Below are 72,089 nucleotides of genomic sequence, written 5' to 3' on the forward strand. Positions count from 1 at the left end.
AGTTATTTACAGGGTGGGGAAAATGTAAAATTCTCTGTTGCTAATTTCATAACAGAGTGAAACAATTGTAAAGTGGCGCTGCTAAAAACCCTTCCAAATGCATTATTTTTTATTGTCAAATTAAAAAAGTGAAAGAGAATTGAAATAGGCCTTTTTCAGCAAAAGACATGTAAAGTCAAAATCTGCTCATAATCCTCACTGTATGACAGTTATTGACAAAAAACACCGTTTCTATCATATTAATCCATTTTCACATATTTCTTGCATAGAGATGTGTTTCTCAGTCACTGTCGGCAAAAGAGGCAGCTTTGATGAAAAACGCACTTAAAATCTGCTTTCGGCGCTTAGAGAGCCCAGAAATGGTGGAGACAGGCCCTTTTCAGCAAAAGACATGTAAAGTCAAAATCCTAACTGTATGACAGTTATTGACCAAAGAACACCTTTTCCATCATATTAATCCATTTTCACATGTTTCTGGCACATCAATGTGTTTCTCAATAACTGCGGGCGAATCGGATATCTTCAGTAAAAATTCATTCAAATTTCTTCTTTTTTTTTCCATTTTTTCATCATTTTCCCTAATTTTAATTTGTCTTCTGTGTTCCAGGTAATTCCTTTAAGAATCCCTCTTCAGCCTGAGTTGATGGACTTTTTCAAGTCCTGGTCTTTGTCTCCATCCAGTGGTTCTCATGAGATACTGCCAAAGTAAGACTGAAATATAAATTTTAACCTATACACTTCCATGAGACATTTTTTGGTCAAATGATTGTTTTAAATTATAAGAATTTAATTTATCAAGAAGTGTTTTACAGGGTGGGGAAAATGTAAAATTCTCTGTTGCTAATTTCATATCAGAGTGAAACAATTGTAAAGTGGCGCTGCTAAAACCCATTCCAAATGCATTATTTTTTATTGTCAAATTAAAAAAGTGAAAGAGAATGGAAATAGGCCTTTTTCAGAAAAGACATGTAAAGTCAAAATCTGCTCATAATCCTCACTGTATGACAGTTATTGACCAAAAAACATATTTTCTATCATATTAATCCATTTTCACATGTTTCTTGCATAGAGATGTGTTTCTCAGTCACTGTGGGCAAAAGAGGCAACTTTGATGAAAAATGCACTCAAAATGCTCTTTCGGCGCTTAGAGCCCTGAAATGCTGGTAACAGGCCCTTTTCAGCAAAAGACATGTAAAGTCAAAATCTGCTCATAATCCTCACTGTATGACAGTTATTGACAAAAAAACCCACCTTTTCTATCATATTAATCCATTTTCACATATTTCTTGCATAGAGATGTGTTTCTCAGTTACTGTGGGCAAAAGAGGCAGCTTTGATGAAAAATGCACTCAAAATACTCTTTCGGCACTTAGAGCCCTGAAATGCTGGTAAAAGGCCCTTTTCAGCAAAAGACATGTAAAGTCAAAATCTGCTCATAATCCTCACTGTATGACAGTTATTGACCATAAAACACCTTTTCCATCATATTAATCCATTTTCACATGTTTCTTGCACATCAGTGTGTTTCTCAATAACTGCGGGTGAATAGGATATATTCAGTAAAAATTCATTCAAATTTCTTCTTTCTTTTTTTTTTCATTTTTTCATCATTTTCTCTAATTTTAATTTGTCTTCTGTGTTCCAGGTAATTCCTTTAAGAATCCCTCTTCAGCCTGACTTGATGGACTTTTTCAAGTCCTGGTCTCTGTCTCCATCCAGTGGTTCTCATGAGATACTGCCAAAGTAAGACTGAAATATAAATTTTAACCTATACACTTCCATGAGACATTTTTTGGTCAAATGATTGTTTTAAATTATAAGAATTTAATTTATTAAGAAGTGTTTTACAGGGTGGGGAAAATGTAAAATTCTCTGTTGCTAATTTCGTATCAGAGTGAAACAATTGTAAATTGGCGCTGCTAAAAACCCTTCCAAATGCATTATTTTTTATTGTCAATTAAAAAGTGAAAGAGAATCGAAATAGGCTTTTTCAGAAAAGACATGTAAAGTCAAAATCTGCTCATAATCCTCACTGCATGACAGTTATTGACCAAAAAACATATTTTCTATCATATTAATCCATTTTCACATGTTTCTTGCATAGAGATGTGTTTCTCAGTCACTGTGGGCAAAAGAGGCAACTTTGATGAAAAATGCACTCAAAATGCTCTTTCGGCGCTTAGAGCCCTGAAATGCTGGTAACAGGCCCTTTTCAGCAAAAGACATGTAAAGTCAAAATCTGCTCATAATCCTCACTGTATGACAGTTATTGACCATAAAACACCTTTTACATCATATTAATCCATTTTCACATGTTTCTGGCACATCAATGTGTTTCTCAATAACTGCGGGCGAATCGGATATCTTCAGTAAAAATTCATTCAAATTTCTTCTTTTTTTTTTCCATTTTTTCATCATTTTCCCTAATTTTAATTTGTCTTCTGTGTTCCAGGTAATTCCTTTAACTAGATCCTGCAGGACAACACACATCTACCCAATTGCTTTCCAACAGGTTTAGTATTCATTCACATACAGTGAACTTCAATTCCAGGCATGTGATTATATGTGTAACCCTGTCCATCCCTATCACTCCAGTAGGTGTCTTAGGTGTTCTGACCAGTGACTTCAGGCTGTCCTGCAGTCTAGTTGTGCATTTCCAATCATCTCCAGAACTGTGGATCTTTCCTCCCCTTGGTATACAGTCTACAGTTGCCATAGAAACCTTTATACAACAATTTAAGACACATCTATTTAAAATTACCTTTGTACCTCATGTTTTTATTGTTGTATTGCCTTTGTTTTATTGACTTAATGTTGTTTATGGTCTTTTGTGAAGCACTTTAAAAAGGTGCTTGCTTAATTCTCCCTAAAACATTTATTGTATCTATAAAAACAGGAAGGAGAGAAACATCAGGAGAAAGTGGTTTCAGAGTCCTACCTTAGTGTCACAGCTCTGTCTGGTGTGGGCAATATAAGGTGTATTAAGACGCACAGCCAGCTCCCTCCTGGTGACAGCATAGTGCTCCATCAGCCTCAGTACATTTGCAGGCAGCTGGTAGTCCCACACAAGACAACAGAACAGAATCGCAGTGTTCAAGATTAAAGGTTGTGTTTGGGAAGTACTAGGCATACAACTGTATAAATGAGACTTAGATTATCCAGCAAAAATTATGTGAGAGTTTGCTAAGCTGTTCTGACAATGATTTACTGTTGTTGAACATGGTTCCCAACCATTCATCAATTCAGTGTTCACCGTTCTTCATGAAGGCATGAGAGAAAACAGAGTTTTCTTCACAAATTAGTAACACGGCATGATTGATATACAATTTTTCTGATTTCTTGGTATGCATGTACCAAATGTTCTAACTACGATTCACTTGAGTCCATTAAAAAATTTCCAGGGGCACCCAATATTCAAAAGCTATGTCCTTGCCACACCAGCTGTGGGTTTGATACAAACCTACGGTTCTTTACTGCAAGACAAGACACATACCTCTTACATTGATGAATCTCTTACATTCAGACAAATTATATCTCTTTCAGAACTTTCATGAAAAAACATCCAGCTTACATAGAACAGCACATTTAACCCAGCTGATAAACTCCTTACAATGAACTTTATAACTTTTGCATACTAAAACCTCAAATTACACTCATCCTTTTCAAAACACTAACACAGGCAGAGTGGGGAAAGTCCGGCGCAGCAGTACACCAACAAATGGTGATCGTAGCGGAATACAGAAGTGCTGACAGAGCAAGAGATTTACAGAAATAATTCACAGTCAGGTTGCAGAGAACATAATGATGTCACAGCTGAGCTTTGACATCTTGGCTATCAAATTTGAGAACTTAGAATTTGAGCATATAGTATAGTTCTTGAATAATTCTGAAAACATGTTTTATGAGGTTACAATGTAACCTCATAAAACAGGTTACATTGTAACCTGTTTTGTCTAAGACTTGGACCTTTGACCATCAGTTCATTCTTGAGTTCAAGTGGATATTAGTGCAAAATTTGAGGAAGTCTCTCATAGCCATCTTCAGATATTGCATTAACAAGAATGAAACAAATGCAAGGTCAAAGTCACCCTGGAAATGGACTTTAACTGTTATGTTTTCGCTGCCCATCCCCCCACTTATTATTATTAGGGCCCAAGCACTGAATGGTGCGAGGACCCTCTTGGAATGCAAGGAATTATCATTATTATTATTATTCCTATAAATGAATTGCCTTTTGGGGGGCTTTATCACATTCAAAACTCATTAAACTTTGCAGCTTTATTGGGTCTGGTGAAGACGTTGATCCTCTGGTCTCAGGCACAAATTGTAAGAAATGGCTCTATTACATTTGTGTGAAAGAGCCCCCGCCTCTGCTTTCATCTACATTAACCAAGATTGGTAGGCACATGTAGCACCCCAAGACGAACAAAAAAGTCTCTTGGACCCATACGGCAAACCCCACAGGAGGTCAGCCATTTTGATTTGAAGTTGCAATTTTGGCGTGTTTTTGGCCATTTTCACATCTTGTCCGACAGATTTCACCTGATTGACTTCAAAATTAAAACATCTTCTCAGAAGGACTTGGTCATCAAAAGTTATTAAAATCCTGAGTTTTCATCACACCGTGTGGCCGTTATTAGGCCAAACATTGCCATGTCTCGCCAAGAACCGGGAAGTAAACAGGAAATAGTTAATAACTCCGAGGGACATGGCTCAATCTGTACCAAACGTCACATTTGATGACAGTCCCATCTTGAACACATCTACATGGTAACCCTTACCATTTCTTATAGGGCCACCTACTGGCAACAGGAAATGGCATGAAAATCACGTGTTCTTTTTCGATGTATATCTCCTGCAGATTTCACCAAACTGACTTCAAATGTGGTCAATGAAACCATTAAGACATGTGACATAAAAACTGATTTAAAATTTTAGTTTTCGTAATGCTATGTGGGCGTGGCTTGGTTTCTAATTTTGATGCTTGCCATGAAACAGGAAGTTGTTGTAACTCAGCCAAACATCATCCGATCTGCCCAATACTTCTCATGCTTGATAAGAATCTCGGCCTAAACAAAGCTGCATGGCTCAATTGAGTAATCATCACAGCGCCACCTACTGGAGTCAGGGAGTTATATGTTTTTTATTTTAATTTGCACCTCCTTACAGGTTGACCATGTTCAGCTCAAACTTGGTAATAAAAGTGCTGAGACCTTGACAATGCCTCCTTGTGATTTCAGAGCTTTTTTCATGGACATCGTTGCCATGGCAACATGCTCTTCACCGCCAAACAGGAAGTTCACGTTGCATCAATGGAATGGGCCAACATTTTACAGGTGGTGCCCTGAATACATCAACAGGTCAATTAAGTATGATAATCACAGCGCCACCAACTGGCAAAAGGAAGTAAGCCTCTTAACACAACTATACTTTGACGGATTGATTTGACAGGACATTTACATGGTTTGGTCTACACATGATGTAGACCAAGATGACATACATTTTGTGAGGTCTCCAGCACTACCTAGTGGCCACAGGAAGTATAAACCCAAATGGAATGTCTAACTGAAAGATTGAAACTCTCGGCTTGCTTGATCAGACTTTCACTGAAATGAAAGATCATGGGACATCAAAAGTTATTCAATTTGTGATTTTTTTTCACACAATTTGGGCATGACTTGGTTTCCACCTTTGATGTTTCGCCATGAAACAGCACGTTGTTCTATCTCAGCCAAACATCATCAGAGCTGCCGAAAACTTCTCATGCTTGATAAAAGTACAGAGTTGAACACATCTGCATGGCTCACTTGACTTATCGGCATACCACCACCTACTGGAAACAGGAATTTAAATGATTCATATTTTTAGTTGCATCCTCTTACAGGCTGACCACATTCAACTCAAACTTGGTAACAAAAGTAAGACCTTCATGATGCCTCCTTGTGAAGATCATATGTTTTCAATGAATGACATTGCCGTGGCAATGCAGTATTCGCCACCAAACAGGAAGCTTCTGTAACTTCAGTAACAATATCATCTTCTGTAACAATATCATCCTTTGATTTACATGCAATTTACATTGGTCTACAAATGATGTAGACCAGGATGACTTAAATTTTGTGTTGTCTCAAGCGCCACCTCGTGGTTTTAGGAAGTACTACACCGTGTTAAATATGTCACTCAGTGGTCCAAACTTTCTGCATGCATTTTCTGACTTTCACTACAATTAAAGATTGGGGCAGTTGGAGTCACGGCAGATACCCCTAGTTTTATAGGGTGCGAGGGCCCGTTCATCGCTGCTTGCAGCTTTAATTAGGGCCCCAGCACCGAAGGGTGAGGCCCTATTGAAACTGTAGGGATTATTGGGGCCCAAGCACTGACCAGTGTGAGGACCCTTTTGTAATTGATCTGCTTTTTATTCTTCTTATTATTATTTTGGAGAATGAATCAATTTTTTGAGGGCTTTATCATACTTGAAAACTCATGCTTATCAGGACTGGTGAAAATTTTTGTATTTTATAGGTCTCGTGTAGGTGTCAGGTGAGCTCAGTAGCGCCCCCTAAATGCCAGCCCCGGCAAACCATTTGATGCAGAGGTTTAAAAATTTGGAGGTATAAAGTACATCCTAAGACAAACAAAAAATACTCTTGGAGCCATACTCTAAACCCAGCAGGAGTCTGCCATTTTGATTTGAATTGTCATTTTTGCGATTTCATGGTGTTGGAATTTGAAACAATAGTCCTACAGATTTCAACAGACTGTCATTTTTGTGTAACGGTGTGGAAGTTATGGGGCCAAGAAGTTACATGTTTCATCACCAAACAGGAAGTAGTTTTAAATCTATTGTACATAATCCAAAATGCCCCAACCTTCACATGCTTAATGACAGTCCTGCCCTGAACACATATATATATCACAATTTTCATCATTACTGAGAGCGCCACATATTGACGTAGGAAAGACAAAGTTTTACACTAAGAGGTCCAGCAGGTTCACTTGACTGATCTCAAAACTGTGTAAAAAAAATCATTAAGATTTTGGTGATTATGTAAAACAAATATTGTCTGTTTTTGTTGAACAGGGTTTCCCGTGACGCCATGGCGCATTGCAATGTTCTGGCATGACATCACAAACTGTCATAACTTGACTTCAGATGGTCATATCGTAACAAAATTTCACACATTTGATGGGAATCCAGGCCTGAAGACACTTGCATTGCAATTTTGAATCACAGTTATAGCGCCTCCTAGTGGTAACAGGAAGTTACTTTTTTTACACATTAATGTTTCCCCTGTAGTGGGTTAACCTGAGCAACCTCAAATTTTATCATCATACTACACAGACTTTCATGATACACAGAAAAAACTTTGGACTTTTATCATATGCTGTTGCCATGGTAACACACTATTCGCCATAATACAGAAAGCACTTTTTGAGGGGCAAGGCATGCACAAAATGCACCAAATGTGTCTAGATCCATCAGAAATTCTAAATTGTGATATCTGATAGGATTTGTTTTAAATGATTTGCAAAAATGGCTCTTGAGCACCCCTAGAAAAATTCAACAAAGCACCCCAGCAGACCATTTAAACTAGAGTTAAGAAACTTGAGAAACTTGTTCAAAAGCCCAAGACCGACAAAAAAGAGCCATGCCCTAAATCAAACAGGAAGTGCGCCATTTTAATTTTAATTTTCATATTTTTTGTAATTTTAGTGTGTTTCATTAAACACTTGTCCTACAGATTTCATCTGATTGACTTCAATCTAGACACCAGTATTTCCTAAAGTTGGTGATGTCTTTGATTTCATCAAACGCTGTTGCCGTTCTGCCGCATTCTTCGCCATAAACAAAAAAGTCTTTTGGGGACATACTGTAAAATCAGCAGGAGTTGGCCATTTTAATTTGAAATTGTAATTTTGGTGTAATTTTGGCAATTATCAGGGGTCGTAATTTTTAAAACTTGTCCTAGAGCTTTCATCAGATTACCTGCTGAATAGTCCAATATGACCCAAACTTCACATTTGATAAGTCCCACCCTGAACACATCTAAATGACAATTTTAAGTGATAATACTGGTGTTACTGAAGTTGAGTGGACAATTTCGATGTTCGACATGACATCAAAACTGTTGTAACTTTGCCCCAGATGGTCAGATCTTTACAAAATTTCACAGATTTGATCAGAGTCCAGGCCTGAAGACATCTGCAGTGCAATTTTGAATCTTACTCATAGCGCCAACTATTGGTAGCAGGAAGTTACTTTTTTTTACTCTTTGACTGATTTTTTTCCCTGTAGCAGGTTAACTTAATTGACCTCATATCCAATTAGAATACTGTAAAGACCTTCATGATGCACAGAAATTACACTTTTCAGTTTTCATCAAAAGCTGTTGCCAAAGTTACGCATTATTCGCCATAAAACTGGAAGCACTTTTTGAGAGGCAAGGCATGCACCAAAACTTACCAAACTTAGCACACACATCAGAGGTCCTATAATGTGATGTTTGATATGATTTCTTTTGCACTGATGTGCCAAAATGTCTTTGTAGCACTCCTACAGATTTCAACAAAGCAGCCCCTGCAATACATTTAACCTAGAGCAATAAAACTTGAAAGGCATGCCTAACAGCCCAAGACCTACAAAAAAGCCTCTTGGACCCATACTCTAAACCCAACAGGAAGTCGGCAATTTTGAATTAAATGTGCAATTTTGGCGTATTTTTGGTCATTTTCAGGGCTTGCAGTTTTATGATCTTCTCCTACAGATTTCACCCGGTTGACTTCAAAATTTTAAAAAACCTCTCAGAAGGCCTGTGACATCAAAAGTTATTACATTTGTGAGTTTTTGTCACATTGTGTGGTTGTTATTTCCATTTCTCACCATTAACCAGGATGTAGTTTATAACTCTGAGGGACATGGTCCAGTCTTCACCAAACTTCACGTCTGATAACTGTCTTGCCCTGAACACATCTACATGACAACTATTACAATTACTTTTAGCACCCCCTACTGGCAACATGAAATGTCATGGAAATTACATGCTTTCTTCTTTGATGGAATGCTCCTACAGATTGTATACAATTGACTTCAAGTCTGGGGACAAAACCTTTAAGACCTTAATGATGCCTCCCTCTTAAGTAAAGGTTTTCCATGAACACTGTTGCCATGGAGACCCAATGGTGGCCACCAAAAAGGAAACTGTTGTAACTTCACTTTACATCAACCAATTGGCTGCAGATTTCGCAGTTGTGGTTAGGCTGCAGCCCTTAACACATCAACATGTCCATTAATATGATACCCACTGAGCCATCTACTGTCAACAGGAAGGATGCCTCGTATCACAACTATCCTTTGATTTTCATGAAGTTTACATGTTTTGTCAGACAAATGATATAGACGAAGATGCCACATGTTTTGTGTGCCCAAAGAAAGTAATTCACCATGTGAAATATCTCCCACAAGGGTCCAAAGTCTCTACATACTTTTTCCAAGTTTCACTGAAATCAATCAATCAAATCAAATCTTTATTTGTATGGCACTTTTCATACAAAGAGTAACACAAAGTGCCTCACAGAGATTAAAAACAATAACAGAAATGACAAACATCAATGAAAATCAAGAAAAATACAGACAGCCTGACCCTCCCACCCCCACATAAACGTACGCAACAACACACACACAATCATGTTGATATTCCCACACATATTCGCAAAGGCACCCGAACATCCACCCTTACCACCCACACACACGCACACATACACCAACACACACCAATTGCTACTAAAGAGACATGGCTAGGCACTGAGACCTGAGGCGAGGGAGAAGCTACCTTTGGGGGCCAACCTCACTGAGAGAGGTCACGGTCCAGCACCGCTGGGGCGCCGCCACAGAGACCATCCCAACCCGGGCGGACAGGAGTGCCCGCACCAAGATGCCGAGCCCTCTAGCCACCCGGGCCGAAACAGTCCACGGTACAGCACCCCCAATGGTGGACCAGAGACCACTCCCAGTCCGGTAGGCCCCCGATGAGGAAACACTGGAGCTAAAAACTAACACAATAAAATAAGGTAAAGAACATAAAAGCTAAGAACGTAAGGGACTGAAACAGTAAAATAAGACAAAGAATACAAGTGCACAGTAAAATAGTTTAAAGGTTATAACCGCTAATAATTAGATAAATAAATAAATGGGAGACTAAAACAGTGGGATAAGATAAAATAAAAAAATTTAAAAAAAAGTAGAATAAATAAATAAATAGTTAGTTAGTTAGTTAAAAGCCTGATTGAAAAGATGGGTCTTGAGCCTCTTTTTAAAAACCTCAACACTGTCTGTGATCCTGAGGTTCTCCGGGAGGCTGTTCCACAGACGGGGGCCATAGTAACTGAAAGCCGCCTCCCCATTTCTTTTAGAGCTAACTTGTGGAATGGTTAAAAGGCCAGTGCCGGATGACCTCAGGGTCCGAGAGGGTTGATAAGGTAAAAGCAGCTCAGTTAAGTAAGAAGGCCCAAGACCTTTGAGACACTTAAAAACAAGTAAAAGAACCTTAAAATCAATCCTGAAACGCACTGGAGCCAATGAAGCGATTTTAAAACCGTGTAATATGCTCCCGCCTCTGGTCCTCGTCAGCACTCGTGCGGCCGAGTTCTGCAATAGTTGTAAATTGGAAATGCTCTTTTTGGGAAGACCAGAGAGCAGGGCATTACAATAATCTAGACGACAAGAGATAAAAGCATGCATCAGTACCTCCGTGCTGGCCTGAGAGAGAAACGGGCGGACTCTGGCTATGTTCTTTAGATGATAAAACCAATTTTGTTGTGTTTTTGATGTGTGGGATAAAAGTAAGCTCAGAGTCAAAAATCACACCCAGATTTGTTACAGATTGTGATGTTCTAAAAGCCTGTAACTTTGGTAAAAGTCTCTCTTTCTGGCCTTCAGGACCGCTGACTAAAACCTCTGTTTTGTCCTGGTTGAGCTGTAGGAAATTTGCTGCCATCCATGAATTTATGTCTGAAATGCAGTTAAAAAGGGCATCAATAGGCCCTGTGTCATCAGGAGACACAGCGATGTACAGTTGAGTATCGTCAGCATAACTATGAAAGCTGATGCCGTGACTCCTGATGACGTCCCCAAGGGAAGCATGTACAGATTAAAAGAGTTGGGCCTAAAATTGACCCTTGGGGAACCCCACACTTTATCTCATGGATTCCTGAGGAACATGTATCCATACTTACAAAGAAGTGTCGATCTGTGAGGTAGGAGTGAAACCAGTTCAGAACAGTACCAGAGAGGCCGACCAGGTTCCTCAGTCTATTTAATAAAATGTGATGGTCTACTGTATCGAAGGCGGCGGTTAGATCCAGTAGTACCAAGACAGTGAGTTTATGGTTATCTAAGTTGAGCCTGATGTCATTTAAAATCTTTACAAGGGCCGTCTCGGTACTGTGATTCATCCTAAAACCAGACTGACACCTCTCTAAAATGTTATTTGTGGTTAAAAAGTCATTTACTTGGTTAAACACAAGTTTTTCCAAGATTTTACTTAGGAATGGTAAGTTCGATACAGGCCGATAATTATTAAAAATGTTAGATCTAAATTGCTCTTCTTCAGAAGGGGTTTCACCACCGCCGCTTTAAAGGAGGTGGGGAAGACACCCGTCTGAAGAGAGCAATTCACCATGTATAACAATTGTTCCTCAAAGAATGCATGAAACGTTTTAAAAAATGGAGTGGGAATTGGGTCTAAGAGGCAGGTTGTGGGCTTTACTTGGGAGAAAACTCGACCAAGTGTCCTCGCATCTACCAGGGCAAAGCTCTCCAGTGTTTCCTCCGGTAAAATCAATGATTCGGTGAGTAAACACTTAAAATCTGATGCGGTAAAAGACTCGATCTGATGTCATTGATTTTACTTCTGAAGTGGTCTGCAAAATCCTCACAAAGGGCGTCACTTGGTATCTTGGAGGGTCGATTAAAATGACTGATTGCATAACTCAGAGTCCCTACAGTAGCCTTGACTTGTGTGTGGGTGCAAGGGTCCATTCATCGCTGCATGCAGCTTTAATTATAATTATTTTTCTCTCCTAAGAATCGCATTTTTGGAGGTCTGAACATGCTCAAAAACTCATGGAAGTTGGTATGCTCCACTGGCCTGGCACAAAATTTTGTATTTATGTGGTTTCACAAACAGATGTGGCTAAATGGCTCCAGAGCGCCCCTAACGTATATCCCCAATGGCTGGTTTTATCTACAAATAGAAATTTGGCACACGTATGTATCATGCCCAGATGCACCAAAAGTCTCTTGGACCCACCCTCCAAACCCAACAGGAAGTCAGCCATTTTGAAAACCATTTTTGTGCTGATATTTGACGATTTCAGGCCTTGTACTTTGGCCATCATGACCTACAGGATTCATCCAATCGACTTTAGAATTGGTGTGTCCATTCTCAACCCCTTGGTGATGAAAAGTTATCAAAGGTCTGCGTCTGTATGATCTCATAAATAAACATGGTGGCACACATCACCTAGCAGTTGGCACGACTGGCCCACCCCTATCAGTCAGAAGGAGCTGAAGAACTTCTTAGGGCTGGCCTCATATTACAGAAAGATTGTATGGGGTTTCTCCTGTACTGTTTGGAGAAACTGTACTGTCTGCCCTCCTCATGCTAAGGTGAGAATTTAGTTGGCATTTAGTTGGCCATTAGATTTCCACGACACCCCTCATGGCCCTTAGTACGCCAGGAGGCTTCAGGATCGACTTTAGTCAGCCAGCATGTTCACCCGAGGAATAGCAGCAGTCCGCTTGCAGGAGGCAAAAACGGAACTATGATGTAAGGACACAAGGGAGGAACTTTTCAGTTGGAGAGATGGTCTGGATTTACAGCCCACAGCAGAAAAAGGCTGTTGTCCTAAGTTGGACAGCCAGTGGGCGGGACCAGGCCGAGTACTGGAGCAGTTGGGGGAGGTTGCCTGGGGGGGGTCCATTACAATATTATGATACGACAATTCGTCATCTAATTATTCACATTGAAAAAAATGTGTAAGTGAGTTACCTTGCTATTGCTGCAGGCTGTGGGAAAAGTCTCACTGTCAGACAGCTCATCATAACTCTCAAACTCACTAGAGCTCCAGTCGTTGGACCCATGGTGATCAGGTCTCTGGATGTCCTCATAGATGTCATCAACATCTGTACCAAGAAGCCAACAGATGAACAACACTTACTGTGTACTATCATATAACACAGTTAATAACTGTGTCCCTTTAACCTCTTTTGTTTTAGTCAGTCTATTAACACTGCGTAGTTCACCATGTTAGGTGCTGCATGGACAAAATGTGGTGGTCAAGTTACAAAGTGAGCACTCTGGTGTGAATGTGTGTTATGAAAATAAACAGTGAAGCTGTAAGTGGTTAGGAAACACACCTTCAACTGGGTGCTGTATGCTCTCAGCAGGGACGTCATCATAGATTACCACTGAGTCTCTCACCACACCACCTGAGCTGCAGCTCCTGGTACTCTGATTGGTTGGTCTGTCAGCCTCAGCTGTGTGATGCTCAGTCTGTTGACTGTCATTTACTGCACTGCTGCACTCGTCCTGATTGTCGGCTCCTAGCAGCAAAGGTTTTCCTACAAAACAGCGAAATCCCAGGTATAAGCAGTGCTACAGGGCTGCAATTCATCATTAGTGCATACAGTAAAACATGCACTTAGGGGTAATTCAGAATATTAGAAAAATTAAAATGCTTTGAGAATAGAAAATGGAGAATAGCAGTTTTAGTAGCGGTGACCTATGTAAGAAACAGGTAGCTCATGTTGATTTAGCTTTTACATTAAGCGTTTTGTTAAGTTGTGAACTACGGAAGGTATGCACAATTTTGGGAGAAAACAGTGGTTAAAGTAGTTACATTGGTCATGAATATAACTCTGATACCAATTTTTGGAAACTAATTCACATGTCATGACACTTCCAGCTGCCTCAATATCAATTTCGCTAAATTTGTGTTAAATTTAGGCTCATATGTCTATTTTGCAATCTTGGTGAAGCTTTTGGGGTTGGTGCTGGACGGCGGTGCCATGTGGGTGAAGGTGATCATCAGAATGATGAAATCGGTCAGTCATTAAATTCCTCCTGCAGACTTATATTTAGCCAACTGTTAGCTAATCAGATCAAGGTTTTCAAATATAAATGCCAGCAAACATTGACGAAAAGATGGACAAGAATGGACACCGGCTGAACTAGCGTCCTGCTACTCAAGAGGAAGAGAGGAGGAGTGGGCTTCATAGTGAAAACTGCCACAACATTTCACAGAGCAGCAATGAGTGCAGCATGGCACAGCCCTGCTGAGGTCAGGAATAATTACCCTGCAAATTGTTTTGTTGATGTCGAGATGTGTGGACAGTGGATTATGCAACCAGAAACAATGGATTATCAAAAATAACATGTTACACATTGAAAGATCATAACAAACAACAATAAATACATTTTATTAAAAGGGTATAATGATAGTCCAATGATTATTTTTTTAAAAAAAAGAAATATTGATTATAGATTATTGATTTTGTTGAGCAGTGTAAGAATATAAAAATACTTGGGCTGGGTGTCACCACTGATTTCCCAAATCAATTCGTTTTCAGTTCCCAAGGTCCTGATTCAATTTGATTTCCAGGGCAAGAAAGTGAGAGTAAAGTATACAGTTTATATGGTGTAACATAGCTGTCAAAAAGATGTGTCCATAATAAATGATTCTTATATGTAATTTTAACAATTTCTATGTCAAAAAAGTTGTTTTACACAAAATTCTGCTGTCATATACATGAGTCTGTGAAATTGGGTTTGTAGTTTGGATTGTTTTTATATGAGTATGAGTGTAAAATCTGACATCAGTGAGGTCACAGTCAGGTTAGTTAGTGCTAACTAACTAGCGCTGGCCAACTTCTAATCCCAGTAACAATAGCACTAAGATAGCATTATCAGCATTTAAATGTCTTTAGCTTGCAAGTTAAAGCAATACGTTTATGACTCCAAGAAATGTATATTATACATAATGATTCAATTTTATGAAATAAATAATTTCTATGCAATGCACGTTCTGTGATGTTTCTCCGGAGCTGCTACTACTTGGTACGCTGTTGCCCTCCATGTTTGCCTCTGGGGCATGCACATGCGCAGTTGGAGGAATCGCATATTGATTACTCTTCCTGCGACCTGACTGACCTCAGTGACGTCATTTCAGCACTTTTGGATTCGTACCCGTAAACTTGGATTTGTGCTCACAGTGAAGACTTCATAGTAGTGTCAACGTGAGTTGTATTCATAAGACTACACTCACAGATTTTATACTCATACTCATATAAAAACAATCCAGACTTGAACCCAATTTCACAGACTCACGTATATGACAGCAGAATTTTCTGTATGTCAACTTTTGACATAGAAATAGTTAAAATTACAAATAAGAATGATTAATTATGGACACATCTTTTTGACAGCTATCTTACACCATAGTTACTTTCTAAGTGTGCGTGTGCGAATGTTTAGTGTTTATGACATCTTTGCAGGACTGGCCTGCAGGTAGACTAGAGGTTACTGATGATAGCAATCGCTTTCCTGCGACACTTGTGCAGTACTGCGTGATGAGTAGAGTACAGTTGTGTGTGTATTGAGTGATCACTGCGAGGGCCGAGTGTTTGGCCACCATGACTTGCAGCGCCAGTTTGTTGTTTGTTTGTCCAGTTTGCTTTTTGTTTGTTTATTTGTTTTTTTAACATCATTGTGCCGATTTTCTTAATTCTATGTACCTCTGATGTAGGATGGAGGAGCACTGTGCTGTCTCCCTGCCCACAATATCTTTGGTATTGTAATTTATATTTAAGTATATGCTGCCCTGCTGTAGAGACCTTTAACTGTATACATTCACCTTAATCACCTTATATGGACTTTTGATTTGACTTTAAGTTAACTCATACAAACCTTGAATTTCTGGCCTTAGACCTGGAGGTCTATCCATCTTTTCATACGGCTGTAGTTGGTTGTTATAGACCACTGTCTGCCACTAATGATACACTTTCCTCTTTAATGAAACTTATATTTAGCCTGTCTTTCAGTGAGATAAATTAAACTGGGGATTATAATATTAACTAGTTACAACCTATGTCTGATGTATTAAAATGTTATTTTAACTCTTTAAATCTTTTTCAGTAAGTTAATGATCCAACAAGACCTTATTTAAAACAGCTTGACAAATCTTCGATTGATTTAATTCTAACAAACTGTCCATATAAATATATATAAATATATAAATGTGCAAGGATTTTCATGATCTTTCCTCATTTGACTGGAGGAGAATCGAACTATACCAGACATGGAAATGGCTTACAAATTATTTTCTGATGGTCTTATTGCAATTATTAATAAGCATACTCCTTATTGGAAATTCAGAGTTAAAGGTAGAAATAATCCCCTGGTTTTCATCTGAATTTTTGGCAATGCTGCAGAGCGCAATCTGTCCTGGTTTAAGGCCAGAAAGTCTCGTTTAGAGTCAGATTGGCTGCTTTTTAGGCAACTACATAATAACTATACAGTGTAAATAAAAAGAGCAAAGGCTGCTTATTTTGTAAATGAGGCAATGAAAAGTTTTTTGAAGACTACAACACCGGTCGTAGGTTATAGGGACAGGTCTGAGCCTCCAACTAGCATTATAAAAGACTTTATGTGATAAAATAACAATGCTCAATTGTTTTATGAGCACTTCATTCCAACCTCTGCTTTGTTTGAAGCTGCTAGCGTCACCAGTACTAATGTAAACAACAATGCCATTTACTCTGATCCAACTGTGACTTTTGAGCAACCTTTTCACTTCAAAGTGTTTACCAGCACTGAGGTTTGTAAAGTGCTAGAGATGCTTGACTTTAAGAAGTCAGCACGTCCTGACAGTGTAGAGTCTGATTTTCTAAAGCTAGCAGCTGATTTTATTGCTTCTCCGTTAACATACCTTTTTCATCTCTCTATATCTTTAAATGAGATTCCTCCTTTTTGGAAATCTGCCTTTGCTTTGCCCTCATTAAAATCTAATGACCCAACCCAGTTTAATAACTATAGGCCCATTTTGAAACCCTCTGCCTTGGCCAAAATATTAGAATTTATAGGTTTTTTTTAGATAAAAGACTTTCTACATGTAAATTACATTTTATCTGTATGTTAGTCTCGGTTCAGAAAAAAACATAGCATTACCACAGAATGATATTGTGTATTCGTTGGATTGTGGTCTGCATTGTGCTCCTCTCCTATGGAACCATCTTCCATTTTCAGTCAGGGAGGCAGACACTGTTTCAACTTTTAAGGGTAGACTTAAGACCTTCCTCTTTGATAAAGCTTATAATTAGGGCTGGCTCAGGCTGCCTGGACCAGCCCATAGTTAGGCTGACATAGGTTTAACCTGCCGGGGGACTTCCTCTGATACGCTGAGCTCCTTTCCTTCTCTCAATGCCGCCATCAGAAATCATGCATGTCTGTTAACTGCATTGCCATGTGCAAGCTTAGCTTAGCTCTGTGATAGCCATGTGGTACTCTCACTACCTGGGGCTCGCGATTACAGAGCCTGGGTCTGTTGAACTGCACCACGCTAATCCTGTTGCCTCTCGGGAGCCGTTCCTGCTCCCTTGTTTCCTAGTTTCCTGGATCCTGGCTGTAACCTTGACTGTGCCTGACCGTGGTGATAGCTGTGCTGATGCCGCGACCCTGCCTTTGGTTGTGCTCGTGCTGTGGCTGTACTGATTCTGTGCCCCCCGCTCGCCCTGATCGTGGTCTGGTCCTGGTTGCGCCGATGCTGTGATCTTGCCTTTGGACAACTCCCTTTCAACATATGCATGAGACTGTTATCATCTCTATCAACATCATCATAGAGAGCAATTACTAATTTCACACCTACCATTATTGTAATATGACATGCATCTGTTGCTATTATTACTGTGCCAGACAGAGCAGTTGGTTGGTTTGTTAATTATTTATTCTGCAGAGTGAAATGTGTACACGAGGAAGGCATGTTATCAGCCCCTCTTACAACTGCCAAAGGTACATCTGTATGCAGAAATTTATTGTATTTATTGCTCTGCTTCTACTCAGACTCAGGCCCTCTTCCAGCTTCAGCCAGCCTTAAACAATGTTCAGCAACTCTTGTTCAATCTGAAGCTTGTCCTGAATGCTGATAAAACAAAATGCATGTTATTTACGACAGACAAGACGAGGCCCTTAAATCTCCCAACTATTATTACACCTCAGAACAAGACTATAGAGTGTATTTCATCCTATAGATACCTGGGTATTGTGTTGGATGACTCATCTTTCTTTTGAGTCGCACATTGAACTACTTGTGAAAAGGCTCAAGTTTAAATTGGGTTTTTATTTTAGAAACAGGAGCTACTTTTTTTTCTTTGCAAAAAAGGGTGGTATTCATGACTGTGCTTAATTATGGGGATGTATTATAAATGAATGCACCCTCCCAGTGTTTGCATGCTCTGGACTCTCTGTATCATGTTGCATTGAGATTCATTACTAATTACAAGCCCTTTACTCATCGCTGTATCCTGTATGTTCAGTTATGGCTGCACACTGCATACACAGTGTACATTCTCTTATTTGCAAAGCTGTTCTTGACCTACTTCTAGAATATTTTTGTGTGTACATTTTGCCAAAAATGGAAATGGCTATGCTCTCTGTTCAACGAACTTGTTCTTTTTGTGTTTTATGTTGTTGCTTTGGAGTTACATATTTTTGATTTTGTATTTTTGTTCTATGTTGTCTGTATGTAACTTTTGTTTCTGCCTGTCTTTGCCAGGACACTCTTGAAAAGGAGTTGGTTTTTTTTGTTTAATAAATGTTAGATAAAAAATACATTAACAATTAGTGTGGAAAGCTGCTTGCTCATGCTAGGAAGGTGTACTTGTTCCAGTACACCTTATCTCAGCAAAGGTAACCTCCTTTATTCTCATAACAATGTGTTTGAATTTATAAATATGTGACTAAATGAGATCTTCTTGATCAGAATCACTCAGTACACTCTAGGAGTTTGAGTTCTGTCCTTTAAGCTAAAATAGATTGTCTCTATAAACCCTTTTTTTATTCTTTTCTATAACTTAATTAAAATCAAAAGACAGCTGCTTTTGTATCATCATTTATTTGTTCATTTATCTGAATGAAAATACAGTAATTTCCACCACACCTGTCTTGCCTCTAGGGGTTATTTTGCACTGGCTATTGCAGGCCAGTCTATATTTAAAGCGTCTACAAAGATGGAAACTTGAAGTGGTTTTTAGGCAATATTACACAATAGAGAGTGATCATCGTGGCTGTGATTCAGTCAAAGGCACAAGGCCGCAGGCATCATTCATCAGTTACCAGTGAACACTCACACTGATAGTCACCTCCAGCTTCCTTGCCCAGCAGGTAAGTCCCAATCGGGTGAGCGCTGGGTTTAAAAGGTCCTAATCTCTACTCCACATGTTCATAAAGCAGGTGTGCACAGTGTTGAAGGGCCAGCCAGCTAGCTATACTGAGGCAGCTAAGCTAAAAACAGCAGTATAGGTAGCGGACAGAAAAGCCCTCAGCTTGATGAACAGTGCTGCCACTAATGTAATTACGCATCCTCGGTTCACCTGACTAATAACACAATAAATAAATGGGATGGAGGATGGTATAGCAGCTCCAGCAGCAACTTTTATTTTCCGTTACCAACAAAAAAACACAAATGCATGAGCCCTAAAAAAGTGGAGACCCTCCTCCAACTGACTGACACCTCAATGGATCCCACTTTTGACATCTCCTGTCTCCATGGCTTTGTTCAGACTGCCAGCCCAAATGCGATTTTTGTCATGTCCAGATTGATTTTATTAAATCTGAACCGCAAATAACCACTTGAAATCCAATTTTGCAAATCCAATCAAAACCACATGTGGAGGTGGTTTGAAATGTGATCCAAATCGAATTTCTACAGATGTGTCTTCAGTCCAGACGCTCTAGTCATTCAAATTGGATATCGGCGTATCCTTCACGCCACTCCCTCTTACTGGCTGCCTGAAGGGAGTGTCTTGATGGACAATAAGGGGTGCTAGACGGTCACAGAGTATGTCAAACGTCCCACGGCGCATTTGCAAATCGGCACACCATCTATCATCATCAAATGTGATCAAATAGAGCCTGTGTCATGTGGGCGGTGGGGAGGGGGCGGAGTATTGTTCATGATGGTGACAGCAGAGGAAAAGAAACTACTTTTGAGTCATGAAGTTTTGGTCCTGATGGACCCCAGCCCCTTGCAAGAGAGGAGGGTCTCAAAAAGTCTGTGTCCGGGGTGAGAGAGGTCGGCCACAATTTTACCTGCACGCCTCAGGGACCTGGAGGTGTACAGGTCATGGAGAGATGGCAGGTGGCAGCCAATAACCCTCTCTGCATGATACGCTGAAGCCTGTTCTTGTCCCTTGCCGTGGCTGCAGCATACCACACTATGATGGAGGAGGTGAGGATGGAGTCAGTATTAGCAGTATAGAAGCTGATGTTCAGCTACCGCTTGAGGTCCTGGTTAATGATGGTCCCCAGGGGGTGGAATGACTCCACAGTGAAAACCGGGGAGTCACAGAGGGTGGAGGGGGTTGGGGTAAATCCACTACCATTTCCACTGTCTTCAGAGCACTGAGCTCTAAGTTGTTCTCACCGCACCAGGTCACCAGATGGTCAGCCTTGCACCAGTAGGCGGACTCATTCCCACCAGAGATGAGTTCAATGAGGGTGGTGTCATCTGCAAGCTTGAGGAGCTTGAGGTTTAGCTGTTTGTGTACAGGGAGAAGACAAGAGGAGAAAGAACGCAGCCTTGAGGGGAGCCGGCGCTGATGGTTCTGCTGTCAGAAACATGCTTCCCCAGCTTCACCTGTTACTTCCTGTCAGACAGGAGGTCTGTGATCCACCTGCAGGTGGAGTCATGTTCAGCTTGGAGAGCTTGTCCTGTAGCAGACCCGGAATTATTGTATTAAAAGCATAGCTGAAATCCACAAACAGGATCCTGGCGTAGGTTCCTGGTGAGTCCAGATGTTTGAGGATGAAGTAGAGGGCCAGGTTAACAGCGTCGTCTACAGACCTGTTGGCTCTGTAGGTGAACTTCAGGGGGTCTAGGAGAGGGTCTGAGATGTGTTTCATGTTTGACAGTAACAGGCGCTCAAAGGATTTTATCACCACAGAGGTCAAGGCGACAGGTCTGTAGTCATTGAGTCCTGTGGTCCTTGGTTTTTTAGGGACAGGGAGGTGGAGGCCTTGAAGCAGGATTGCATGTGGCATGTCTCCAATGAGGTATTGAAAATGTCTGTAAACACTGGAGACAGATGATTGGCACAGTTCTTCAGGGTGGAGGGGGAAACAGAGTCCTTACCAGCTGCTTTGCGGGGGTTCTGTCTCCTAAAGATCTTATTAAGATCTCTCTCCAGGATGGACAGAGGTGTTGCTGAGGTGATGGGGGAGGGGGTAGCTGGGGTGGATGGTTGTGCTGAGTCCTGGGCCCCTGCTGCAATTGTAGTGGAAGGGGTGGTAAAGTGTGGAGTGGAATTATAATGGGGGATGGTTCCAGGACTGTCCCATTGTCTTTCAAAGCACCAGTAAAACTTGTTCAGGTTGTTGGCAAGGCGTAAATCATTCACAGAATGGGGGGTTTTGAGCTTGTAACTGGTGAGCTCTCTGAGACCCTACCAGACTGAGCCAGCGTCCCTGTCAGAGTAGAGATGCTTAGCTTCATTAACCGCCCTGCTGAAGGTGTATTTAGCTTTTTTGTAGCCCCCCTTGTCCCCACTCTTGAATGCCTCCTCCTTTGTCTGCCTTAACCATATGAGTTTAGCTATGAACCAGGGCTTGTTGTTGTTGTAACTCACCAAAGTGCATGATGTTACAAAAAGTCCTGGCAAAAGCTGATGTATGACATCACAGCCTCTGTATATTCATCCAGACTGTTTGTGGCAGTCCTGAAATTTTCTCAGTCAGCACAGTCCAAGCACGCCTGTAAATCCACCACAGCTGCACTAGTCCACTGTTTTGATGTCCTCACAATAGGTTTGCAGAGCTTTAATTTCTGCCTGTATGCAGGAATCAAATGAACGAATGAACGTGGTCAAAGTGGCTCTGTGTAGCGCAGGGGACAGCATGAAAGTTGCCATAAAGTTGTGATACGCGTTGCTGACGGTGGTGTAGCAGTGATCCAAAACATTCCCCTCTCTGGTCAGACATTTAATAAACTGTCTATATTTTGGGAGTTCATGACATAGATTCCCCTTGTTAAAGTCCCCAAGGACTATAACTAAGGACCCCAGATATGTTCGCCCACACCCTGTATCTGGTTGGTGAGGGCGCACTATGCCTCGTGCATGTTGGCCTGCGCTGGAATGTAAACACTGACCAGAATGAATGAAGCAAACTCACGGGGAAAATAAAATGGTTTGCAGTCAATTAAAAAGTTTCCAAACCAGAAGAACAATGTTTTTGTATCACTGTCACATCAGTACACCAGCCACTGTTGGCATAAAAACAGATTCCTTCACCCTTTGTCTTGCCAGAAAGTTGTGCGTCTCGATCTGAAGAGTTGGAATCCTGCCAGCTGCAAGGCAGAGTCCGCTATAAGGTCACACAGCCAGGTCTCCATGAAGCACAAAACATTTTAATACCTGATTCTCCTTTCTAGTTTTCCTGAAATAATTCAAATGATTACTGGGGCGCAATTCCTCAGGTTACATTACCTAGTGAACACACGCCTAACCACGCCACAAAAGGAAAAAGATTGGACACACAGAGGGGCAGGTTGACAAAGGATCAAAGTCTGATAAATGATTAAAAAAGTATCAATATTTGTAGGCCTATCATATGAAACACAATAGACAAATGCTGAGGTTAGCACAGCAAAAGCTAATTTCCAGGACAGGAGAAGGACATATGATACTGGTTGATGTGCTACTTATATTTCTGAGTTTATTAGATATTAATTAAATTAATTAATTATGTAAGTAAGTCAGTAGAAAGACAAAAATAAATAAAATACACGTTTATATATATATATATATATATATATATATATATATATATATATAAGCAATAAACAGCAACCTGCTCCTTTACCATGATGAAATATGTCAGTATAACCATAAATGCCGTATCCACATCATATTTATACTATGTAATTCTACATTTTTTATATAAAAGTACTATGTATGTATGTATTTATATATAGACATACATACATACATTTTCTTCTGCTTATCTGGGGTCAGGTCGCGGGGGCAGCAGCCTAAGCAGGAAAGCCCAGACTTCCCTCTCCCCCGCCACTTCATCCAGCTCTTCCTGGCATTCTCAGGCCAGCTGCGAGCCATAGTCTCTCCAGCGTGTCCTGGGTCTTCCGCTGGGTCTCCTACCTCACCGGGAGGCATCCTAATTAGATGCCTGAGCCACCTCACCTGGCTCTTCTCAACGTGGAGGAGCAGCGGCTGTATTCCGAGCTCCTACCGGATGACCGTGCTCCTCACCCTATTGCTAAGGGAGAGCCCAGCCACCCTACAGAGGGAGCTCGTTTTGGTCGCTTGTACCTGCGATTTTGTTCTTTCGGTCACTACCCAAAGCTCGTGACCATAGGTGAGGGTAGGAACAAAGATGGACTGGTAAATCGAGAGTTTTGCCTTTCGGCTCAGCTCACTCTTCACCATGACAGATCGGTGCAGAGTCTAGATTACTGCAAATGCTGCACCAATCCGCCTGTTGATCTCCCGCTCCATCCTTCCCCCACTCGTGAACAAGATCCCGAGATACTTAAACTCCTCCACTTGGGGCAGGATCTCCTTCCCGATCTGGAGGGGGCACTCCACCTCTTTCCTGCTGAGAACCATGGCCTCAGATTTGGAGGTGCTGATTCTCATCCCAGTCACTTCACACTCGGCTGCGAACCTGTCCAGTGAGAGCTAAAGGTCATGGCCTGATGAAGCCACAGGACCACATCATCTGCTAAAGCAGTAACCCAATCCTGAGGTCCCCAAACTGCACTCCTCAGCACCCTGGCTGTGCTTAGAAATTCTGTTGGTAAGAGTTATGAACAGGAGCAGGGCCAAAGGGCAGACCTGGTGGAGTCCAACCCTCATCGGAAACGGGCCCGACTTACTGCCAGCAATGCAGACCAAGCTCTGGCACCAGCTGTACAGGGAACGTACGGCCCACACCAGGGGGTCCGATACCCCATATTCCCTGAGTACCCCCCACAGGACTCCCCAAGGAACACGGTCGAAGCCTTCTCCATGTCCATAAAGCCCATGTGGACTGGTTTGGCAAACTCCAATGCACCCTCAAGGATCCTGCCAAGGGTCCAGAGTTGGTCCACAGTTCCACAACCAGGAAGAAAACCGCATTGCTCCTCCTTAATCGGAGGTTCGACTGTCCGGAGGATCCTCCTCTCCAGTACCCCTGAACAGACCTTACCAGAGAGGCTGAGGAGTGTGATCCCCCTTAGTTGGAACACACCCTCCGGTCCCCCTTCTTAAAAAGAGCGACCACCACCCCGGTCTGCCAGTCCAGAGGCACTGCCCCCAATGTCCAGGCACTGTTGCAGAGTCGTGTCAACCATGACAGCCCAACAACATCCAGTGCCCTAAGGAACTCCGGGCGGATCTTATCTGCCCCTGGGGCCCTGCCACCGAGGAGCTTTTGACCACCTCGGCAACCTCACCCCCAGAGATGGGAGAGCCCACCCCGAGTCCCCAAGGCCTGCCTCCTAATAAGGAAGAAGGCCTGAGGACGCTTAATGAGGATATTTATATATAATATATTTTATGTTTTACAATATATTTTATTTTTGTATTTTAATCATATTTAACCCTTATTTGGCACTCAGTTGCTTTTTTCTAATGCCTCTGACTTTTGAGCTGCTGAAATGTGTGGATCTTCCGAGTGTGAGATTAATTAGTCTAATCTAACCCTAGGTGTTGACATTAATCTTCAAATATAAGCACGTTTTACTTTAAAAAACAACATAATAATGAAACAAAAGATTATGCGCTCTGTGTACATTGTAAATCGATGCAGTTATTGACTGCTATTTAGCCAAAATTGGAATTTTGTCACTCCGTATAATATATTCAAATGGCCCGCCAGACAAGTCTGGGAACTATTGAAGCCTCCGTAAATCACGTGACGCCAGAGCATTTTGAACCTCTGATGTCATTACTCTGTTTATTCTGGTGAACCCATCCCATCAATTGCAAGCAGCTCTATTACATGTGAGCACATAGACTGGCTCACACAGCTGTCAATCATTGTGGAAAATCTAATTTTGTTAAATGTAATAACTAATTTAAACCGATCCTATTATAAAAAAATGATCATTTGAGTAAACATCAGGGTGATGAAAACTACCCTGAGTGACAGGACCATTTTTGGGAAAAATTCATTTGGTGTGTACTGAGTTTTAGTTTGGCCCATATCCCATTCACTGACATGGAGGGCAGGCTTTATGAGCTATACTGCAGCCTGACACAAGGGTTGATTGCGATTGAAAAGCTACACTTTGAGGGAACTTTCATGTTGTTCATTGTTATATACAGTCTATGGTTGTGACAGACTCTTTAAAAAAGTAAAGCTACCAATGTGCATTCCTGTCAACTTGCATTGAGAGTGTCTCTCCACTTTTTGGTTAAGCCATCAAAGCCGAAACCTACAAACTTGTTTATTAACTTGATATTTTCATGAACACACTGATTAAACTTACAGGAGACTTCATGCTAAACTGTATCTTCAAACAGAGAGGATGTCATAATTTTAATTACTCCGTTCACAAGATACAAGGTAGACTTATTTATATATAAACATACATATAAAAAATGAAATTACAGTTTGTCCTTGATCCTGCTACATTTTGCAGTTGAAGGATGTGCTGATTAAAATCGCCAGCAGTTACTATGAAAATTATAGTTAAAAATCTTACAGTGTAGACAGATGAAGCCACAGCAGCATTACAGGACTCTTTTCTGTTTGCAGACTGGCTAATGTTCAAAGATGCTGCCACTCAGGATAACATCAGTCTTGAAGAATATGCATCTTCAGTGACATTATATATCAGCAAATGTGTTGATGACATGGTGTTCACAAAGACGGTGAGATCATTCCCCAAACCAAAAGGCCTGTGTGAATGTGGAGGTGAAAGCTCTTTTCAGAGCTCAACAACAACAGCATTAAAGATATGTGGCAGGTGACTCAAAATGTCACAGGCTACAAAAGCAGGAGTGCCACCATCATGTGAGAGGCAACGCTGCCAAATGAGCTTGTTTTGATCTCCTCAACAAAGACTCAGCTGTAAAGTCTAGTTAACCTCCAGAGGACCGGCCACTCTCAGTAACCATAGCAGAATTGCAATAACTCCTGCTGAGAGTAAATCTAAATAAGGCTGCTGGTCCAGTTGCTCCGTAGTGTGTTAGTCCAGCAGCGGAATCCTCTGTATCTTTTTCCGGATGGCAGGGTGAACATAGGCTGCTGTCTTTCAGTATCCTTTGGGCTCTGTGCAGACACCTCACTTCAGTGAGGTCACTGATGCTCTGTAAATGGGGACCAGTGATGTTCTGGGCAGTTTTAATCACCCGCTGTAGAGCCTTCCTGTCCTGGACTGTGCACGAACGATGCCTGTTCATGATGTTTCCAGTCAGTATGCTTTCTATTGCTACTCTGCAGAAGTTGACCTGGATCTTGCTCTGGGATTTAGCCTTCCAAAGTCAAAGTCAAAGTCAGCTTTATTGTCAATTCTGCAGTATGTACAAGACAAACAGAGGATTGAAATTGTGTTACTCTCAACTCTCTGTGACAGAGAGTAGACATAAATATATATATATTTAAAAAGAGATAAATAAAAACTGTACAATACAAACAAAGTTTCTGTAGGAAGTAGAGCATTTTCTGTGCTTTTTTAACCTGGGTGGCAATGTGCGATATCCAAGAAAGGTTCTCAGTGATAGTAATTCCAAGGAATCTATAGCTATTTCTGCTGCTCCGCCTCAGCTCCACTGATGTAGACAGGGGTGTGTGTCTTTGCCACCTTTTTTCTAAAATCAACAATCAGCTCCTTGGTTTTATTCACTCTGCAAGGTTATTGATCTCCTCCCAGCATGAACTCTCATCGTTGTTTATAATACGGCCAATGATGGTGGTGCCGTCTGCAAAGTTCGAAATAGTTTTCCTGATGTCTGGAAGTGCAGTCATGGGTGTACAATGTGTAAACAGGAGAGGCTGAGCACACAGCCCAGGGCGGGCTCAAGTGTTGAGCACTAATGTAGAGGAGGGGAGACTGCCAATCCAAACTGTCTGGGTTCAGCATGTCAGGAAGTCCAGTATCCAGTTGCAGAGCGTTGCAGAGAGTATTAAGTTTTCCAGTGAGCTTCATGGAGGAGAGTGTGTTGAATGCTGAGCTGAAGTCAACAAACAGCATCCTGTTGTCGCTGTTCTTATTCTCCAGTTGAGTGAAGACTGAGTGAAGTGCCGTAGATATGGCATCCTCCGTGAATCTGTTGGTTCTCAAAGAGTACTGGTAAGAGTCCAGGCTGGCAGGGATGGTGTCTTTGATGGGCTCGAGAACCAGTTTCTCAAACCACTTGATCGGGATGGGGTAAGAGCAACAGAGCAGTAGTCATTCAGACTAGACACAGCAGACTTTTTAGCTACAGGAATGATGATGGCTGTCTTGAGGCAGGAGGGAACAGGGTCTGTTGTGAGAGTGAGATGTTAAAAATATCAGTCATAAAATTAACAAGCTGATCAGCACAAGTTTTTAGTATACATCCAGGAATGTTGTCTGGGCCTGCGGACTTGTCCATATTTACTCTTAGCAGGAGTTTTCTCACATCTGCTGTGGTCACTGAAAGTGGCCAGTCCTCTGGAGGTTGAGTAGACTTAATAGCTGAGTCTTTGTTGAGGAGATCAAAATGAGCATAAGAGACATGATAGGGACACTCCTGCTTTTGTAGCCTGTGACATTTTGAATTGCCTGCTACATATTTTTAGTGCTGTTGTTGTTGAGGTTTCTCTCCAGTTTCTGCTGATGTTTCCTCTTTGCTGCCTTGATGCCAGCTCTCTGTCATGCTCTGGTGGTGATGTATGCGTCCTTTGTCACCTGACTGAAAGGCAGCTGTTCTGGCTCTGAAAAGAGCCTTCACCTCCCCATTCACACAGGCTTTCTGGTTGGGGAATGATCTCACTTTGTGATCACCATGTTATCAACACATTTGCTGATATATGTCACAGAACATGCATATTCCTCAAGATTGATCTTGTTATCTTGAGTGGCAGCATCTTTGAACATTTGCCAAACTGTGTGCTCAAAACAATCCTGTAGAGCTGCTGTGGCTTCATCTGTCCACACTTTAACAACCTTAACTGTTAGTTTGAGCCTTTTCATCAGCTGACAATATGTCAGCAGGAGGAGCAGAGAAATATGATCTGACAGGCCAAAGTGAGGGCATGAGAGGGCTTTGTAGCTGTCAGGAATATTTGTATACAGGTGGTCCAGGATATTTCTTCCTCTTGTGGGAATCTAGACATGCTGGTGGAATTTAGGTCAGATAGATTAAGACAGAGAAGCGTAAGACAGATTTGCGGTCTGTTTGATGAAAATCACCAGCTACCATGAAAATTCCATCAAATTTGCATCTGTGTTTTGAATGAATGAATTCTCTAGGCAGATAATATGGACAACATCTTAGCACCACCAACTCAATATCTGGTGACCACAATCCATCTACTTTAACTGCATTTGAGCACCAAAGTCCACCCATCCAGTGCAATAGCTTGATCCGGGACGTTAGGGATTAACCATGTCTTTGTGATGATGTGCGAAGAGCAGTCACGTATCTCCCGTTGTTGAGTGATCCTCTTGCAGTCTGCTGCATTCATTCTAAAACCCACATAACTTTTCCCAATGTTGATGAGTGCTTCTCTACCGTAGGAAAGCCCTGCCTAAGCCGAAGAGGGCCATGGAGTAAAAAAAAAAAAAAAGTATAGCAAAAGTAGCAATCCTATCACCACTATCCATTTAGTTGTGGCAATAAGAGGAATTAAAGTACACATTGCCATGTGCAGATATGGTCAATAATGCCAGTTTTTGGTAAAATACCACCAAACACAGGTTTAGTTCCGCTACAAAACATTTCAGCAGTAAGATGTCTTTTAGCCTGTTAAAAGCTGCTAGAGCTAATGTAAGTCAGCATCTCTTTTTCACACATTTTTTCCCATTAAATACAACCAAAAGAGGTTAAATATATATGATATACATATAATAAATCCCTAACACCAAAAAGTTTGTTGAGGAAGATGCCTTTTAGCCTGCTTAGCTTAGCTTAGCAGGTAAAGCTAGCAGGAAGCTGCCTTTTAGCCTGCTTAGCAGGTAAAGCTAATTTTACCACAAGTCTGTGACATCTGTTTTCACGCATATTTATTTCTTATTAAATAGAACCCAGTTCAATTCATATAATAAATTCCCAAACCCAAAATATTTTGTAAAGGAAGCTTCCTTTTAGCCTGTGTAGCTTAGCTTACCAGGTAGATCTTTTGTTACCACAAGTCCTGTAACATCTATATTTCACACATTGAACCTATTTCTTTCGCATTAAATAGACCTAACAGAGGTTATATATATATATATATATATATATATATAGATATAGATATATATATATATATATATATATATATATATATATATATAATATATAATATATAATATATAATATATATTTAGTAATTCTGACACCCCAAAATGTTCCTCAAATCTGAGCAAAACTCTGTGCGGTTGCCACTGGAATGGCTTTGAAATGGGCAGTTTCTTTTTACCTTATGAGCATATATATGCATGGTGCACTGTGAATGATAGCTCAGTCAAAGAGTGCTGCTGATTGGTCGATTGTAATGTGAATCCTGGACAAACAAATTAGTTTTCGATCCAGGGACAACACTTACTTGGGGATATTAGATTGTGTGTGGTGTTACACATGGCTGTTCAATGTTTACGTTCATTAAATCACCTAAAAAAATAAAACTAGGTTCCTGCAGTATAACCATACAGACCTCAAGACTCATCAGACTGTTACGTTATATTCTGCTTTTCATGAAGGAGGTGTTCAGTTACCAGGACCCATCATCGCTTCTTTTTCAACTTTCTTTTGGGCAAAAGTAGTGTCTATGGTTTTTTCCCTGAAACACACTGCAGTGCACATCTTTGTGTATCATTAATCACTAAAGTATGTGACCATGTACTGTTAAATAGCATACATCCAATATAATCATAATGCTATTTATTCTTATCTATTAACCTGATCTTGGCTATATTCACCCTCACAAAGCCATTGTGCACATTGTACTACTACACATAGCCCTCACTGTCTGTGTGCCTATTATTCAAATTTCAGCTCAGGATGCAAAAAAGTAAACAGAGTGTGCAGCACATGCATTTGAACTGTCATAGAACCAGGCCTGTCTATGTTTGTTGGTTAACATAGACACAGACAGAGAAGAAGCTCATAGATCAGGAACTAATACATTACAGGGATGTGGGGCTGAGGACATCTAATGCTAACAGCTAGATGAAATTGGCTGCATTTCACTGGAAGCAGGAGATTCCTATTTGGAATTAATAACCATGTTAACTATTCTAACTTTACAGGGCATTGTTTGACATTTCTTTTTAAAGAGTCAACATCCCTGGCATACAGCACCTTAGCTTTGCTACAAGCTAGCTACTTCTAAAGCTAACACTACATGTAGGTTCTGTACCTTTTTGTAACCGCATTGTGAGCTCTGAAACCACACTGAGCCATTCCTTGGCTGGATGTGATGCCTGTCCTGTCCAAATGCCATAAAACACAAAAAGATCTTTGTGAGCATTCAGGCACAGACTAGGTCAGACTTGCAGCTGGAGCTCTGGCTCTAAGCTGGATGTGAGAACCAGATGAGGTCTGTCAGGCTGTCCTATCAGGTAATATTTTTCCTTACCTTCATAAATACTGCCCGCTTTCCTGAGACTCTCTGACTCTCCAGTCACCACCAGAGCAGAGGAAGTGGATCTGCAACAAGCATTTTAATGTTAAGGTCAAAACTTTTTTTTAAAAAAAAGCTTTTATATTAATCATTTAATATACCTTATCAGTTTATGAAGTGGTTTGCCATTCACTCTGAAGATGAAAATCCTTAAGAGATAAAAGCCTAATGCTGGATGCCAAATTAGGAACTGAGGGTCCAATTATTTGCTTATATAATGATGAAATGATCACTTGGTGGTCACATATAGGATGGAGATTGTACACCCTGTCTCTGCTGAGACAGTCTACATTCGTTGCTTAACGTCCTGCAATGGGGTTTAAAGTTCTCGAAAAGAGGACCTTGTATTGCTGTTTCCAAAAGATCCATAGTTAACTTTAATTGTCAGCTGAAACCTTACATTTAAAAGAAATCAACAGTCTGGTGGAAATTCCACACATAGCGGAGAAGCAATCAAGTCAATTTTAAATCAAGTCAATTTTATTTATAGAGCCCACTATCACAAAACATGGCTTGCTTCAGAAGGCTTTACAGCATACGACATCCCTCTGCCCTTAGACCCTCATATCACCTAAGGAACAACTCCCAAAAGGAACCCCTGTAACGGGGAAGAAACCTCAGGAAGAGTGGCAGAGGATGGTGAGGGATCCCTCTTCCAGACAGACATGCAATCAATGTCGTAAATAACAAATGAAATACAGTCATGGCAAAAAGGAAAGAGAAAGAGAGAGGGGAAGAGAGGGGGAGAGAGTGGGAGAGAGGCACAGCAATAATGGAAACAGATGCATGTCATATTACAATAACGATAGGTGTGAAATTACTAAATGCACTCTGTGATGATATTGTGGGTGTTGATTAGTCTCATGTGTATATTGAGAGTGGAAGTGTCCAAAAGCATGATCACAGCATTGGCGCAACTAGGAACAAGACCATGATCAGGGCGAGCAGGATAGCAGATATCCCTAGTAAGTGTTGTCCCTAGATCAATGACTAACTTGTTTGTCCAGGATTCACATTGCAACCAGCCAATCAGTAGCAATTGTAATGTCATTTACAGTGCACCATGCAGTTATTCGCCCATGAAGAGAAAAAAACCCCGCTAATTTCAAAGTCATTCAAGCAGCAATAGCAGGCAGAGATTTGCTCAGATTTTCAGCACATTTCATTACTATATACTTGACTGCTGTTGGATCTTTTTAATGGGAAAGGAAATGATTGAAAAATAGATGTTACAGGACTTGTATTAACATTGGCTCTTTCTGCTAAGCTAAGCTAAATGTTAGCTCTACCCGCTAAGCTAGGTTACGCAGACTAAAATGCAGCATCCTTTAAGGCTACAAACTGTTTGGGGGTTGGGAAATTATTATGTATATAACCTTTGTGGATTGTATATAATGGGAAATAAATGTGTAAAAAAATGATTTACAGGACCTGTGGCAACATTAGCTCTACTTGCTAAGCTAAGCTAAATAAAGCTAAACAGGCTAAAAGGCATCTTGCTGGTAGCATTAGCTAAGCTTAGCTAAGCTAAACTAAGTAGGCTTGAATGCAGAATCCTCTACACATTGTCTTGGGGTTGGGAAATTGTTGCCATGTATTTACACTCTGTGGTTTGTATATAAAGGGAAATAAATACATGTAAAAAAGATGTTGTAGGACTTGGGTAATGTTAGCTCTACCTGCCAAGCTAAGCTAAGCAGGCTAAATGGCAGCTTGCTGATGAAATGTTTTTCAGACATTACTTACCATACCTGCATCTCAGCGATGTGTGTGTTAATGCTTCTTATTATTTCAATTGATTGCATAGGCAACTCTATGTATATACATTATGTTATGTAGGCTATACAAGCCAGAGAGGTTAAATACATATGAATAATTCCCAAACCCCAAAGCAGTGTGTAGAGGCAGTTTTGTTTTTAGCCTGCTTAGCTTAGCCTGGCAGGTAAAGCTAGCAGCAAGATGCAACATCTATTTTTCAAACATAAACAAATTTGCTGTGCAATGTAGGTATCCTATAGTGCACTATATAGTGGATGGAATTAACTACTGAGAATTTGAACACCATCACAAAATGGCAAACACACTATGAAGTGCACTATATCCATGATAGGGGACATTTTTTAACACAGCTATTGAGCCAGGCACAACACTTACTTGGGGATATGAGCCCCCATGCTGCCTTGTGTGGATTATGGGCGTCACTCTGGTGCTTGGGCACAAGTTGGCGTTTTCCAATAGTTGCGGTACAGAATGGTTCACAAATCTTCTTTCTCAGGGTGATTGTAAAATAAAACGTGAAAAACACAATCTCTTCCACCCATTGACTGTACATAAAGATGGACGATATGCCCCCACTTATCCCTGCTATGCCTAAGTGAGGTTAAAAATCCCAGATACAGGTGTTGCTGTGGTGCTTGCTATGGTGATGTCAATGAGAGCTGTGTTCCGCACAGTAGCAATATCCGCAGTTGGGGAGTTCCCACCAAAACATCAATCTGACCAACCTGTGGTGGACTGCCTTGGCATGGTCTCTGTAATTCTCGAGTTCCCCTATGCAAGTGGGGGACACGTCAAGAGAGTAGTGTCTGAAGTCTAATCCGCTGTCTTTGTTTTGCCCAGATAAAAGTAGATATCATCCTATTCCATTCATTAAATTGCTTTGGTGGTATCTCAATTGACAACGACTGGAAGAGGTACAGGAGTCGAGGCACCACGTTCATCATAACAATGTCTATCCGATTGTACATATTTGTCGGTAATAAGGACCAGCGATTTAAGTCTGTCTTGATGTCAGCTGTTATAGGGGTATAGTTGTGGTCATAAATGGTAGTTAAGTCCTTTGGTATTTGTACTCCAAGGTATTTCATAATATTATTTGTCAGTTTAAATTTACATGTTGTATAGATATTTTCATGTGGACTCAGATTATAGGTTAGAGTTTGGGTTTTATGTAAATTTAATTTATAGCCAGAGTATGAGCCAAATTCTTCAAGTAGGTGTAACAATTTGGGGAGACTTACTTTGGGGTTGCTAAGGGTCATAAGAATATCGTCCGCATATAGACAAATTTTATATTGTGTGTTTCCAATCTGTACACCAGTTATGTCCTCATCCTCTCTTATTGCCTGAGCCAATGGCTCAATAAAAAGAGCAAAAAGTGTAGGGCTAAGGGGGCACCCCTGACGACAGCCCCTCTCCAGAAGTATTGTATTAGACAGGGACCCGTTAATTTTTATTCTGGTTGTAGGGGAGCAGTATAGGGAGTTCAAACATCCAATTACCTGATCATTGAAGCCGAAACGTTTAAGAACCAAATACAAATATTTCCAACGAACAGAATCAAAAGCCTTTTCAGCATCAAGGCTAATGGCTATAGATTCCCTGTCGCTACTTCTCATCCGATTAATAAGGTGGAGGGCTCGTCACACGTTGTCTTGGGTTTGCCTGTACTTCACAAAGCCAGTCTGATCTGGGTCTATCAGATCTGGGACGATGCCCTCCATCCTTTTGCTAGTATTGATGCATATAATCTGTAATCCATGTTAAGCACTGATATGGGTCTGTACGAGCTACATTGTGTCTTGTCCTTACCTGGTTTGGGGATCACTGAGATTATAGCTTGTCTCCAGGAAAGCGGTGTCTCTCCGCCCCTCAGGACATAATTAAAGCATTTTTGAGTACCGGTACAAGGATTTTTCGAAGGTTTTATACCATGTCGCAGGGTAGCCATCAGCTCCTGGCATTTTACCTGTTTTCAATCTCGATATGGCTCTATTAATTTCTTCATCCATAATGTCTTGGGTCATTATTTTATTTTGCTCCATACCCACCGATGGTAAATCTAAAGATGATAAAAATCTGACACAGCTACTGATTCAGCTACCTGGGGTTGTGAGTATAAGTTCTTATAATAAGTTTCAAATGTGTTTTGAATATCCTCCAGTTCGTGACACATTCTATCAGTCTGTAGGTCTTTAATTTTGTGAATAAATCTCTCTGCCAATTGTTTGCGCATCCTCCATGCAAGCAGTTTTTAGATTTAGGCCCATTTTCATAGAATGATTGTTTGATAAATTTAAGTCTTTTTCCATTTGATTTTCGCATATGTTATTCAGAGTTTGTTTTGTGTCTCTGATTTGGTTTAGGACATCATTATCATTATACTTCATGTGTCTGGTTTCCAGGGATTTTAGTTTTACAGTCAGATCATTAATTTGTTTCTCATTTTCTTTCTTCTTACGTGCTGACCACATTATTAGTTTGCCTCTGACAACAGACTTGGCCGCATCCCATAATGTACTGGGAGACACCATCTCGTTATCATTAAACAACATATACTCTTCAAATTCTTTCTCTATATATTTTCGGCACTGGGAGTCATTTAAGAGGCTAGTATTTAGACTCCACAGGGTCTCTTTAGGTCTGTTATCTAAATGCAGTGTCAAATATACCCGGCATGGTCTGAAATATCTCTTACCCCTATGTCACATTTTAAAATCCTATGCATGTCAGTTTTAAACATAAAAAATAATCAATTCTTGAATACATACAATGCAGTGGGAGAAGAAAGTAAAACATTTATCTGTCGGATGTAATTCGCGCCATACATCCAACATGCTTATTTCTTTAAGCATTTTTTTGGTGTATAATGCTTCAGGTTTTATATTTTTTGTTCTACTTGTAGAGTCTAAGGTGGGGTGTAAATTAATATTCCAGTCACCTGCGCTTATCAGCACACCTGATGCTTCTGTAGTTATCATGTTAAACACCTTTTTAATTAGTCCTTTATTAGTTCCTGGTGGTCTATAAAAATTAAATAATGTTACTTCTTTATTATCAATGAAACCTTTAACCAATAAGTAACGCCCTTCTTTATCTGTAATTTGTGAAGAAAACTGGAAATTTACTCTGTTCGAAATTAATACTGCTACACCCCTTGCATTCCCTTTCTCAAAAGAGGAGTAAAATGAGTTCCTAAATCCCATTTTACACAGTTTCCCATGTTCAATATTTGTTAGGTGAGTCTCTTGCCAGAAGATTATATCTTGCTTCTCCCTTTTCATTTTAGCAATGGCCTTACTCCTCTTGATGGGATTATTTAGCCCATTAACATTAAGAGTGATCACTCTGTACTCTTGATGATGCATTTCAGTTGATGGAAAAAGAAAAACAAGTTTATCTTAATAGTTAAACATCCATAGATGACCAGAACAACAAAACATCTGCCTGTGTACCAAAGTAGAACGTAACATATGAACCTAACATACATAATGAAGTGTAGTTTCAACTTCTAATTTGGGAGGGGAGTCCCTTAACCTAGAAGGTGCCCCTCCCCGTGTCACCCATTCTCTCTGACAGGATAACATCAGAGCAGTGCACGTAGAGAAATAAACATTGGCTCCCAGACATGCAGTCAGTTTAACTGGCAACGGTTTAGAATAGAGAAATAAACCTGATCATGCTATACAGTCTGGTGTGGTATTGGCTGTAATAGTCTTACCGGTCTCTGCAGATTACTCAGTTATTCACAATACCAAAACCTCTCATGAAGCCTCCTCATTGCGATAAAACCCCTTCAGTTTGTCCTGAATATGTTTGAGGCGGACCTCCTGCTGCCGGCGTGATTTTGGGCCAGCTGTTTCCCACGGAGTTTGTTTTGATCCCGTCGGGGTGCACTCTGCGTGGGGGTCTGCTCCGTGTCCGTCCGGGATAAGTCCCTCTTCCTCAGGTCCTCAGTCGTCTCCTCCACGTTGTTATAGATAACTGGCCCCGTGTCAAAAACACTCTGAATTTTGCTGGGTAAAGCATCTGGAAACGAATGCCCTTCTCCTTGAGAGCTTTTCTGATGAAGGTGTATGCCTTTCTTTTCATGTGTATTTCTGTGGGGTAGTCCTGCTCAAAAAACACTCGTTTTCCATTGTAGTGGATCTCCTTTTTTCTCCAAGCGGAGCGGAGCACCTGCTCTTTAGTTGTATACTCCAGGAAATATACGAGCACGGACCTGGGGTTGGAGTCTTGCGGTGGTCTGGGTCCCAGTGATCGGTGGCAACGCTGAATACCGAGAGGGGTGGTGAGAGAGAGTTCATTTTTGAAAAACTGCTCCAGAAAAGTTTTCATGTTGTCCCCCTCGGCCCCCTCTGCAATACCATGGATCCGGATGTTATTCCTCCGGGAACGCGCCTCTAGGTCCGTTAACTGGGCTTGAATGGATTTTTGGAGTTCAATTGTGTACATTAACATCTCCGCATGCTCGGCGTGACTTTCCTCCACGTCAGCCACTCTCTGCTCCGTTGCCTCAACTCTATCCGTTATTTCTTTTAACTCAGATGAAATGCCGTTTAGGTTCGTATTACATTTCTCCTCAGAAGTCCACCAGCTCGCTCTTGAGTGTCCCTATTGCCTCGTTCAGGTCTTTTTTCACAACCACAAGAACTGCCTGTATCTCGTCAATTATCTTCGCTTGAATAGCTTCCATAGCCTCTTGCTCAGCTAGTATGCTAACGTTAGCTGTATCCTCACTTTCTGACGGCGAAGTTATCGCCTTTTCCAGGGTTTTGTTGTGAATTCTGTCTGGTGTGTCTTTTCTTTCCCCTGTCATGCTACATTGATAACTTTTCTGCGTGATTATCCAGGGTTTTTTGGGGGAAAATAAGGTCGTCTGGGAGCCGCCGCTTTTTGCTGCCATTTGCTTCTACGCCATACCGGAAGTCTCCCAGCCAACAATTTTAAATTGTTGGCTGGGCAAAAGAATGAAAATGTCTTCCCAACAGGAGGTATGATATTGCTAGAGCTTCAGTGCCACCACTTTCATTCATTCAACACCCTGATCCTTTTTTGCACCTTTTTCTTTTCTTCAGTTTTATAAGAGGAGCCACAACAGCTCACCAGAGCTTTGCTTAACTTTAATTTTTGAAGCCATTTTCTTTTTAAATCTTTGACGCTTTTCTTTATACCAGTTTTTGGTCAGTAAAGACACTTTTGCAATTCGTTTTAAGTAAACTCAAATTAACAATTTAAAGGGCATTTGTCAGACCAACGGGACTACTTTTGATTATTTCTGCGAAGTTTTAATTGAGAAGGACACTCCGTGATTCGCCGTCAACTCTGCCACAGATCTAGAAGCAACACCTGCTGCACAAACTGTCAGCATCCGTTGCCTGCTCTTAAAGACTTTGTAAAAGACTTTTACCGTTCGCTGAGGCGGACACCGAGGCCAGTTAAAGACTGCCACACACCGACTCCACCTGCCCGGCCGCCGCCACCTTTCAGCAGGTCACCTCGTCTAGAAGACGCGCAGCAGCTCTCCACTGGAGTGAAGCAACGACCTGGACCTCCCCGGAGAAGTCTAATCATGTCGGCAAAAGTAGGCAGAATAACATCTTCTAGTGATCAGAGTTGATGTCATATAGCTAAGCTTTAATGCCAAATTTCTAATTCTATTTTACCGTTCAGCACGCATCCACGCTTTAGAGAGTCACATATTTCTACCCACTATCATCCATAATTAATCATGTACATCACCTGAACATACATCACTTAGGTTCCCTTTCATTTGTTCACTGTCCTTTATATGTCATACTACTTCCTCTATTTACTCATCATTTTATTAGCCTAAATAAAATATTTAATTTATTGCCAAGTCGTTGTCTGTGAATATTATTTCATGAGAGAAACAAGATCAGTGTATACAGGATAAAGGGTACAGATTGTGAGACTGATTGAAGTGATGACATGTTCTGAAACTGTCATAATATAAAATTTTCTCCTAAATGGAGAATGGTGCCCTTTTCCTTTAACGAGTGCAAAATCCAAATTCTAACATAGTTATTGATAACCGCAACATAATATAGCAGAAAATGTAGTCAGACAGGGGAAGACCAAGAAACTAGAAAATATTTTTATATTATAAGTAGTAGTATAGTATTAAATATATAACTTCCTAGGATCAAACAGGGGTATCATATGGTACTGTTTAGTGACAGATCTATGATTATGAGTGTCATTCTCTTCCACCAACTGATTTAATACTTTCCACTCTCTAAAGTAAAAAAAACCAAAACGTTATTATTTCTTATATGTGAAGTATGTGAAAACATAGTGTGTGCATTAGTGCATGAAAGTATGGGACAAATCACGGCCCACTTTGATCCAGTCAGGAACAATGCATTTTATTTGACATTACCAGACAATACGGTATTAACGTTATATAGTATGGATGGCATTCACAGACTGTGTATATAGTCTATGGTGGCAACCTGTTTCTCTCTGTAGGTAAACTGTACCATTGGTTTCGCAAACAATATGTTCAAGGTACACTGTTGTTGAAGCTACACATTTAGCTTAGCCAGGTTGTTGGTTACAGACATAGACAGATCAATAGCTCCATGAGGACATTTTAGAACATGATAAATTAAGTAAATTAGTTAAATATCTATTAAAACTGAAGCTGTATTTACTGAATTCAAGGTGAAAGACTTTATTAAAGAACTGCTGTTGATGGTTAGCAACCGAGATTACCATCCATAGAAAGTCAGTGTGAGGAATTAGTTTACTGTAATCCTGTAATGAATTAGTTTACTGTAAACCCACCGGAAGTTGCACCCATAACTGTTTATACCTCAGGAATAAGGTGAATTGGACAAGTTTTCAATTCTACTTATATCGGACATGCCTATATGCAAAACGTGTTTATGTATGGCTCTACAACATTACACAGAACGCTGATTTTAAATTCAATAATTAAAATAATTAGTCTTCTTATGTTTTGCTTACATATTTTAGTTTGGTCAAATAAATGTTACTTTCAGTGTGTTATACAGGCTATAATTTATTCCATTCCATTCCATTATAACTTACCCCTCTGGTGACTCCCTGACGTCCATATCTGGCAAAAAAAATGAAGAAAAAAAAAACCCATTACAATGACATCTAGCATAAAACTACTTTTTTAATATATCTGTACCATATTGTGTACATGCTGCATTTACGTGAGCTTTGGCTGTGGTTCAGTGAGGCATTTTGGCCCCTCTGCCCTGTGCTGGTTGGTCTATTCATGCTCTGCCTTGCTGTCTCTTGGGCTGTGTTTGTCTTGGAGTAAAGGTTTGACAATGCTGTGTCTGTAATTCAGTCACTCTTCATCAAAAAGCCAGAACTCATCTTGAAGGTCCAATGTAATCCCCGGCATGAAACTCCTCCTGCTTATCTTGCTCTATGTGTGACGTTCCATTAGATACAGACACTGAGGAAAGAAATGAGTGATTTAGTATTCAATATAGCCCCATTTCCCTGTATTTACTGAAGAAGCATAGATATTTATCCTTTGACTTTGCGCAGTGTTGAGATTTAACTCTATCTTCAATGCCATGTATGGCTGTACTGAGCCACTCTACTGTTTATGTGAAAGTAATAAAAGTAACAAATACTGTAAAATGTTGCTGTAAATATTACTGTATTTCAATTGAAAGGTTTATTGCTGTATTTTAATGTAAAGTATTAAGTTACTGTATTTTCATGTATAGTACTTTTACTGTTTCTATGTTTTATATTGGGGCTTTTTTTTAATTGTTTATGTTTTTATATGTATATTATTATTTCCGGGTGGGTTTTTTTCAGTTCACAAATAGTTTCATTACCTTTCAACATATCAAAAGTAAATATTTTAAATCACAATTTCTACTGAGAAATTGTAAGCAATATTGTTAGTAATATGTTACTCTGATACAATAACAATCAAATTGCAGTACAGCACAGATACTTATTTAATTTAAATCACAGTCACACACCATTATTCAACATTTAAGCATAGCAGAGTGAAAGGGTCACCAAAATTACTGCAATTCATCCTGAAGGGAGCATGAGCATCTGTACTACACTGTGGTTAGACTAACTATTTGAAGGGAGGGGGGGCAACAAGACACAGGTGTAAAACATTAGGTTGGGGCAGGTCATCACACAGGAGGGAAACATGAACAAGGGCAGGAAATGTAGGACCTGAAATGAAACAATAAGACAATAAGAAACTTGACTGTCCTAGTCAAGAGTTGACATGTCAGCACAATCCCTCAAACATCTATAAGTCTGCATACATGGGGGGGGAGCATGGTAATGGGCACTGTTTCTTAGGGTTTAAGGATGTTTCGGGCTTAGACCACACTCAGTACGGAGTTCAGGATTTTCTCCCCTTTGATGCTTTTTTATGCACTCTGGCCCTTGATTTACATTCAAAGTACACATCTTAATTGAAAATTTGAAATGTGTACATCAAAAAATGTCACAACTGGGGGTACTTCAAAAACTGCTTTCATTACACATGTATTGACTAGTTCTGTATTTATGTTAACAGTTTTGGAATGTAACTAGGTAATCTAATTAAGTGTTATAGGCAGCCTAAGTACAATTTTAAGGCTTGTGTACTTGAGTACTTCCATTTAATGCTATGTTTGTGGGCTACTTCACTCTTCATCTCAGAGGCATATGTTGTACTGCACTACATTTTTGTGACTGTATTAGTTACTTTACAAATTCAGATTATTAATACAAAATATAAATCAACTAATAATTATGATGTATTATTATAGATTAATCTAGGTCCATATTTCATAATAATTAACATACAGGTTATGTTACTCTGAAATGGGGCATTCACTATGGTAAATACTTTTATTTCTGGTTGGCTTTTTCAAGTATATTTTGTTGTTCATACATTTGTACTAGTACTTGAATGATATTTTGAATGCAGAAATTTTACTTAAAACAGTATTTCTGCACTGTTGTTACTTTTACTTCAGTAAAAGATCAGAGTACTTCCATGAGCATATGTTAGTATATTGGAATTTTAAATGCTGTTTTCTTTCACTCATATAGCCTGTTTTCAGACCCATTTGATGCAGTGTAGTGTGTGCACTGTTTACCTCTCCATCAGCTTCCTGTCTGTCCCTGCTGTCACTCTGAGAAGAAAGTCTGTTTACACTTGGAGTTTTTAACATAGCAAAATAAATGTGTGAACTGTTTTAGCTAGAACTAAATCGGGGCTGTGTAAACAAAGAAAAATCTTTTTTTTTTATATATAAGTGATTTTCATTTTTTGCAGAGTATGCAAGTTGAAATCACGAATAAGCCATCCCATGCTTTAAATAACAGTATTGGGGGCCTTAAAACCATAAACTTTGTATATGGGTTGTTTTAGAGAAAAAAACGGCTGCTAGTGGTGACACCACAGTAAATTAGCATACTGGCTTTCTTTGGCTATTCACCTGCTTTTTGTTCCTTTTTTCGGCCAATCAGCTGCACGTTAAAGAGGAACCACATGGCTACTTAAACAGCCGCTCCTGCGTTTAAAGTAGGCTAGAAATTGTTACTGCTACTTCTGGAAGCTGTGTGTTTTCATCACTGAATGAAGATGGAGCAGGAAAAACTCATTGCAGAAGAACTAAATCAGGGCTGTTACAGCACAAATATTTGGCAGAAGCCAGATGCTCCTGGTCATACCAACGCCGATCTCACTTCCGATTCTGTAAGATATCAGAAATTATATCTACTGTAACATTTGAAGACAATAAAGAAATAGAAATGGAGAAGATCCGTAACTTTGACTGCAAATGCTACAGAAGAAGAAAGGAGAATTCTCTCCTTGGAACACAGTCGTGTAGCCTTTCTCCAGAGCTTATGTACATCATACAGATGGATTCTTTAGCTTTAATAATTGGACACCTTGAGGCAAACAGGCGTAGTAGTTATTTATGAAATAACTACATCCACCAAGAGGCCTGCAATGAAAAGAAAGCACCCCTGAACTTGTTATCTGATCGAAGGCAATGAAGTCTGCAGGAATACTTTTTAGTTTCTTATGGGGTGAGTTTTCATTAACGTCCAAGTTATCTACGTTACGTTAGTGTTCATTTAAAATCACATACAGGGATTACAAACTGTTTTTCATGCTACAAGCTATCCTTTATTAATCCACCATGAGTTTCATTCATGTCCAATTTATCTAGCTAGCTAGCTAGCTAGCTCAGTATTGTTGTTTTAAAATGCAAATGATACTTACATTGCAACTGTGAGCATCTGCTATTAATTTGAATAACACAACAACCTGATAATGTGCTTGAATAATTTGTGAATAACACACCATGGGTGAATAACACCTTTGGGTGCAAGAATAACACATCTATGGGTGCATGAATAAAGTACTGACTGTGATGCTAATGATTTAGCAACTACCTGAGGGCAGTTTGTATGCATACATCCACAGTCAGGTGACAAGATGCCTGTTGTTTGTTTGCCTTTTCTGACATAATCAAACACTTTGATGAGAACAGGGGAAGACCACGGTTAAGGAAGAGGGGCTCACAGCCACTGCCAGCCAGGATCATCAGCCGTGAACAGATCGACAGAGCTGTGGAATTTAAAAAAAAAAAAAAAACTACACAGAAGACAATGCCATCATGCTGCCTTGTTGACATCCTGGGCATGGGGATTGGGATGTGAAGCTTCACTCCACACTTAGCATCCACTTCCTGATTGCTGGGCAGACCAAATTTGCCCCAAAGCCACAGGCTTTGGACTAATCAAGCAAGCATTCATGAGGACGATGTGCTTAAATTTACCACAAGTTTGTTTAAACTGGACATATTATGCCCATTTTCAGTATCTTGAACACTGAACTTGAACTCCAGTGGAGCAGCTTTGTATCATTCACTGTCAAAAAACTTTCCAGATCTTCAGAAAACTGTATCTGAAATTTTCTATCAGAGCCCTGTTTTCATCAGCGCCCTGAGACAGTCAGTTTCAACTTCCCCCTTCGTGCCCGCATCCCACCCTGCCCACTCCGCTAATTGATCGGCTTGCCGAAGCCACCCAGGAAGAGGCATCTGTCAATGCAGAAGTTCTGTTTGCAAACAGTACAGACAAACTAACATAGTTTGTTGTTGTTACTCGGACATGGTGACCATCGAGACACATGTTGGATCGTGAATCCGGTCCAGATAATGAAAGTTTACAGCATGAACCTCCACAGCAACAGAGACTTCTGCAAACCATCTTTGCATGGTGAGTAAACAGTTATCAGTGTTACTGGTTAATCATATGGTGCATTTTTTTTTTTTTACTCGCATTCCGCTTTTACTTAGTTGCTAATAAATGGTAAATGGTAAATGGACTGTACTTGTATAGCGCTTTTCTAGTCTTTTCGACTAGTCAAAGTGCTTGCACAGGACATGTCACATTCACCCATTCACACGCACATTCACACAGTAGTGACAGAGGCTACCATTCAAAGTGCTACCTATTAGGTAGTAACCATTCATACACATGCACACTCCAGCTTTCGAAGCAAAGTTCAGTATCTTGCCCTAGGTTACTTCAACATGAGGACATGAGGATCTGGGGATCTAACCACTGAGCTTTCGATCAGAGGACAACCACTCTCCATCTGAGCCACAGCCGCTCCCTTGTTACTAGGTGCACGTGTGGAAAATGCACAGATGCCCAGTGAAGTGGAAAAGAAATACCAACGGTAAAGTTGCTGATAAAATGTGTCCTCTGCTATAAACTGTGATGGCTCACTGCTGCTGATTAACATGCAAGTGTGTACGCCAGCTGAAGTGGACTGATTTGTAAAAATGTGTAAGCTACATTTACAGAGAAAAGTGTTATTTTAGACTCCTGGTTTGGAATATTGTCGCTGAGCATAACAACTCTGTTATATAAACTGCTGTTACTTGTTACTCGAAAATGTTTGTTGTAAAGACAGTATTATCTTTCCCACACTGTCTTGGTGGGATTTCTAATAACAGAAAGTATTCTGAATTTCTTTTTAACACTGTAAATCCCCTACAAACTATATTCATTTTAAGAGGACATTAATATCTGGTGGATCAAAGAACATGTATTTGTTTTTCCCAACAGGATAATTATCACTCCTGTTACACAAAATAGTGAGAAATTATCTATGTTCATTCTTGATGAAATCTGTTCATTTCAAAAATAGTTTTTCTTTTTTCCACACTAGGTTGTACGAAGAACGAATCAAGAGCCAAGTCCCCTATCATATACATGACTTCCCATCCAGGCCTCAAACCAAACTGAATGCCTACATATCATCCACAGCACACAGAGAGCAGACTATGGATGTGTGAGGAGAGCAGAGGAAGAGTATGTTTTTCTTCTTGTCATAAAAGTTGTGTTACTACATGGAATAATTTTAGTTTACCTCCATCTGTGCAAACACATGATCCCTAATGTCAATACAAGAAAATCACCTCAATCAGGAAAAATAAGAATTTTATTGACAATATAATGTGCACTGTATCCATAAGAACATTGGAAGAGAAAAATACAAGCAAATATGATTAATAGTTTGTTCTTTTGAACTTTCTCAAGCAGTGTTGAGCAAGTAACTTCCAAAATATAATGCAGTACATATTACTAGTAACTGTCATTTTAAAGGGAAGTTTCTTTACAATATTACTTCCCGTGCAGAGTAATGCATAACACTACTTTTGCATTATTTTCACCCAAAAAACTGCAAAAGTCCAACAAGGCATTAAAAATGTCAAAAGGTTGAAAAATGCAGAGAAAATATCACCACTTTCTATCAGGTAGTAACATGTTACTGCACATAATAATACCACACATCTGTTATACAGTTACTGCTTAAATGTAATGGACTACTCTAACACGTTACTTTTACTGCACACCCCAACGAGGTTCACAGGTCATACTTGTCTTCATCGGTGAATTTCCACACTGGATTCAGCAAAATCTGTAAAACAGAAAAAGAAGACACTAATTATTTCGCCAATGATGATGTCCTCTCCCTCTTTCAGATGTTACAGATATCTTGCATACTGCAGCTTTGTTAGCTGGTGTTGGGGATACCTGGGAAGACGTGAGGATCGTCATCCCTTCTTGTTATGATGTCTTGTCCTGTAATGACCTCTTTCTCTGACATTCTCTGGAACTGGACACAGAGATTTTCTGGGATGGGGATTTCTTTAAGTTTATCTGTGTATCTGCAAGGCTCCTCCAACATCTCCTCAAACAGAGGCCTCCTCAGGTCATTGTCATACTCTGAAAAATATGTTTGTTGTTACTGTTCTTTTTTTGTTTTACTGTTATTTATTAGAACAATACTACAATGTTGAATGACAGAAGTGCAATTCTTTATTTTTTTATAATGTTATACCTGTTTGTTTTTTTTTATTTTATTTTATTTTTGATACCTGAATAATTGAAACAAAAGCTTTGTTTATTACTTACTGAATGTTGGCTTTGTTTCCACAGGATTTGCAGTGCATTGTCTCTTCTTGTTTTTCGGGAAGTTTTGCAGTTGAAGGTATTTGCTGTGATGTACCGTAATTGGAAAAACACAATTATAATAATAATTTTAGTTAAAAATATTCTGCTTCATTACCTGCAGTGTATTTTAGTAGAACTTTTTTATTAAAAGAAAAAGCTAATCTTGCTTTTAAATCATTTAATTTCTACCTGACATATCAACAGTAACACTGGAATATTACAAGTATTAATCTTCACCTCTCCCTCCTCACTGTGCTCTGTTGTTTTCTGTTTGAAAGTTAGCACAGAAATAGCATAGATTACACTGAACAAATGTAATATGTATCCAGTCTGAGGAATGATCACATAAGCTCAGCAGCTGAGAAAACAATGCTGTGTTTTTTTAGGAGACACAAAACAGTACATTACATATCTTAATGCATGTTATGCGTCTGTATAATCTTGTGGAGGTTAATCCACATCTGTATATTTGGTAACTACGATAAATTAGATTTTGAAAACTTTATCAAATGTATTGTTATGTGCTAATCGATATTAGCTCTACAGTAAACTTTAGCAACATGTATGTGTACAAACTAGCACTGTATTCACGTCCACTTTTCAACACAAAACAAACCCAGACAAAACACTGATATGATGTTACTTACAGCTTGTGCTTCGGAGTCCTCCACACGAGCTTGTATTAATGGAACAACACCGTCTGTTAGCATTAGCTTAGCCGCATAGCCAGCTTCCTACTTTCTCTTGTTTAGTAAACGGTCCTCTGTGAAGTGGCGTGAACATGGCCGTTTTTGGCTTTTGCTGGCTGGGAAACAAAGTCCATCCGTTTCTGGTGCTTGCCTCTGTGGAAACACTGAACAAGGTTAACTTTCCAGAAACTCCTCTCAGCTGAGGGACATTCGGGCAGACCAGTGGTGAAGGGAGGGGGAGAGCAGTCGTGCAGAGGGAGAAGGATGAGGGGGGAAAGCGGAGGAGAGGGAGCCGCCTGAACATGGAGCAGTGTGCCCATATTAGAGACATCCTTCTCAGTGTTACGAGAGACTGTGTTGGGTTTAGAAAAAGAGGATCAAAAGGTTAGCTTTACAGGCATCCAAAACTGCCCACAGGGATTTCTCCCACATATGCTCATCTCAGTATCTGACACATGCTCTTTAACACGGCCATCCAACACTGTAACAGGATTAATATGTTTAAAAAGCAGGAAAAGTATAATATGACTCCTTTAAGATGGAGCTTTTAATTTTTTTATAATGCTGGAAAGTTTAATAAATAATTAACCATATGTTTATTACACTCCAACACACCATGGTCAAATGAAACTGTGTCAGTGAACTATGAGGGCAAAAAATAAACCACAAAAAAAAAAACCCAAAAAGCAATCATAATCGAAGTAAAATGTTCAGCTAATTGACTACTACTACTAAATTGAATACTGGTTTTAGGTATGAGGTTCGGACCTTTGCTGGGAGGAATTTTTAGTAACTGGACTGCCAGTGGGTGATGCCTGTTCTACAGTATATTTGCCATGTTCAGTGTCTGACAGAAAATAAATATTTAAACCAAAATTAACCTTATGATATCTTCATATCTCACTTAGAAGTAAAAGAGAAAGTTTAAGCTTGACAGACATGGTGATTTGATGTATATCGTGACATATATTGATATTGATACAGTTAAATAATCTGTGTATCAATATGTGTATATATGTGGATCAATATATTATACCTAAACCTGTAGCCTGGTGATGTTCCAGCAAAGAACTCCAAAGACTGCACAGACTGTGGGTGAACAAAGGTCAACAGGGGCATAGTAGCTAGAGTTTCCTCCTAGACTGCAGTGTATTTACAGCACTTTGCCTCAGTGGGAGGCATCCAAAGTTCCGTGTGCCAATTCCCCTGGCTGCTGATGCTACTGCTAAGTGCTGGATTCCCTGCCTGACAGTTATATTTGTGTCAAGGTTGTCTCAAAAGCATATGGCCTGCAGAGGCTTGCTTCTTCTTGTACAGCATATGGTAAGAGGCTCTTTCCCTAGACCAGCAAGGGATTAATGACCCAAGCCTCAGCTCCCTGAAGCGCTGATTCCACTGGACGTGTGCTAATCAAGTTACATCTGTGACTCTGTTTTGCTCCATCCTTCACATGCCTCTATATCCCACCAACAGTTTCTGTTAGTGTTTCAGAGGAGGAGCGTCCTGTCGGCTAATACTGGCGACTTGCTTAGGTTGTGCCTATTATATCATTCCCCCTTGGTTTTATGGTCATTATTATTTAAAAAAAATTTAGATATAAAGATATTTTCTGGGCTTTTTTGGCCTTTATTTGATTGGACAGTGTGTGTGAAAGGGAGAGGGAGAGAGGGGTCGACATGCAGCAAAGGGCTGAGGCTGAAGTTGAACCCACGATCGCTGTTCTCAGCCTCTGTACATGGAGCACCTGCTCTATCCACTGAGCTACTGATGCCCCATTCCTTGATTTTTTTATTGTACCGTCAGCTGATTAGCTACATACTGTATGCGTATAAATGCTTTACTCATTGGCAGCAGCAGACTTTTTTAATGGCTATATAAAGGTGGGGCTAATCCATACACTGGTGGGGCTCAAATCAATGTCAACATTCCAATATGAATACATGAAAAGTAATACTGCCCTCACAACAACCAGAAATGATACACGAGTTGAGATGATTACCATAAGATAATTGCATTGTCTACTTTTTCACACACAACACCAAGCACAACAGATGTGGACAGTCTATTCTGCGGGCAGATTAGCACACACCCGCCCCTAAACCTTACACATTTTAAATAATGTGTCACACTTAAACATTCAAACTCTCTTGCTCTGGCAGGTGGAGGAAGCAGGCTACACCCTGTCCTGTTGCTGTGATGACAGTAGAGCATGTAGATGAGGCAGCCTGTAGCTCCACAAATCCTTGCTACTTTTTTGCTATATTTTGGTATAAATTTCTGTTTTTTCAACACAGTCACCCCTTCTCCTGAAGCATGATTTTTCTATGATAGAGAAGCACTTATCAAAATTGGAAACAGTTGTGTGGGGTTTGGGCTAATGCAGCAGGTTGCGAGAGGATCGCCAACAGCATATGCTGGGCACCCAGTGAGACCAGAGGGGAGAAACAAACCAAAAACACCGGACCAAGAAAGGGAGGAGAGCCGGCATCAGGGCGAGGCTGACCCGACTTGGACTGAGAGCTGTTCCTCTACCAAGCCTTCGTCTGGCTAATGTCTGGTCGCAAGAGATAATACAACAGTTCCGACCAAGCAATTGGACTGGGCAAGAGGCATTCCATGAGTGCTGATAGAGGAATACAACATCACTGGGACTGTTAACTTTTAACTTTGCATGTATCACTCATTTCACGGCCGTTCAAAATCCGGCCGTTAATTAGTGTAAGAGTGAAAGTGGGATATGTTTGAAAAGTGGGATATGTTTATAGTATGGTGTAAGCGTAGATTCAAACAGCTAGTTGGCGCTGTTCATGTAGCTGTCAGTTGGTCAAGTTGAGGGAGGAGATAAGAAGAGAGGAGAGAGAGGAGTGGGGGGCGAGCAAGAAAGGATGGGAATTTTGAAGTGTGTCTTGAGCTGACTGTACATGCATTGAAGTTAATAAAAGTTATGAGGAAGCCCAGGAGGGGGCAGCTGTGGCAGACGGGTTTTGGTGAACCGCTGTTCACTGGGAGTAAACCATGTCCAGTGACAGGGACACACTCGTCGGACACTATACACAGCCTGAGAGACACACACACACGCTGTGTGATACGAGACTCAAGGTGACGGAGATCACGGCAGTGAGCCGACACACGCTGGAGGGACAAACTGTCTGATAAAACTAACTCATCTGAATCACACAGGCCGACAAAGTGTTGGTTAACAGACTCTTATTTCACTTAAAACATGACAACCGAGCTAACACAGCTTAGTAAGCAGCTTGCAGTAAAATGTTTATACATTGCAACAACTGTTGTCTACTACTATTTGTGTCGGCGGAGCCAAAAAAATCAGTAAATAAACAAACGAATCATAATCTGTTGTCGCTTGTTACTATTAACAAATAAAAGATACTTGTACAACTGTTGAATAAAAGCAATATTATACTCATGTCATGTCATAGGTCATGTGTTGTGCTATATTTCATCAGAGGTGATTACCTTCGGCACTCGGCCTGCATCCTCGTACCTGCAACTGAATCACAGCCGTGATTCAAGCACAACATCACTCCCTCTCGTGTGATATTGCTTAAGTGTAGTTGATGTGAAGCGATTTAGGCTCACTCAGCAACGGCAGCTATTGCACTGGATGGGTAGACCTTGTTGGGAGCCATAAGGAATGATGCAATTGACTATTATGTGACCAGTCAAGCAATCTGATTGGTCCACAACACATTAGGAATGTGCTCAGATATGCAGGGCAGAAAACTTTACTTATCACTAAAGGACTTACACTGCCATTTCTTCATATCATATGATTTCTATACCACATTAGGCTTTGGCCAAGGGGCATTTAAGAACCAGTCAACTGTATGGCATAAGCCTATAATGGTGTAAGATACAAACTAAAACGAGAGATGACAAAAACCTGCATAAACCACCATGTTCTGAACGGACCCATTATAAACACTGACAAAAAGTGAAATTTGTATGTATGAACAAAACCAGTAAACTTCACTGCAAACTAAAAACCACTCAGTGCAGCACAAGCAATGATGGGAAATATAGGCTAAGTGGCTAGGACCGCAACAGATAATGGAGAAATGTCTGGCTGCTGAGTCTCTCCTGAGTTAGTAAAACAATCAATGATCCTCACTCAAAATTCACTCTGTAGTTCAGTAACTGCTATGTATTGTTACATTAAATTAGTTGGGTTAGGTTTTATTATATATAATATGTGAATGTGAACAAAAGACAATAATGTGCAAGATGTGTTAAATAATCATGGCTGCACTACAAAGCTCTCATTGTTTTTCAGTTCACTTGTACTTGAAGTTAAAGGACACCCAGTGTTAAAAATAAACACCAAAGTTACTGTTTAATAACGGCATGATGATCTGAAGGCCAATGAGTAATCATGTGAAATTATTGTGAAATAATCATGATTTCCGGATCAATCAAAATAACCGTGATTATTATTTTCACCATAATCGAGCAACCCTTGAGTAAATGCGTCTATCAAACTGAACAACCTGCTGAGCCCTTTCAAACTTTATATATATAAAAAAAATTATTGACGAGAAGGGGCATCTGCCCAATGCATGGCACCAAATCAAACAAACATGGAGGAGCTGGAAAGTGATACTGAACATAGGGATTCAGCATAAGACCCTAGGCAGATTTCCATTAACCCTCAAATTGCGCTTGTTGCAATTATGTAATACAAAATACACCTATTGGAAACATGTAAATTTTAAAAGAAACCTCCAGTTTATTGCAAAAAAAGTTTTTACACTCACATAGGGTGGTATTTCAGGCGATTTGAAAAAGCCATTTTTCGCAAAACCCAAAGAAGACAAAGAAGGAGGAGGAGAAAAAGAAGTACAACAAAGCCACATGACATTCTACAAAACATGGCACGTTATGTCTGAATGGAGGAAGAGATCATCTTAACTCTTGACAGAAACAAGACAGAAATTACAGCGAAATAAACCTGCTAATGTTTTTAACATCCATCGTGATGTTTCATGGAATGTTATCGCAAGTGGAAAGTCATGTAACATCTTAAAAGAAGTCGCATAATATCACTCAATGGACACAGTCATCTCGCAATTGTGTTTTATTGAAATTTCGAGTTCAAGTTAATGCTGTTTTCACTTCTCCCTCTGTCCTAAGGGTCTCTGCCTATCACAGACAAATTTTACATAGTGGCCAAAAGTGGAATTACATCATCCAGGTCTGTTATGTGATGCCCACTGGCCCACAAAAACTTTTCCCCATTGACTTACATTAGAAAAGGGATATCTGTAAATAAAAAAATATTGTTTTTGTGAGCATCAAAACTCCCATGAAATGGTTCATGTCACTATCTAAATTTAAGCCAGACAATTTGATTACATTTGGAAAGTCTAAAAGAGCCATAAGATTACATTTTTTAGACAGCCATTCAAGCTAGCAAGGTGCTAAACTAGAAGTCAGTCACTCCATCAGCAGAAGTTACCCTTTCAACTGCTGTAAGCATGCATGCCTAGATAATATTTCATACCCCGAAAAAGTGCTTTTTTTTGTATCATGCACCAATAAGATGCTCACATAGGAATGGACAAGGCCCGTCTTCATGGCTGTATCCAGACTTTCTTTAAAGCACAGCAAAAACATCAACACTTCCAGCCAAGATGAGCCGCGTTCTTTAAAATAAAAGCACCATGGTTTCCGCTTTGATATATTTAATTATGTAAATGTTTCTATTAACTTTACTCATTCATTCAGTCATTTTCCGTAACTACTTGTCCTCGCAAGGGTTGCGGGGGGGCTGGAGCCAATCCCAGCTTTCATCGGGCAGAAGGCGGTGTATACCCTGGACAGGTCACCAGACTATACAAGCAGGGCCGACTTGTATAGACAGACAACCTCTCACACCTAAGGGCAATTTAAAGTCACCAATCAACCAGAGAGAACCCACACAGACACAGGGAGAACACGCAACTCCGCACAGAAGGGCCCCTGCCCACGGACTGAACCCCGTTCCAACCCGGGATCAAACCTGGGACCCTCTTGCTGTGAGGCAATAGTGCTCACCATGATGCCACCGTGCCGCCCCTTAATCTTTGCTATAACAGTGTGTTATTTATACTTTATATTTTAATTATACTTATATTTATACTTTTAAACATTATACTTAAACTAGTATTTTATTGTAACAGCAGTTTATATAACTTTATTTTATGACAGTAACTACTTTATTTGTAACTGTAGTTCATTCCTTTTTTATTTTTTGGAATTTCAAGTGGTGTAGAGGATATTTCAAAATATTGAGATATGTATTACATAATGAAGCCTAAAAATATAGTAATATTATTTTACAGCCATATCGCCCAGCCCTACTGTTAAATGAACTGACCACATTCAGACACTCTGAACTTTCCTGCTGTGCCACAGTTAGGAAACATACAACACCTATATACAGTTTATTATATGAATTATGGGCAGATGACATGATACTTTAATGAAAACTAAGGAGATGTGGAAGAAATATTTCATTTATTGGCCTCACACAGCCTTTACTCTTGGACCACACAATAGTTCACATTTTTAACAACACTATTAAAAAAAAAATAATAATATATTTCAAAAATATATATTGTGGATTGTTATAACCTATATGCCTAGCTCACAAGGTTTCGGGATTTTAATCAGAGTACAAGTAGTTGAGGCTTAAGTTATTGAAAAATTGTCTCTGTTTGACAACATACAAGGAACCTTCAGCTGTTATCACAGCAACAATCAAGCTGCTGAGATATGGACAATGCCCCACAGCAGGTTAGTTGCAGATACCCAGTTGTTTTTCTTGGAAAGGAAAACACTGCAGCAACACTGACTGTCTGTTGTGGACATTAAATGGGAAAAATCTAAATCTGCAGTTTGCGTTGCTCTTCTTACAGGTCACATGCACTCATTAATAGATTAGCCTTTTTCAGCAGGGCATGCAGTCTGTTATGTTGCTGTCCTCTCATTCTCATCTATTTATTTTTTTCTTTTAACCAGATGTTATGCATTATCATGTTATTATGATCAGATTTGTGTGCAATTGTTTTCTTTTATATAGTTGGCCAGTATTATCAAGATTACTAATAACATGGCTCTGTGTAATTATGTAGTAATGTAGTCTTTTTTTCTTACTGTTTGAATAATTCTACTTGAAATGTAAACCCTATACAATCTAATGAAACAATACTGAAATATGACCATATCAAAACGTTGATGAACTGACAGACTGTGAAGTCAACCCTTTTTGGTTTTTTTTCGTTTGTTGTTTTACACATTTCACCATGCAAATACACTCTTTTATGGTGCTTCCTGACAAATTTTCACTATGTAACCAAGTTAACTGTGTCATTTACCTGCCTCCTGAAGATCATCACGAAGCTTCTTAATAAACTAAACATATGAGCCATCACACGGGATTATGACACAAAGCGCCAGTGACTCCCCGGACCAAATGTCCACAGAAAGGTGCGAGTATGGAGCACTAAACAAGCTCCTGCTGCGGTTTTCTGTCTATTCCTGTTTCAGATAGCTTACCTCTGGTCCTACAGAGGCTGTTCGACAGCATCCACGCAGTCTGACTCCAAATATATGTCTTTGGTTCAACATGAAACCAAGAATCTCTTCTTCCCAGGGTTATCTTGATGTGTTTCCCCCTCTCCTCCTCTACTTCCTAAATCTGTCCCACTCAGTCCCGCTCTCCTGTTGAGTACTCGATAAACAGCCGCTTATAGTTTGGGACAGATATTCAGATGTTGGGCCTGATATCTCCAACTACCCCCACTGCACCACGCAGAATGGGGCGGGTCAGACATGGGTGGGATCAGATGTTAGATGGGCGTGGTATATGAATATTGGAATTGGAACCTCACTAGCACCATCAGCTGGGCGGCTCCAAGAAGTACAAATATACGTCTGTAATAACAGACACTTGTATTTCTAACAAAATAACAATATAAATAAATAATAATATTTAACAATTATATATATGTTTTCTTGTAATATAATTTTCTACATATCTTGCCAAGCTGCCTTTTCTCCCATGTTTCTTTTTTAAAAATACTCCCAACTACCAACTCCAATAGTACTGTAGCACAATCCTCACAAATCTCTCTCTTTAACAGCATAATGATATTTTTTTAACTTTAAATAATGATGGCACATACATGTTGATTATTATTATTATTATTATGATTGATGATTATTATTATTTTGCTGTATTTTTCCCTTTTTTCCGACACCATGACCCCTTCTGCTGAGGCACGGCTTTTCTATGACAGAAAAGCACTTATCAACATCAGGAAAAGTTGTGTGGGTTTTGGACTGAGCAGACTGTGAGAGGATCCTCAAGACCAGACCAGACCAGAGAGGAGAAATGAAACCGTAAGTTTAATATAGCAGGATCAAGGACAAAAGTAATTTAGTTTTTAAACTTTAAAAGTGACGAATAAATCGACCTTCTACCTTGTACCTTCTCTGTGGCCAAAGCCCGGCGCAAATTCTGCCGCACATGGGCAGTTAAAGGGCGCCTAAGGTGCTGTTACAGAGGAGCTGCAGGGTCTTTTCCATCTCCTGTTATTAAGGATGACAAGGTGAGCAACTAAAATTACTAGAAGCAATCATTTAACACTGAGGCATAGCAGATCTGGCCATAAAAAACTTTCACCCTCTAAGCTATATGTCCATGCTAAATTTAGCCATGTTCACTGTAAGCTAGCAGTACATGGTGCCTAGGCTCACCATGGCTAATATTAGCAAAGATGTTGTTACCATGTATTAGAATTAGGGTGTCAACGCTATAATTTTTTCTACACGTAAACGGGACTTCTAACCGACGTGTACCCGGTTACACGATATATGAACTTTTTCTATCGCAGTTGCGCTTATATAACCACTAGATGGTTCTGTCTCCATTCAAATACCTCCTAATCTCATTAAATCAAAGCCATTCCAGTAGTTAGTTATTGCACAAAACGTTTATTCAGCTTAACAGAACTTAAAAAGTAGGCAATCCATCTCACCATTTAAGGCTTAGACCTACTTATGACAGAAAGTAAAATGAGTTGAAAATAAAATCATCAATTTTGACAGACAAGAAAACGTACAAGTGAAAGCTGGAAAAGGTTTAACCTTCTTTTTCAATCATTGTTTTAACTATTGCTCACTTTTGTACAATATATTTTTTTAAGCTCCGCTTGTTCATCGCTTGTTGCTTGTTGTCCATGCGGCCCCGAGTCAACTTGAAGTGACGCGACACTGGCTGTGGCTGCGTTTTTTTTTTAATATCAACGTAACATTGCCACCTGTGCATCTATTATGTATGCGGATAACTGCATTAGTGGGAACATTTAAGTGTATTGTTAGTTAATGTTATTATCTTAAGCGTTCAGGCAACATTATCACCCCTAAAAATACTATTGCAGTGTTTCCTCTAGGATTTTTTCAGCAGCGGGGAAGGCTATCCGGGGAGCTGTGGCGGCGTAAACAAATGACACTTGACTGCAGATTTTAGTTTTATGCCCAGCATAATGCCCCTTTTTATTGAATGGTTGGCATGAAAATCGCTTTTAAAGGCTGAATGTAAAAATACATCATGGCGTGTATATGGCTTAATGCTATCAGTTAGTTTACTCACGTTAGCGACACTGAGTTGAGTTGGCACCGGCCCAATTAACTTAAGCTACGTAACCTTAGCTGGCCATCAATATTTTGCGAATGTTTATTTAACTAATAAAATCTATTTCTAAATCTATTTCTAAAATCTCTATTCACCCTAAGTTTTCTTAAGCTAATAAGTCTACCTTTTCTCCGGTAAGTTGCACGCTATTTTCAAGCCGACACTCCTCTGACTCTCCGACCTGATGCCTGGATGTCTGGATGCGAGTAGCTAAATAACGTCGGCACCGGTTGGTTCTGTTGGGGGGTGGGAGGGGGCGGTGGTATCTACCCCAAAGAGTAGATACGGAGCAAGATAGTTATCTGCCTCAGCACTCGCGACACCCAACGCAGTGCAGGACTGTGCTGTGATGCGGTGGTGGTATATTTGAAATTAAAAAAAAAAAAAAAAACGACATTTGAAGGAGCGGGTAGGATTTAGGAGTGGCAGGCCGCCACTCCTAAAACTAAATGAGTGTAGAGGAAACACTGTATTGGTGAGAAATGAACGAGGAGGAGGAGAGATAAAATGACGGTAAACGGTTACTGATTTTTCTGAACGGTTATGATTTGTTATCCGTGGTACCCGTTTACACGCAGTAGATGTTGACATCCCTAATTAGAATTGTTTTTAGGCTTAAAACAGAGCCTTCAAAAGGCAACATTGTTAATGTAAGATGCTCACAAAAAGTTGGTAACTTTTATGGGAATTAACAGGAATTTATGGGAATAAACAGGAAGAAACGTGGAATTTAGTAAATTGAAGGTTGGCCTTTAACAGGGATTTTAAATATAGTTGGGGAAAATATATATTAGCATAATCTTGACTAAAACAAGCAGATTTCATGCAAGTATACTTGAGAATAGAGTGGTGAAGTAATGAGTCCTAAAACGTGGAAGTCCATTAGCCTTTTAGCAACTCCAGTTCCCTCATCTTAAAGTCTATGGATTTTTTTTAATGAGTTTTAGGTAAAATGCCTTATATAATGTCTGTGGTTTATAAGCTGTTGGCTCTTTTCATTTTAAATTTTGAATGGGACTTTTTAAATATATATATATTCACAAAATTCCCAGCTTAACTTCCCATGGAAAGTTTCTGAATAATTTCCGAAATTTTCCGCCTCTTTGCAACCCCACTCACCATTACTCTCAAAGGGTTTTAGAATAGAATACAATAGAATATGTTTAAGTGTCATTAGGCCAATTTGTAAACTCAAAGAGATGAGAATATTTTAATTTAAGATTACAGTGATCAGTTAAGCAAAAGGTAATTAAAATACAAACATATGGTTCTATTTGTCACTTTTTTTTCTATCAAGACTCAATTCTAGCAAAGCTAGTTTAAGGTTGCCAGTTTGACTGAGTGCTGCTGCTGGCAACCAACATACTGAGACACCCAGTGCTTGAGGTCTCTAGTACAATAATGCAATGTATGTGCAATATTGTGTCAGGTGTAACTGGGATTATGTGAGGTGGTACATCTGATGTTGTTTTTGTTTAGACTTATGTGTTTTGGTGTGATTTTGTTTTTATTGTAACGGTGGAGCCATTATCTGTGCAGTGTTACGATCAAGACAAATTTCTCTATGAGGACAATTAAGTATATCGTATGTGTTTGGTGGTTAAGGTAGGGAGTGCTTGTTATCTATGAAGGGGGAAGGTGCTACAAAACTGAAAAGGCATTTTGGATACAACATAAGATGGAGACATGCCAAATGGGCCTTAGGGTATTATAGCTATTATATGTCATTATCTGCATGGGAAATAAAAGTGTGTTGTGCTCTCTTCACAGCAACCAATTCTGTTAATTTGATTTCTCCGGTCGAGATTACGATATGATTCCCTGATGAGTTGTATGTATATGTGTCTGTGTGTGTGTGTGTGTGTGTGTGTGTGTGTGTGAAGAGAGGTAGATATACTATTATCTGATAATCATGTAATATTAAAACCCCTGTCGTTATACTGTCAATTAGCTGCTGTTGCTAATAAGCTAAGCTACTACGAGAGCAATGCTCGTGCACCGGCGCTGTTCGCTTCGAGCACTCAAGTCATCTGTGTGAGTGAGCCAGTGAGTGGGAGTCAATGCTCGGGTACACTTGGCCGCTGCTCGCTGTCGTTAGTCACTTCTATGCATGCTCTATGAGCCAGTAGATCCAGGTTATTTACACTTTTCTAAACCCGGAAAAAGAGTTTTCTCTGCTTCATGCGCCACTGAGCAGCTCTCATAGGAATGAATGAGGCCCCGCCCCACGGCTGTATCCAGACTTACTTATAATTCATCCATGGTTTTTTCACAGTAATGGTGGAACGTGGAGCATCTCAGTAGTTCCCGGAAGTAGCATTGATTGCTAGCAGCACAGTGGAGTTATAGCAGAGAAGACTATTTCTGATGGGCTTTGAAAGGGTAGGATGTCTTCGTTTTTATATTATCAGCATATCTTAGCTAAATTAACATTCGCATTCAAGCATGATATTGGATTATCAACTGCTAAATTAGTAGATTTACGAAGCAATAACAGATATGCTAACGGAGTAAGCTAACGTCACTACACTGCACTGTATATACTGTACAAATATCGTCAGCCACTAACAGCCTATTAATTTAAAATGTCCTTCTCTTAAATAATTTAATCTAACACTGGGGAGTTAAAGGGGAGAAAAGGCTTGTGTAATGTATTTTACAGCTCAGTGTGAGTTACATGTCAGCTTTGTTAAATATAACATGGTGCTTGATAGCAGAGTGCAATTTTAGTATTGATATGGATGACGAGTGTATATTTGGGAACGTAAAAAAAACATTATTGTACACAGAAATTAAAGGTTGAATGTTTTTTAGCTTTGTGATTCTATTGACTCCATTTGCCTATACTGTTACAGCTTAGCTGATTTCCCATTGATGGCAAATGGAGGGAAGCTGAAAGACCTCAATGAGATCACTGGGTAAGTCGTTTAGAAAAATGAAAGGTACTAGGCTTAATGGGGAATTATAATAAACATTGATATTATTTTTCATGATGGTGTTATATATGTAATCTTGTTATTATATATTGCAAATGGAGCACTGGGTGCTGGAGGAACTATTTCAAAGCAGGTTATAAAAACACAGAAAGGTCTAGTTTAATGCAGTTCATTAAGATATTAATCCAGAAGAGGGCAATATTACACAGCCTAATTAAGGACTAACTAATTTATGCATTTACATGCAGCAGTTTACACTTTGTATTAAAATCCTCTCTTAGATTAACAGTAGTGTGATGAAATAGAACAATGAAGTAGCCTAGACCTTTTTAAACAAAAGATAAAGATTGGACACAGGGACAGGCAGCTGACAAAGGATCAAAGTTTGATAAATTATTTTAAAAAAGGATCAATATTTGTAGGCCTATCATATGAAACACTATAGACAAAAGCTGAGGTTAGCACAGCAAAAGCTAATTTCTAAGTAATTCACTATGATAAGAACAAACTTAACACAACTAGCAAAGTTCCATAACTGAAGCTGGGGAACACAAAAGCCTCATCTCCAGTGGTTTCCCACCCAGGCCTATAAAGGTATGTCTTTAGCCTGGAGACTCCCTGCACTAAGACAGGACCCTCATCCTGAGTGTCAGCTCCCTGTTTTCTGCAAGCCTTTTCCTGTTTCTAATTTTTATTAAACCATATACAAGGCTTCCCAATGGTGTGCTCTTTGTTTCATAAAATGTTCTAATGTAATTTTTTAAAACTGATAACCTCAGATATTTTTTTTTTAGTTGTAATCTGTGGTGAGTGTAAGACAACTTCTGCTGGCATTATTCTGTTGGGTCATCTGCAGTGGGTGTCCGATTAGGAGCACGGAGACAACAGACCCTCCTCCCGAGTCCGTAGTTTCAGTAGACATCTTTGCAGAAGTCCTATCTTAGTCACCAAGCACATAGACGACAGGAGACATGATTCACTTCTAACTGGTAGCCATAACGCACCGCCTCTCTCTCTCTGACAGGAACAAGAGCGCAGGTAGGCTCCGCCTTTATTAATTACACAGCGTATCCTTACGCATAATAAAATAGTGGCAACCAAAATAACACTGTTGCAAACATCGCACTCTAACACCGCCACTCAATGGTGCCACTCACTTTGACCATGATACTAGTTACCAAACATATAAGAACAAAACTTTTCAATTTTGGCCCTTGTGGCAGATTTTGTGAACACATCTGGGGTCCGTTTAAAGCAAAACAAACTCTGAGTGTAACCTTGAACTCTGAGTTGATCTACTCTGAAATAGGAAACTCTGTGTTTCCGGTTCCAGAAGAGCTGATTTGAGTTGGTTTAATCAACTCGGAGTAGTTTCACCTGGAGTTAAGCGCGTGCACCACAACTATAAAAAGCCAGCATCAATGGAGCCCCGATTCGACGAGTCACCATGGCAACGGGGAAGCGGAGGGCTGCGTTCTTCACCCCACTCGAATTGGAAATTTTAATGCGCCATATGCGGAGTTTGAACACGCTTTAGAAAGAAGTGCAACACCGCTGCAGCTGCAAAAGAGAGGGAGATGGTGTGGGAGAACATTGCTGCCGGGTCAATGCGTAAATTTAAATGTAGTCCTTTGCAATCACAATACTATTACAGGGGAAAACTGTTTGAATGGTAGCGTATTAATTTATTTCATTTTATTTCATTTAGGTGCAATCCCGCAGGGGAGGAGGGCACGTGGGGATGGGGATGGGGATGGGGATGTGTGCCATCTATGCAGCCAATCACACTGGGAAATCCTAAAAGAAATTAAAATTACTAATCCCAGTCTGAGGTTGCAGCACAATGTCATTAACGGAATATGATTCAAAATTAATTTAACAGATCTCTACATCATTCACCTGCAATCCTGTGGAACTCCTCCTTGATGGCTCTGACAGGTTTATGTCCAGGGAAAACGACAAAGATGTGTAAAAGTCGTTTCAGGGCCAGGCACACTTTTCTGACCGCCCTGCATACAGTTGCCTTGCTTAAATGCTCTGCATCTCCGACATTATACAAGAAACTGCCATTTGCAAAGAACCGCAGCGCAACACACAATATCTGATGAGATGTGAGAGCATGACTGCGTTTGGTAATGTTGCAAATGTAAGGACGGATTAGGTTGTGTATGTATAATATGGACTGTGATGTGAAACGGTACCGCTCAAAAAGATAACTGTCCGGAAATGCGAGAACATCTATCCGCGGTCTGAAAACAATCTCCCGACGAATATTTAGGCCTAATTCTCTGCGCAGTAATGCTGCTCCTTCATCCGCTGGATCATTAATGAAAGGGCATGCCATTTTGACAGACGGCAGAACTACACTCCGACACTCGCCTGTTGACTGAATGAATGAATGAGGAAATCAAATAGCGATGTGGCTGAAAGAGGGCGGAGACTGAGAGAAACTCGAGGTTCATTGAGAAAAACCTGGTCTCGACCAGGTTAGGTTCATAGAGTCTGTTACTACGGTAACTGACCGAGAGCTTAAGTTACCCCTCTCTGTGAAACAGGCTAGAGTTACACTTCTTTCTCTGGTTTGAGTTACCTCCCTTTTGAAACGGAAAACTCAGAGTTTCCCTCATTTCAGGGTTAACAGACTCAGAGTTTTCACTAAACCTGCTTTGTGAAACGGACCTCTGCAACCATATTTTCAGTTGGACAGTACACCAAAACAATTTTGCCCCGCAATACATTGGACCTGATAAAGTGATACTTTATGTCCACATGTTTGGTCCTTTGTCGATTCACAGGATTCTTCGCAAGGCGCATAGTTCCTTGGTTGTCCTTAAACACGGTTGCTGTTTGCTCAAAACTGTGGTCCATGTCCTTGAGTATTTGAGTTAGGTAGAGCGCTTCTTGAATAGTAGCTGTCAATGCTACATATTCCGCTTCACATGTTGACAGTGCAACTGTTTGTTGCTTCTTTGTTTTCCATGAAACAATAGCACCATCCTGACTTAGGCTAAAGCAGTGGCCTGTAGTGCTCTTTCTGTCCTCAGCATCGTTGGCCCAGTCACCAGAATATCCCATCAGTTCAAGTTTAGTGTTACACTTGTGATAACACAACTCATAGTCCTTAGTCCCTTGTAAGTACCTGTATACATGCTTTAAAGCAGTCATGTGTTTCTCTCTGGGATCGGACATGTACTGTGACAGTTTACTCACAATCCAACTGATATCAGGCCTAGTACAGGTCATGATGTAGATGAGGCTGCCCAACATTCCTCTGTACTTTCTTTGGTCAGTTTGGTCCCCTTCTGGAATCAGATCACATTTGGTTTCACTAGGAGTGGCTCCGGCTTTACACTCACCATGCCAAACCTTTCAAGTATTTTGTTAATGTACCTGGACTGGTTCATTTTGACGGTACCCTCATTTTGTGTGAAATCAATCCCAATAAAGTGAGTGAGGTGTCCCAGGTCTTTCATTTTAAAGTTACTTTTCAGTTTCTCCTTGACCTCTCTTAGACACATCTCATTACTTGCAGCCACAACTATATCATCGACCCACACTAATAAAACTCACATTTTCTTTGTCAGATAGTTTAGTGTAGTAATGGTCTGCTTGGCTCTGTACAAACTCATTCTCAATCAGAAATTCATGGAGCATCATGTTCCAATTCCTGCCAGACTGTTTACTTCTAACTGGTAGCCATAACGCACCTCTCTCTCTCTCTGACAGGAACAAGAGCGCAGGTAGGCTCCGCCTTTATTAATTACACAGCTGTATCCTTACCCATAATAAAATAGTGCCAACCAAAATAACACAGTGGCAAACATCGCACTCTAACATACTCTACAATATTTTCCTCATCTGCGTGTCAGACAAAGATAAATAAGATACACGTTTATATATATAATCAAAAAACAGCAACTTGCTCCTTTACCATGGTAAATCTAAAATATGTTAGCATAACCATATATATCATATCCACATCACTCATATTTATACGATGTAATTTTACATTTTACATATAAAAGTACTATATATGTGTATATGTGTGTATATATATTTATGTGTGTGTGTATGTATGTGTATATATATATATATATATATATATATAGTGTATATAGATTCTTTATATTTTGTATTTTGTGTTTTAAGAATATATTTTATTTTTGTATTTTAATCATATTTTAACCCTTATTTAGCACTCGCTTTTTTTCTATTGCCTCTGACTCTTGAGCTGCTGAATAATGTATTCAACTGGCTTGGCGGACACTTCCGAACTATTCAAAGCCTCCATGAGTCACGTAACACCCAAGCATTTTAAACTTCTGTTGACATTACTCTGTTTTTTCAAGTGCACTATGTGGCAGTATCTGATGACCTGGTGGTGAGGTTTTTTCCAATTTTATGGAATATTGTAGTTTCACATTTATTTCTATTTTCATGACACATTTTTTTAAATTATTTTTATGAAACACTATAATTTATTATAAAATATTTTGCATTTTAAACATTCTATAATATGCATTTTTAAGACAAACTACACCATGACAGTTTTTGCATTTTTCTGCATTTTCTTCTGTAGAATGATTTTTTTCCTGGTTTTTATGACATACTCTACGATGACTTTTTTATTGCAATGACATACTATACTGTGGTTTTTTTTTTTTTTTTGCATTTTGACGACAAACTGCACTCTGACTAAACTTTTTTTCTGATTTTTAAAAAGTGCAATATTATGATTTCTTTCTGATTTTGATGATGTACTATATTATGGCTTTTTTGCACTTTAATGACATTTTATAATTTAACTTTTATATTTTCATGGCACTTTACACACTTTTTAAAATGACTGACTTTTTCTGACTTTTTTTTTTTCATTTTAAGGACATACTAAACTATGACTCTTTTTCCATTTGTATAATATCCTATAGTATGACGGTTCTATCACACAATAACCTAGACCCTGTTTTTGTTGTGCATTTTCAAGAAATACTAAATACTATGACATTTTTGAGACAAACTACACCTTGAGCTCTTTTGCAAATTATAGACTTACTTTTCTTTTTGTTTTGTTTTCTGTTTTTTAATATCATATATATCATATCATATATCATATATATCATATAATATATATTATGCAAAAACTTTTTTCGGATTTTTTGCTATTTTATAACATACTTTACAATGTTGTTTCTAATTTTCATGACTGTTTTTGTTGTTATTGACTATACAATGATCTTTTTCTGGTTTTTTTTATGACAAACTGCTGATTCTAATATGGAAATTGTGCTAATTTTATAGATATGACTGGTGCCCATAGGCATATAGCCATGTAATTCTGCTTTTCTATTTGAAGAGGTTTTTTTTTTTTTCAATTTATTTATTGTCTTTTTTGCATTCATTTGACAGGATAGCTTTAAGCATGAAAGAGGGAGAGAGTGGGGGACGGGCAACAGGCTGGAATCGAAACATGCAGCTGCTTCGGCAAGGACACAGCACCAGCAGGTAGGCCACCGGTTGCCCCGGCTTTATGGAGTTAACTTTGATGTCCTCTCTGTTATGAGAAGATTGGCACTTTAGATATTATTTGCTGCAAAAAGTGTATTTAGATCAGTATCATTAAATACAGAAAATGGGTTTTGAGTACCTTTTTGGTTAAAGCTGTCAGATTTGTCCAGAAACACAGATGCATGTACAAATAGATTAATATGATGGAAAACATGTTTTTTGTTTTTTTTTGTTGTTGGTTTTTTTTTACTTTGATGACTTGTTTCTATGAGCACATTTGGTAAATGGTAAATGGACTGTACTTGTATAGCACTTTTCTAGTCTTTTCAACTTCTCAAAGCACTTTCACAGGACGCCTCATAATCAACCATTCACACACACACACAATGGTGACAGAGACTACCGAACTAGGGTGTACTAGGTAACATACACACTTCTATAACGTGGCATCAGAAGCAATTTGGGGTTCTGTATCTTGCCCAAGGATACCTCGACATGTTGTTCCAAGCGGAGCCAGGGATTGAGCGCTGACCTTCTGAACAAGGAAAACCACCATGTATGACAGTTATGTACTACAAACAGCATTTTCCATCATATTAATCCATTGTGATATAGTTCAAGAATATAAATGTGTTTTTAACTGATTCTGAAAAAAGACAGCTTTTCGTAAAAAGCCACTCAAAATCAACTTTTGTGCTGAAAGACACCTAACACTGATCCAAATACATGTTTTGCAGCAAAACACATGTAAAGTCAAAATCTACTCATAATCCAAAATGTATGACAGTTATGTACCAAAAAACACCTTTTTCATCATATTAATCCATTTTCACTTGTTTCTGTTATAGAAATGTGTTTCTCAGTCACTGTGGGCAAAAGGCAGCTTTGAGAAAAGAGGCCCTCAAAATCTGCTTTTGCGCCACAAACACCTGAAATACCCGTTTTGCAGCAAAAGACATGTAAAGTCAGAATCTGCCCATAATCCAAAATTCATGAGTTATGTACCAAAAAACACCTTTTTCATCAATCCTTTTTCACATGTTTCTGGCAAATAAATGTGTTTCTCAGTCACTGATGGCAAAAGGGGGAGCTCTGAGAAAACAGGCACTCAAAATCCGCTTTTTGCGCTTATACACACCTGAATTGATGGAAATACCCGTTTCGCAGCAAAAGACACAAAAGACATGTAAAGTCAAAATCTGCTCATAATCATAATAATTTATGACAGCTATGTACCAAATAACACCTTTTTCATCATATTAATCAATGTTCAAGTTTCTGGCACTGAAATGTTTCTCAGTTAGTCTGGGCAAAAGGAAGCTTTGAGAAAAAAGGCACTCAAAATCCGCTTTTTGTGCTTAAAGACACCTGAAATATGCATTTTGCAGCAAAAGACATGTTAAATCAAAACCTGCTCATAATCCAACATTTATGACAGTTATGTACCAAAACACCCTTTTCATCATATTTATCCATTTTCATATGTTTCTGGCATATAATTGTGCACTGTGGTCAAAAGGGCAGCTTTGAAAGAAAAGGCACTCAAAATCCGCTTTTTGTGCCTAAAGACACCTAAATTGATGGAAATACCCATATTGCAGCAAAAGACATGTAAAGTCAAAATCTGCTCATACTCTAAAATTTATGACAGTTATGTACCAAAAAAAACATTTTTTGTCAATCCATTGTCACATGTTTCTGGCATATAAATGTGTTTCTCAGTTAGTCTGAGCAAAAGGAAGCTTTGAGAAAAAGGCACTCAAAATCTGCTTTTTGCACTTAAAGACAGCTGAAATACCTGTTTTGCAGCGAAAAGACCAAAGAAGCTAAGCAGGGTCGGGCCAGGTCAGTACTTGGATGGGAGACTGCTGGGGAATACCTGGTTCTGTAAGCTTTTTAGTTTAAAATTTTCACCAGCAGAGGGTGCGGCTACTTACCGAATGGACACAGATCGGACAACAAACAATGTGCTGAGGGGCTACAAAATGACCACTGAAAAAATCAGTCAATGAATGGATACTGATTTACAGTAATAAATTCAAAACTTTTTAAAGTAAACTAAATAATTAAAATTAAAAATGTAAGTCATGCATTCAGAGATGAATGAATAAATACATGTTTGTAAATTAACACATAACTAATATATCTAAGTTTGCTGTAAAGCAGCTTTTACTAGCAAAATATTAAAATGAATGCTCAAATAAGCAAAAGTATTATTTAACCCTTTCAAACCTGGGAAAAAATGGCTCATCATCAGAAGAGATACGCTTTTAGTTTTCTTTTGAAAATATCTGGCAAGGTGGGTTCTCAGATATTCATAGGCAGTATGTCTCAGAGCTTTGGGACCTTAGACCAGGGCAGACTTTGACCGCCAGTAATTTGGCTACAAGGCATTGGACACATTTAAACGCTCAAAACAAGCCTTGTCACACTACACTAATAACATAACACGCTGCTTGTTGAATTTAGCCTTATAATGCTATTTTGTAGTATTTGTTTACAATGCTAAACATATATTACAAACTTTGGCCACAGAGCTCACAATGTGGAAATTGGTTGTCTTATCCAACTATAAATAGGTTGTGTGTCACTTGTGTTGTTGCTTACTGCCATATCACCCTGAACACACCCGAGCTCGCTTTTATCTTGGAAACTAAGCAGGTTCTGGCTGGGTCAGTGCTTGGATGGGAGACTGCCTGGGAATACCTGGCGCTGCAAGCTTTTTTAGTTGTCGCTGTTCACCAGCAGAGGGTGTTGCTGCTTACCTAATGGACACAGAACAGACAAACAAACAATGTGATGAGGAGGCTACAAAACAATGACAAAATCAATTAATCAATGGATGCTGATTTACGGTGGTAAATTCAAAATACATGTTTGTAAATTAACATACAACTAATATATCTAAGTTTGCTGAAAAGCAGCTTTACTAGCAAAATATTAAAATGAATGCTCAAATAAAAGTATTATTTAAAAAACAAAAAATGTCTCATCATCAGAAAAAATACGTTTTAGTTTTCTTTCGAAAATATTTGGGGAAGTGGCTTCTCGGATATTCATAGGCAGTATGTCCCAGAGCTTTGGGACCTTAGACCAAAGCAGACTTTGACCACGTAGTTTGGCTACAAGTCATCGGAAATGTTTAAAACAAGCTGTAGTTTGGACTGCAGTCTATGATGTCAGCAAGTCATCAGCTTTTTATGCGGGCTGCAGTCTATGATGTCATCAAGTCATTAGCTGTTGTTTGGGGTGCAGTTTATAATGTCATCAACACATCAGCTGTTGTTTGTGCTGCAGTCTATGATGTCATCAAGTTGCAGCTGTTGAATAGGCTACCGCCTATGATGTCATCAAGTCATCAGCTGTTGCTGGGCTGCAGTCTATGATGTCATCAAGTTGTAATCTTTTGTTCAGGCTGCAGTTTATGATGTCATCAAGTCATAACCTGTTTTACGGGCTCCAGTCTATGATGTCATTAAGTGATGTACAGGCTGCAGTCTATGATGTCATCAATTCATCCATTGTTATTCAGACTGCAGTCTATGATGTCATCAAGGAATCAGCAGATGTCACCAAGTCATCAGCTTTGTTATTGGCTGCAGTCTATGATGTCATCAATTCATCAGCTGTTGTTCAGGCTGCATTCTGTGATGTCATCAAGTCATCACCTTTTTTCGGGCTGCAGTATATGATGTCATCAAGTCATCAGCTGTTGTTTGGGGTGCAGTTTATAATGTCATCAACACATCAGCTGTTGTTTGTGCTGCAGTCTATGATGTCATCAAGTCGCCAGCTGTTGCTGGGCTGCAGTCTATGATGTCATCAAGTTGTAATCTGTTGTTCAGGCTGCAGTTTATGAATTCATCATGTCATCAGCTGTTGTATGTGCTGCAGTCTGTGATGTCATCAAGTCATCTATTGTTGCTTAGGCTACAGTCTGTGATGTCATCAAGTCAGCTATTGTTGTATGGGCTGTTGTCATCAGCTGTTGTATGGGCTCCAGTCTATGATGTCGTCAAGTCATCAGCTGTAGCTTGGGCTGCAGTCTATGATGTCATCAAGTCATCATGTGTTGTATGGGCTGTCGTCTATGATGTCATCAAGTCATCATGTGTTGTATGGGCTGTCGTCTATGATGTCATCAAGTCATCATGTGTTGTAAAGGCTACAGTCTATGATGTCATCAAGTCACGAGCATTGCTCTCGTAGTAGCTTAGCTTATTAGCAACAGCAGCTAATCTGCGGTATAACAACAGCGTTGTCGGTTTTGATATTTACGTGATTATCAGATAATGGTATATTTATCTCTCTCTCTTTCAACATACACACATATACATACAACTCATCAGGGAATCATACACAGCAATAGCAGCAACAGATGCATGTCATATTACAATAATGATAGGCGTGAAATCATTAATTGCACTCTAAGATGATGTTGAGGGTATGATAGGAGTCCCATGCACATGTTGATAGGGAGGTGTCCAAAGGCAAGATCACAGCACCGGGCGCAACCAGGACCAGCCCACGATCAGGGCGAGCGGTGGGTACAGTATCAGTACAGCCACAGCATGAGCACAACCAAAGGCAGGGTCGCAGCATCAGCACAGCTATCACCACGGTTACCAGGCCAGGATCCAGGAAACAAGGGAGCAGGAATGCTCCCAAGAGGCAACAGGATTAGCGTAGTGCAGTTCAACAGACCCATGTTCCGTAATCGCGAGCTCCAGGTAGTGACAGTACCACATGGCTATTACAGATGTAAGGCTAAGCTAAACTACGGAGGCTAAGCTAAGCTTGCAAATGGCAATGCAGTTAACAGACATGCAGGATTTTCAGATGGCGGCATTGAGAGAAGGAAAAGGAGCTCAGCATATCATAGGAAGTCCCCCGGCAGGTTAAACCTATGTCAGCCTAACTATGGGCTGGTCCAGGCAACCTGAGCCAGCCCTAATTATAAGCTTTATCAAAGAGGAAGGTCTTAAGTCTAATATGGGAGGCAAAAAATAAATCTTGATCAAATAAAACTCAGAGGTTCAGACAGTAGCGCTTAGAGGCCAAGGTAATGCCATCTAGAGAAATTACATTGTTGGAAAAGGAGTTTGGGGAGTGTTTGGGGCCAAGAACAATAACTTCAGTTTTGTCTGAATTCAACATCAGGAAATTATGGCTCATCCAGGCTTTTACATCCTTAAGATATGTTTGAAGTCTAGATAGCTGATCAGTTTCATCTGGTTTCATAGATAGATATAATTGCGTATTGTCAGCATAACAAGGAAAATGTATAGAGTGTTTTCAAATTATGTTGCCTAAAGGAAGCATATGTAAAGTAAAAGGGAATGGTCCAAGCACCGAACCTTGTGGCACTCCAAAGCAGACCTTAGTATGTGTGGAGGCTTGATCGTTGATGTGAACAAATTGGGAACGATCTGATAAGTATGACTTAAACCAGACTAGTGACGCTCCTTTAAGGCCAATTAAGTTTTCCAGTCTGTGCAGTAAGATTTGATGGTCAATGGTGTCAAATGCGGCACTGAGATCTAATAGGATTAAAGTGCCGCCTCTGTACTATGATGAACTCTGAAGCCTGACTGAAAGTTCTTGAATAAACTATAATCTTGGAGAAAGTCACAGAGTTGATGAGCAACCACTCTCTCAAGGATTTTAGAAATAAAGGAGAGATTAGATATCGGTCTATAGTTAGCTAAAATCTCAGGATCGAGAGTGTGCTTCTTTAGAAGAGGTTTAATGACAGCTACTTTAAAAGATTGTGGTACATAGCCTGTTAATAAAGACACATTGATTAAATCTAATAAAAAGTTGTCTAATAGGGGCAAAACTTCCTTAAGGAGCTTAGTTGGGATGGGGTCTAGCAGGCATGTTGATGGCTTAGATGCAGAAATCAGAGTGTAGAGTAGATGAAGGTCAATAGGGGAGAAACAGTCCAAATAAATTTCAGGCCTTGCTGCCATATCCAGGCTATCCGGGGCCAAGTCAGGTAAGGGCAAGAGGTGATGGATTTTATCTCGAATAGTTATAATTTTATCATTAAAGAAAGTCATAAAGTCGCCACTGCTTAGGGTCAAGGAATACAAGGCTCTATGGAGCTGTAACTCTGAGTCAGCCTGGCTACAGTATTGAAAAGAAACCTGAGATTGTTTTTTGTTTTCCTCAATTAATGATGATTTACAGTTTGCCCTGGCACAGCGGAGGGCCTTCTTATACACTTTAAGACTGTCCAGCCAGACTAAATGGGACTCTTTCAGGTTGGTTGAGCGCCAGTGTCTTTCAGATTTTTGTGATGTTTGTTTCAATTTATGGATCTGGAGGTTAAACCAAGGAGCTAGTTTTCTTTGTTTCATTATTTTCTTCTTGAAGGGTGCAACAGTGTTGAGAGCTGATCGCAGTGAGCCAGTAGCATTATTGACGAGATAGTCAATTTGAGAAGACTTAAATTAGTAGGAGTATTCTCAGTCACTGTAAGACATGGTAATGATGTCAATGCAGAAGGAATCAGTTTCTTAAATTTAGCCACTGCTGAATCAGATAGACATCTAGAATAGCAACTCTTACTGAGAGGCTTATAGTCAAGTAATAAAAAATTGAAAGTTATTAAATAATGGTCTGACAAAGCAGGAATCTCAGGAAAGACTAATAAATCTTCAATATCGATGCCATATGCAAGGACTAGATCGAGGGTGTGATTGTAGCGGTGGGTGGGTTTATGTACACACTGACTGAAGCCAATTGAATCCAAAAGCGTGGAGACAGCAGAACTGAGATTATCGCTATTAATATCCATGTGAATGTTAAAATCCCTTATGATTTTGTCTGATTTAAGCACTAAACTTGATATAAGCTCAGAGAATTCAGATAGAAATTCAGAGTATGGGCCGGG

The 72,089-nt window shown here is 39.7% G+C and overlaps 1 protein-coding gene and 1 long non-coding RNA gene across 3 annotated transcripts; both read right to left on the reverse strand.

Moving 5' to 3' along the window:
* Window positions 1-2,051: 2,051 nt before the first annotated feature.
* LOC148185424 (uncharacterized) lies at window positions 2,052-40,190 on the reverse strand. 2 transcript variants are annotated; one of them, XM_088074924.1, is made up of 7 exons: window positions 40,055-40,190; window positions 39,924-39,951; window positions 31,023-31,093; window positions 30,804-30,872; window positions 13,418-13,621; window positions 13,050-13,183; window positions 2,052-3,052 (listed from the first exon to the last, which is right to left on the reverse strand). In XM_088074924.1, exons 1-7 carry the CDS (start codon window positions 40,119-40,121, stop codon window positions 2,927-2,929), a joined length of 699 nt encoding a protein of 232 aa, XP_087931050.1. In that variant the 5' UTR covers window positions 40,122-40,190; the 3' UTR covers window positions 2,052-2,926. The 2 variants fall into 2 exon arrangements, with proteins under 2 accessions (XP_087931050.1, XP_087931049.1); XM_088074923.1 differs by lacking the exon at window positions 2,052-3,052 and adding an exon at window positions 12,362-12,966.
* Window positions 40,191-45,330: 5,140 nt separating this feature from the next.
* On the reverse strand, window positions 45,331-47,353 carry LOC148185425 (uncharacterized). The gene is made up of 4 exons (XR_015775970.1): window positions 47,012-47,353; window positions 46,326-46,408; window positions 45,945-46,136; window positions 45,331-45,828 (listed from the first exon to the last, which is right to left on the reverse strand). It is a non-coding gene; the product is annotated as an uncharacterized LOC148185425 (long non-coding RNA).
* Window positions 47,354-72,089: the final 24,736 nt, after the last annotated feature.

The sequence above is a fragment of the Plectropomus leopardus genome, unplaced genomic scaffold, assembly GCF_026936395.1.
Source record: "Plectropomus leopardus strain MGB_pleo_1.0 unplaced genomic scaffold, ASM2693639v1 Contig26, whole genome shotgun sequence".
Lineage (NCBI taxonomy): Eukaryota > Metazoa > Chordata > Actinopteri > Perciformes > Serranidae > Plectropomus > Plectropomus leopardus.

Bases quoted from the DNA above. Each gene is read 5' to 3' on its own strand.
- LOC148185424 (XM_088074923.1), bottom strand. From the start codon at position 40,121: ATGAATAGACCAACCAGCACAGGGCAGAGGGGCCAAAATGCCTCACTG. The intron at 39,952-40,054 runs GTAAATGCAGCA...TTTTTTTGCCAG, and splicing joins GAACCACAGCCAAAGCTCAC to ATATGGACGTCAGGGAGTCA. The intron at 13,622-30,803 runs GTACAGAACCTA...GCTGTTTTGTAG, and splicing joins CACAATGCGGTTACAAAAAG to GAAAACCTTTGCTGCTAGGA.